The sequence below is a fragment of the Cervus elaphus genome, chromosome 2, assembly GCF_910594005.1.
Source record: "Cervus elaphus chromosome 2, mCerEla1.1, whole genome shotgun sequence".
Lineage (NCBI taxonomy): Eukaryota > Metazoa > Chordata > Mammalia > Artiodactyla > Cervidae > Cervus > Cervus elaphus.
In genome coordinates this window covers 23,480,869-23,552,957 of record NC_057816.1, presented here as the reverse complement: position 1 = coordinate 23,552,957, position 72,089 = coordinate 23,480,869, and the positions used below count along the sequence as shown (strand labels likewise).

The window sequence follows — 72,089 nt, the reverse complement described above, 5'->3', positions numbered from 1 at the left end:
ACCTACCATATAGCACAGGGAACTCTGCTCAATGCTCTGTGGCAGCCTGGATGGAAGAGGGGCTTGGGGGAGAATGGATACATGTGTATGTATGGCTGAGTCCCTTCGTAGTTCACCTGAAACTATCACAACATTGTTAATAGGCTATACAGCAATATAAAATAAAAAGTTAAGAAAAAATTAAAAAATGAAATCAAGTTGACAAATGAAGCATAAAACTCACAAATATAAATATATTTCTTTGATTAAATTCAGTATCAATTAATTTATTTCACATAAAACAACATAATCATTTAGATCAAATCAGCGCATTTAGGATTTTATAGGCTTTATAGTATTTTTTTTGCATTTATTTTTGCTTATTACTATAGAAAGGTTGAAAGCAACCATTCACATCTAGTTTCAAATTAGAGATAACAAACTTAAGAAAATGTACAGTCAACAAGAATATTTTTTTCTGTTTGTATATAATTCAAGTTGAAGTACCAACAATCCAGATTCAGCATTTCACCTCTGGGCATATACACAAGAGATCTGGAAACATATGGTTAAACAGAAACTTATATATAAATTTTTATAAGAGCACTATTAATAATAATCTAAAGTATGAACAACCCAGTTCAGTTTCAGTTCAGTTGCTTAATAGTGTCCAATTCTTTGCGACTGCATGGACTGGGGCATGCCAGGCTTCCCTGTCCACCACCAACTCCCGGAGCTTACACAAACTCATGTCCATCGAGTCAGTGATGCCATCCAACCATCTTATCCTCTGTTGTTCCCTCCTCCTCCCGCCTTCAATCTTTCCCAGGGTCTTTTCCAATGAGTCAGTTTTTTGCATCAGGTGGCAAATTATTGGAGCTTCAGCTTCAGCATCAGTCCTTTCAATGAATATTCAGGACTGATTTCCTTTAGGATTGACTGGTTGGATCTCCTTGCAGTTCAAGGGACTCCAAGAGTCTTCTCCAACACCACAGTTGAAAAGCATCAATTCTTCAGCATTCAGCTTTGTTTATAATCCAACTCTCACATCCATACATGACTACTGGGAAAACCATAGCTTTGACTAGATGGACCTTTGTTGGCAAAGTAATGTCTCTGCTTTTTAATATGCTGTCTATGTTGGTCATAGCTTTTCTTCCAGTGAGCAAACACCTTTTAATTTCATGGCTGCAGTCACCATCTGCAGTGATTTTGGAGCCCAAAAAAATAAAGTCTTTCACTGTTTCTATTGTCTCCCCATCTATTTGCCATGAAGTGATGGGACCAGATGCCATGATCTTAGTTTTCTGAAAGTTGAGTTTTAAGCCAATTTTTTCACTCTCCTCTTTCACTTTTATCAAGAGCCTCTTTAATTCTTCTTTGCTTTCTGCCATAATCGTGCCATAAGGGTGGTGTCATCTGCATATCTGAGGTTATCTGCATTCCTGAGGCAGTAACCTTAATAACCTCAGGAACAACCCATATACCCATAAAGTAATGAATGAGTAAAAAATGTACTATATCTACTCTGTGCACAATTATTTGGCTATAAAAAGGAATGAAGTGCTGGTAGATGCTATGATGTAGATGAACCTTGAAAACATTATGCCAAATGAAAGAAGGCAGATGCAAAAGGCTACATAGTGTATGATTGTATTTACAGGAACTGTGCACAAAAGACAAGTCCATAACAACAAAAAGGTACATTATGGTGTCCTAGAGTGAGGGGTGGGAAGAAGCAATGCCTGCAAGTAGGCATGAGGGGTCTTTCTAAAGTGATAGAAATATTCTAAAATTGGATTGTGGTATTGGTGGCAAAACTGTGAAATCACTGAACTGTATACTTTAAAATGATGGATGCTCGGGCCTGGTGCACTGGGAAGACCCAGAGGAATCGGGTGGAGAGGGAGGTGGGAGGGGGGATCGGGATGGGGAATACGTGTAAATCTATGGCTGATTCATATCAATGTATGACAAAACCCACTGAAATGTTGTGAAGTAATTAGCCTCCAACTAATAAAAAAAAAAATGATGGATTTTATGATGTGTGAATCATATCTCAAGAAACTTGTTATTAAAAAGTCAATAGTCTAGGTTCTTTTAAGACATTATTCCAGCCACTTTTAATCATACTAATTAGATGAAAATAATTAAAATAGTGCTAATTCTTAATATTTACAGAAAGATTTACAATTCAAAACCAAATTTGCACATACATTATCTCATGTTAAGTTCATAAAACTGTAATGTGAAAGGTATTATCATCTCAGGTTTACAGATAAAGAAATTTGGTGATCATCAGACAATTTGAGTAACTTGTTCACTCTCACACACCAGTCATTGTGTGGTCAGGATTTAAACCCAGATGTTATGATTCAAAATCTTACGCTTTAAGTACCACGAAGCAATCATGAGCCCTATAATTGTTCTGAGGAACAATCAACCATTGAGATGTTAAGTGTCAGGAATGAAAACTTTAATGTAGCATTAAGTCTTTACTTTTCATAGATAATAAGTTGAATGTTTTCCAGCATATCTGGTAGCTCTTTCAGAATGGTCCTTGGCAAAAGTTTCATCATCATCAATACAGAGACCAATTGGTTATATCTCATTAAAAAAAAAAAGTATTAGATTCCTCAAACTAATTAGTGAGAAAATGATGTTATCTGTAAGCCTTAGGGACTTATAACAGACTTCAGGGAATCTGGTCCCTTAGAGATGCCAGTTCTGTTTAAGCCTCTGATACCCACTCTTGAGGGAGGCTTTAGAGCCTATAGAAAGGATCAATGACTCAATGAGCTCTAGATTGGAAGTCTATTTGCATGGACCCTGACTAGCTCAAGGACAGAAACACAGCAACACCACAAGCCTAAAGACCCCAGGATCAAGCCAGTTTGTAGTCCTTTCTTGACGAGGTGACCATAAAGGCATCCATAAGAGGCACCAGAAGAACAGAAAAGTGTAAGCCTGTATTGACTTGGACCACAACACTGTTTTCATGATGGTATAAGCCTACATGCTTATTATAACATATAGTTTCCTTTCCTTTTCCCTGTATCTTTTCCTATCACTTTCTCACTCCTCTCCAATCTTTCTGCTATGTAACTTCCTTACTCTATTTTTTTCCCCATTTGCTCTAAGTAGACTCTAACACATTTTCACTCTTGTCATGGAATATAAACACAAATATATTTGTTTCACCTTGGTTCTTAACCTGCTCAGTCATAGATATCATGTGTCATTTTTCTAGTTTAGTCTAAGTAGTGATTCCTCATCATTTTGATGGCTGTGACCCCTTTTAAGAACTCGAGAATACTTATGGACATTGTCCCAGAAAAATATGTGTCTGTGTGTGTATGTCTGTGTGTATCTCCCTCTCCATCCCCCCGACATGACATGCTGAAAATGATGTCAAGGGATTAAGATTCAGATTAACCACAACATAACTTGGATCTAAATTCTAATCCTGAATCTAAGACATTGGGCACTTTTGTCCTCTCTTGACCTTCATCTTTTCAAATACGATTTGAGACACAAACTGAGTTTGTCTTTTTATCTCCTTCCAGATTTAGCCATGTAGGATTTACTCTGCATTAGTTATAACATATGTCTGCTCTATGGCTCTCCATTGTATGATGATAATAAAGATAATAATTCCTTTACAGTTAAGGAATTGTGCCATAGAAGTATTCATTAGAACATTAAGATTTGGGCTCCTGGATTGTTAAATTGTTCCCTGGCCTAACTGTTCTCATAAATTTTGAGAGAAGAAATTAAAAATAACCACTTTAATATATTTACAGTGTTCTTGTCCCTGGAGAGTCATTCAAATGACTAACATTGCTTGGTGTGTCATTTCCTGGTATTCACTGCAAATCTATTATACCCAGAGTAAACACTCAGCCTGATAGTCCTTTTTCTATCCATTTTATTGTCTGACTCACCTTTCAGCCATACAGCTGAATGAGGCTTCTTTTTCACCAACATGAAACCTGGACTGAGACTTTGAAAAGTTCAGAAATAATTATAAACCAACTGTAATCAGGTGACTCACGCTTAGCAAACTCCTCACCAGATCTCTATTTTGGCAGGGAGAGAGAGTGTCAGAAATTACTATCTGGTAATCGTAAATAATGTGGCAAATTACTTAATCTTCTATTATGCAGTTTACTCTTCTGAGACACTTTGATTTTCAGTCATAAGTAATGTGGCAAATTATTATTCTGTTTACTCTTCTGTAAATGGGGAATAATAATACAACTACTACAGATGGTTGTTAAGAGGATTAAATATGTTAATATATATAAAGGGCCGATAATCGTGTCATCTAGCTCAGAGTGAGTACTAACTATTAGTTATTATTTATTTAATTTACTGATTTTTAACAGTACATTGGAGCCAGATAATAATGTGAGGAGTGGTGAGGGGAAGGGATGAAGACAGGACTCATAATTCCCTAGACTTCTCAAGTGCTCCCAGTTCCTCTCTTGTGTTCTATATTTTGTACTCATCTATATTTTCATAAATGCAAGGAGCAATTTTCCATTTTTTGGTTACATCTTTAGCCCTGAACTTCTCCTTGGTTTTGGAGTCATGCATTCAACTGCACTTTGGATATCATCAATTGCTTGGTCCATAGGTTCCTCAAAGTCAATAGATATAGGAACAAATCTATTATTTACCTTAAAAATAGATTTTCATTCTATAATTCACTTAGTTCCATATTTCATTGAATAGCACTACCATCCACCATGTTGAATTAAGAAAATAATTTAGCATTATAGGAATGAGGTTGTTTTCAATGTCTAAACTTTTGCTAATTTTGTTTTATTGCGTGTTATAATTTCTCTTCTCTGATTTGAAAACTTTCCCCTTTCTGCTCTTGGATCAATAGAATCAATAGAACGTATTCTTTTTATTCAAAACTTCAATGAAAATAAAATCAAAACATGTTACCTAAAAAAGCCATGGTCTAAATAAACTTTTATGATCTATTTTATCATAAAAATTTTAGATGTCTTATTATTCCCTGAGGCAATGAAGAAAAAATGCTGAAGCATGTGAGTATGATGGGTTCCTCAAAGTTAATAATCTGTTTTTCTGATTCATTTCTGACTCATCACACACATTAGTCTTGATTTTACACTTAAAAGTTGCTTTCCCTTTGTATATTAAAAAAAGAAAACTGTTTAGGATGTTAAATTAAGTTCATCTGATTTCATATGGTTGCTTTAGGAGCAGAAAATATCCTATTTCAGATAGTTCATGAAATTTGTTATTTCTGAATCTCTTTTAGAGAATACAAAAAAACCTCTCCATAGTGTTACGAAATATTCTTTATATTCAGTGATTTACTTTATCCATAGTTTTTGAAATTTTTTGTATGTACATTTGTGCAATGCTAATTAGAATCTTCAAATTTAGTTAAATTGAAAGAATTATAAAAGTTAATCCATATCTCTTCCGTACTTAGATCAGAAATAGGATACATAATATATCCATATATTTTAGTAAAGAAAAACTTATTGCCATTTTAGGCTGTTTCTTTTACCAATATCTTCCATATGGACGAAGATGAAAATGTGAACACCTCATAATTGAAGGAATGGCGTGCTGGAAAGAATACAGTGTATTGTGCATTATTGATGACAGTTCAAATACACAAATGCACAAAGATGCTTTGATAGGCTTGGGTGATGGGTGAATACTAAAACTATGAAACTGAACACTTATCAACTATTTATGTATGAACCTGTGTTTTCACAAAAACCGGCATAAAAAATGGTTTCAGCACTAAATAACAGAAACCGGTGTGAAAACGTCTTTTTAGCTTCACATATGAATAATTCAATTTCAGACCACAGTGTTCTCAAGGTTGCTTTGAAAGTTCATGAAATGTATTAGTGCAGTGGCAGAAATAGAATAAGGAATGCAGGGTAACAGCTCGCATTGTGTAACTGTTTGGAATGTTTAACAATAATAGACAGGAAGAGTATAGTGAAAAAAAATCGCAAAGGAGGAACTAAGTGACAACTTGGCAAGGGTGTTTATGGAGAAATCTAAATTTAACAAAATGAATGACCGAGCCACATTGTCTTGTCCTCTCAGTTTAGAAAATACAATAATATTTTCTTTTATCTGCATTTCCATAGTTATTTTTCTCCTTTTCCAATTATGATATAATGGATTTAGAATCCTTGGAGTCTAATTCTGGATCTGCCATGAGTTATATATGAGAAATTCAACAATTTATTTAATCTCTCTGAATCATAATTTCTTCATCATCTATGAAATAGAAATATTATTCCTATCTTACGTATAGGACTCTGTTATTGTTTAGTCACTCAGTCGTGTTCCATTCTTTGTGACCCCCATGGACTGTAGCCCACCAGGCTCCTCTGCCAGTAGGATTTCCCAGGCAAGAATACTGGAGTGGGTTGCCATTTCCTTCTCCAGGGGATCTTCCCTTATCAGTCTCTATTAAGGCTTAACTCGAAAATGGTCATAAAAATTCTCTGTAAACTATAAACATGCCTCGTTTTTTCCTTTTCTTTTCTCTACTCTATTTTGTTTTCCTTCCCTTTCTCTTTTCTTTCCTTCATCAGTTTTCAAGCCTTCTACTCTCTTTGCCACTTGCTCCTCTCTATCTGGTAATAATAAAACAATGTCTGTCTAGATACCAGCCTGCCTTCAGTCCTCACCCCAGAGAAGGCACCTCTTTCTGGGGTATTTGCTATTCTTGATGTCTCAGTCACAATAGGCTTTATCCTTCCATAAATAGAACCTATGACTGTCTTTCTTTTTATGAATCTATTGGTCTCAAGCTGTGGATTTTGGTGCTGTGGGTCATTTAACTTACTATCACTTCCCCTCTTTCCAGGATAAAAATCTAACTTTTATGGAGATAAGGAATCACACTTTGGTTAAAGAGTTCATCCTGCTGGGCATCCCTCGAACCCAGGGGCAGGAAGTTGTGCTGTTTGTGGTGTTCTTCATCTTCTACGTCTGCACTCTGCTAGGAAATCTGCTCATCCTGCTAGCCGTGGCGTCCGATTCCCACCTCCACACTCCTATGTATTTCTTTCTTTGTAACCTCTTTGTGCTGGATATAGGTTTCTCTTCTGTGAGCGCCCCAAAGATGTTGGCCAACCTGCTGGTGAAGAGCCGGGTCATCTCCCTGGGTGGCTGCGTGTCCCAGGTCTTCTTTTACCACTTTCTAGGCTGCACAGAGTCTCTGCTCTACACAGTGATGGCGTATGACCGATTTGCTGCCATCTGCCACCCGCTGCGTTATGCCATCATCATGAACCGTCGTGTGTGTGCCCTGCTGGTGGCTGGCACCTGGGCTCTTAGCTCTTTTCACGCCATAAGCCTCACTACACTGACCTTCCAGTTGCCATACTGCGGGTCTAATGAGATAGATTATTTCTTCTGCGACATCTTTCCTGTTGTCAAATTGGCCTGTGATAACACACTCATCATTGAGACAGTGACTTCACCAACATTGGCCTCGTGCCCATGATCTGTTTCCTCCTCATCGTTTCCTCCTACATGCGCATCGTCATTGCCGTGGTACAGATGCACTCGGCTGAGGGGCGGCGCAAGGCAGCGTCTATCTGTGTCTCCCACCTCTCTGTGGTCACTCTGTTCTTTGGGCCTTGTGCTCTTGTCTATACCCAGCTGTCTTTGAGCGAGGTGCTGATCACTCCAGTGCAAATCTTTGCAAGTGTAATCACTCCCATGCTGAACCCCACGATCTACACTTTGAGAAACAAAGATGTCAAGGGAGCCCTGAAGAAACTTGTTGGGGGCCAGATTGTTTCAGAGGGAGGTCACTAGTCACTTGTGGGTAAAGCTGATTTTTTCCCTCCTCATTTGCATATTAAATTAGTTTTTAAAATATATCTATGCTATTGTAAAGTTCTTTCTGCCATAAAGAGAGTGGGGAAGCAACTCTAACTGATCCAAACTGGTGGCATTTTCCCCATCTCAGAGACGAGGCATCAGCAAATGTTTCCTCTAAAGGTCCAGGTAGTATGTATTTTAGGGTTTGGGAACCAGAGGGTCTCTATCATAAATACAAAATTCTGCTATGGTAGCAAGAAAACAGTCATAGAATGAATGAATAAACATAAACAAATGAAACAAGACAAGCCTTGATCCTGTGAAATTCTATTTATACAAATAGGCTGCAGGCAGGATATTCCCCACAAGCCATAGTTTGCTGATCTTTGTCAGAGGTTAGTTGAATTTGAAATCAATTTTTTCAAGGCTACGTTGATAGTGGTTTAAGACTGGACTCTGACGTGGGCTGAGTCCTACCAGGGCACAAGCTGAATTATTGATCAAGGATGGTCAGGGAAGGGATGGGTGTCAGGAACACGGGGAGCACAACCTGAAGAGACATCCACAGCATCTCAGTGAGACCTGCTCACTGCCACAGGCTCATCTGAATATGACCCATGCTAAAGTTTGGCTACTTGATGCAAAGAAGAGAAACCCTGATGCTGGGAAAGATTGAGGGCAGGAGAAGGGGATGACAGAGGATGAGATGTTGGATAGCATCACCGACTCATGGACATGGGTTTAAGCAAACTCCAGAAGACAGTGAGGGACAGGGAAGCCTGGCATGCTGCAGACCATGGGGTTGCAAAGAGCCAGACACGATTTAGTGACTGAACAACAACAATGCCAAAAATAATGGGCTTCCCAGGTGGCTCAGTGGTAAAAAAATCTACCTGCCAAGCAGGAGATGCAGGTTCAATCTCTGGGTCGGGAAGATCCCCTGGAGAAGGAAATGGCAACCCCCTTCAGTACTCTTGTCTGGGAAATCCCATGGACAGAGGAGTCTGGTGGGCTACAGTCCATGGGACTGCACAGATTCAGACACAATTTAATGATTAAACAACAGCAACACTGCCTAGAAGTGTACTGATACCTTTGGTCCTGGTGCTAGAGGTGGTTTGCGGCCAGTTTTCTTAGGCTTGAAGGTCATAGAGGTCATTATAGTAGTAGTGTTAGTCACTTAGTCATGTCCAACTCTTTGTGACCCCATGGACTGTGGCCCGACACAGTCCCACTCTGTCCATGGGATTCTCCAGGCAAGAATACTGGAGTGGATTGCCGTTTCCTTCTCTAGAGGATCTTCCCAACCCAGGGAGCGAACCCAGGTCTCCTGCATTGCAGGCAGATTCTTCACCATCTGAGCTACAGGGAAGATGCATAGAGGTCATTACTGTTGCTTATAAAAGCAATTTATGTTTACCTCAGAAGTTGCTCAGCTTCCCTCTGTTGGTATCAACCACTCCATTAGCATCCCAGCTGTAAAACCCTAAAGGTGACTGGGTGGGCACCTTGGAATATTCTGTTGAAATCACTACCAAGTTTTGTCACAAGATAGGATTATTTTATCTCAGTTTAGCAGAGTTGTCAACAGAGTGAATCTCCTCCTGAAGCCTTTAGTTTTTAGACTCCATGCTCAATGGTAAAGGACACAATATGTGTGTGGTGTGTGTGTGTTCATGTGTGTTACTATAGTTTATTCCAGTGTGACCAGGCCCTCTGAGGGAGCTGAGAGGGAGCTGAGAAGTAAAGATAGTTCTCTAGTTGGGACCATGGACTTTGCATGTTTTATTCACACTCCATGTATTCTGGGAACCTATATAAGTTCTTATTTAACTAACTGAGCAAACTGTATTAATAGGTGGTATGGGCAACTTGAGCTGGCCTCAGCCTAACCAGATAGAAAGATATAGATAAAGCCTTCTTTCTAGTGATATTGGGCTAAGTTCTTTTTTCCCATTTCCACATAAAAACAGATCCAACAAAATCCGTGGTGCCAAGCCCCCAGAATATTTAAAGTGGCTAGTATATTGGAGGGGGCTTCCCTTGTAGCTCAGTTGGTAAAGAATCTGCCTGCAATGCAGGAGACCCGGGTTCGATTCCTGGGTCAGGAAGATCTCCTGGAGAAGGAAGCAGCAACCCACTGCAGTATTCTTGCCTGGAGAATCCAATGGACAGAGGAGCCTGGCAGGCTATAGTCCATGGGGTCGTAAGAATTGAACACAACTTAGCCACTAAACTACTACTACTACTATAGTATACTGGAGCGACTTCCCTGGTGAACCAGTGGTTAAGAGTCTGTGCTTTTGATGCAGGGGACATGGGTTTGATCCTTGGTTGGGGAACTAAGATACCACATGTTGTGCAGGGTGGTCAAAAAAATAAATTAAATTAACAAGGGCTTAGTATACTGGAGCTCCTCTTTTGCCATTCCTAATTCTCTGGAAGAATATAAAATACACGTTTCTTCCAAAGGACAGAATCCAAGTGTTATAGACACATTGGCAAGATCATACCAACTTCTGAATTTGACCTTTTCTAGAAAGATTGTCATTAACCATGGTTCTTGTGGCATGGGTAGAAGTCTGTGTGTCTATTACTCTTAAATTAATATTATTTTTCCTTATGGATCCATTTGTGTATTCTTACTTTCTATTTTTGTAATTATTCAATAGAGGTTTGGAAAAGGATTGAAAGTGTTAGTTGTTCAGTTGTATCCAACTCTTTGTGATCCCATGGACTGTAACCCACCAGGCTCCTTTGTCCATGGAATTCTCCAGGCAAGAATACTGGAGTGAGTTACCATTTCCTTCTCTAAGGGATCTTCCCAACCTAAGGATTGAACCCAAGTCTCCTGTATTGAAGGCAGATTCTTTACTGTCTGAGTCACCAAGAAAAGAACTATCCATCTGAAATCTTGGTGTCTAGTCTAGGAAGTAAGAGAACCAAAAGAATGACTCAAGAAAAGTTGTCTACATATGGAAATATAATACTGAGAGGAACTTGAGACAATTGGCAGTTGTCAGGCTTTATCCTCACGTCTGTTCTCAAGTCCATTGAATTTTTTATTCATAGAGGTTTATTTATTTATTTTTTTAATCTGCTACTTTCATCTCCTGAGAGACCATTGCCTTGCATCTCCTAGAACACACTATTTCAAATGAACTAATGGTGGAGAAACCTTAATAGCATTTCTAATTCTTCCTAATATCATTCTATGATGTCACATTTTATAAGTATTAAAATTCCTTCTTAATACAGTTGCTTATTTTCCCGTTAACAACACTCTGTTCATCGCACCTTGTTTACCTCTAGTGCACATGCCATAGGTAGTATTGAGTAAAGGATGTCATCCAACAGGTCCTAGCATATGAAACTGAAAGGTATCAATGTGCCTTACTGTATCAAAACTCAGAGCATCCAAGGTTAATCACAGGAAGGAAAATCTTCAGTCCTTTTACAAAACAGTCTCAAATTTGTCCTGTGTCTCACTTTCTCCTTGTTGGCTCTCGCCCTTTGATTAATCAGAGGTACGCATGTTGCAGGTTGACAATCTGAACCTCGTTTAGGCAAGACATTTTTTTCTGATTAAAAAAAATGATGTTATTAAAAGGATAGCAATAGAAACAAGGGATATGAAAACTGAGAACAAGTAAATGTAAAAAACAGATTGAGTTGTGAAGGCAGATATCACTGTCTCAGCAATGACTTCATGAAAGTGTCTTCTCTTGGGGAAAGGAAAACACCGGTTTAAGATGCAAAAGTGTGCTAGCAAATCAATGTATGACAAAACCCACTGAAATGTTGTGAAGTAATTAGCCTCCAACTAATAAAAAAATTAAAAAAAAAAAAAAAAAAAGAGATGTGGCCTGAAAAGACAAACCTCCAGGAAATGAAGTACTAAAAATAAGATAGGAGCTGTCACTGTTTAGCTAGAGAATGTGTATGGGGGAGATAGAATGAATTTCCAGACATAAAGAGCAACTTGACTCCAACACAAAGAAATACAAAACATGGAAAGAAGTCATCTATTCATTCAGTAGATGTTTGTTGAGCAGTCTTATGTCTAAGGCACAATCTAAATGCTTTTATACCTGAAATACTGTCAAGTCTAAAATCACTAGGGGCTATTGACAAATCAGATGCAGAAATGTCAGAAAGCCCAAAGAGCAAGTTATATGAGAAACGGTTGTTGGAAATTAGACTGTTTAGACAAAGAGAAAGCAGATATAACCAAGGATCTCAAATTTGTAATGGGATGCTGAATGAAAAAAGGGTTAGATTCTATTGGTAATGTGCAAAGAGTAAAACAAGGAACATTTGCTAGAAAACTCAAAGAAGTAGGCTTTAAATGGAGGAGATAATTACTACAGAATGGTCTGCTTGGAAAGAGTGTCATTCTTGGCCCAGAAGCACTGGAGTGCATTCTAGCTGTGACAGAGGATATTCTAAATTATTCAGCAGCCTTTTCAAATTGGGGGTTTCAAAACCCACAGAGATTTCCTGGAAATGATCCCTGCACTTCATATCGGTAAGGAGAACAATGGTGTACTTTTTTCCAATATGTTTTTTTAAACTAAAATGAGCTAATGAAAATATTTTAATGCAGTTTTCCCTAAATAAAAGCTCTGAAAGCCCCTGTGTGGTTTGAATAAACAAGAGCAGCATTTGAGGCTATGAGACTATATGCTCACGATTTGGTCACTGATTTGTTGATGTGCATGCTTAGTCATTCAGTTGTGTCTGGCTCTCTGCAACCCCATGGACTATAGCCCGCCAGGCTCCTCAGTCCATGGAATTCTCCAGGCAAGAATACTGGAGTGGGTTGTCATTTATTCCTCTAGGGGATCTCCCACCCAGGGATTGAACTGGAGTCTCCTGTGTCTCCTGAATTGCCCGCAGATTCTTTACTTTCTGAGCCTTGGGAAAGCCTGATTTGTTGATATTGTGCAAAAATAACAATTGATTACCTATTGCATCTTTAAATTGTTTGTCTTAACTGTTTATATGTAATTATATTCACATCGGACTAATGGTTAAAAAGAGGAGGCATGAGGAAAAATGATACTGAGATTCAAACTAATACGGAGGGTAAATGTGTGTGTGTGTGCAGTCGCTGTTGTTTCTGACTCTGTGCAATCCTATGGACGATAGCCGGCAAGGCTCCTCTGTCTATGGGGTTTTTCCAGGAATGTTGGAATGGGTTGCCATTTACAGAAGATAGATAGATTGACATAAATAACACATTTGGCTCATGTTGAACTTCAGAAATTGTACTCATCTCCTCAAATTTTGGTCTCTGGTTTAAAATCATCTTTAAGATATATAGCAACAATGACAACAAAGGTTGTGTTTCTTTTGCTGAGGATATAGACTTTGCACCTGGTTTTTAAAATAAATGATGTGTTTATAAAAGACTGAATCTTTCACTTTTTAACATTATTTTTTAAAAATTTAAATCATGAAGTGTTAAAATTTAAGCAGTGGTTTTTAAAAACTGTTTTTGTCCATGTATATATCTTAACACTCAATGACATTTTAGTCTGTACTTTCTGTACATATTTGGTAAACTAGCCAAACATAACATAATAAGACATGAAAAAAATTATGTGGTAATAAATTATTTGTTGTTTTCCATAATCAATTCAAGATAAATCAATAGGGTACATTCTTTAGTGGTTAGAAATATATACTTATATATGTTTTATATATTTTTATAATAGTACTTAAAATTAATAACATTTTTCATTTATTAGTTTTTAAAATTGTTTCTCTTGTGAAATATCTTGTGTATTAAAATACAAAATTTAAAAAATATTAGTAAATTCACGGGAGCTTTTCAGCCGGTACAGTATATAGAATATAATCTAGAAGTTCCCTTTGTGTAATTTTGTCATCCTCATCCTCTCAGCAGTTGTTAGACAGCTGAATTTTTGTTAAGAAAATAACTTCCTTTTATTTATGGATTTGCCACTATGAGTGCATATAAACAATATATTATTTTTTTTCTTCTGGTTTTGAAATTTGTTTAAAAAGACTAACGTGATTGTCCTTATTACCATCAAACTTCCTTTTGAGATTGATCAGTCTTAACCCATATGGTGTTTTATTCAGTAATAATCTTTGCAGCAGTATATCTATTTTCTTAGTATTTTAAGAAAGTCAAAATTTAGCATCATTCATCTTTTTGCTTTTTGTTTTCTTTATTTCATTAGTTTATGCTTTTATTTATTTATTTGAGTTCTTTGAAAATTAGATGGCTCTTTGCCACATAAAAGATCAGCAGTTCTCACATTTCTGACATCTGTGTTCAAGAGTCAAGTTTCTTGACGTCCTTTAAGTAAGACAGGTTCCAGACTCAGCAAACATGTTTTGTGCTTAGTTGCACATAGTTGTATAAGTTATTAATAAATATTTGCTGATCAATACACTAATAGAATTTTGGGAAAGTCCTGTGGAGAACAGTTTCTCATTCAGGGAAGTCAACTATGCCAACTGAGAATTCTACTTTTAGGAGAATCTGATATTATAAATTATGTTTCCAAACCAAAGTATCATAGAAAAGTGTATGGGCTAAAGAGAAACCGAGATAAAGTATATGAAATTGGATATTTAAAAGCCTGAGTTATATGGTTGCTATTTCTTATTCTAAAAGTATACCCTGAAACTGGGGAAATGGTTTCTACATATGTCCTAACGTTGAGCTGTACCTCTTAGCTTTTCTCTAACTTCCCCAGGTTATGCACAGAAGTGAAAAATATAGATATGGCTCTATCATGTTCACATCACAGTAATGTCACAGAGGAGTTACCATCACTCACTTCTAATTACTCCCTTTGCTCAATAACCCCTGCAAAATAGGACTCATTCAGGAATGGGATTCCCCAAGGGCTTCAAGAGCATTTAAATTTCCACTATGAGAAAACAATGTTGCTATTAGTGTTTTGGAAGAGATCTTTACAGAAGGCAGAGGGACTTTCAGCTTTCTGTCACTTAATCTGAGTTTATTTCACTAAGAAGAAAGAACTTTCCAGATTATGAGGGGAGATCCCTGATCCTGGCTTGTGGTATGACGTCAGAAGCAAATTTGGGTGTCAGATCCTAGAGACACAAACAATACAGGGATGAAATTTTCTCCTTGCTAGTCATGTAAGTGCCACCCTCATCTCTCTCTCTTTTTAAGTCCTCTTTTCTTCCTCAGGTAGCCGGTGGAAAGGAGAATTTGGAGTCCCTGGTTTACAAATGGTCTCAAAGTCCAGGAAATGAACAGAAACTTGTGGCTAAGAATAGAACACTGCTTGCTTGGTTTGTCATTTACCTCATGATATTGGCTCACCAACTCCAAATCTCCTTTCTTTACAACCAGGGCTTTGGTCTTGATTCAAAATAATTAAAAAATTGGGCACTTAAATGAGCCTATCCCTGGACACCTTCAGTCCATTTCTCTCCTTCTGTGTGACTCTCTTGATAAGATATCCAGGTATCTCTCTCTGTCTTTTTTTGGAGACTTCAGATTATGTGGGCTTCTCAGGTGGCTCAACAGTGAAGAATCTGCCTGCAATGCAGGAGCCACAGGAGATGCAGTTTTGATCCCCAGGTCCGGAAGATCCCCTGGAGGAGGGCACAGCAACCCACTCCAGTATTCTTGTCTGAAGAATCCTATGGACAGAGGAGCCTGGCGGGCTACAGTTCATGGGGTCACAAAGAGTCGTACAAGACTGAATTGACTTAGCATGCACTCACATACAGATTATGTAGCTCTTGTCTTGGGTCATCTTTTACAACACAAAGCAAAGCTTCTTCTTGGGTTCAGATGCCATATAGCTAACAGAGAAAGTTCAAATATTCAGAGGATGGTGCAAAAGAGAAACAGGTGTATGATCAAGCATCTTTACATGGTTGTTTAGGAAGACTAATATCTGATAGTGTCACGTAAGTCCTTGTACAAGACAAAACAACTGAATGATTTCCTTTCCAGTTATTCATGGAGTTGTTTCATCATCTCATTCATCAGATCTTTATTAAGAACCTACTCTGTGCCGGTCACTGTTTTCTGCACCAAGGGTATAGCAGTACATGTCAAAAAGTATGAACTCTTCTAGACTTTATATTTAAATGTGTGTGTGTGTGTGTGTGTGTGTGTGTGGTGGTGTTTCATGGAGAGACAAGATGGGTTTACATTGTTTACTAAGGAGAACTGGGAGCATTTTTAGAGCCTGGTGACATCAAAAGAAAAAACATAAACAACATAGAGGCGAAGGACAAAATTTGACAAGGTCAGTAATGCCACAGTCCATCACAAGTGCACACAGTGGAAAGACTCATGTCAGGAAAAAAAAAGAAAAGATTTAAATACCTAGCTCTCCCATGTATAGTAACCTCAAATTAGGCAAGTTGTTTACTCTTCCTAATGTTGAGACATTTCCTTTTCTGTACATTTATCTCAAAGGGTTACTGGGAGGATTAAATGAACTGAGATCATGTGGAGTAAACATTTCAAACTGTTATGAGGTTCAACCCTAGGTCTCACCAGAAAACAGATAAAATACAATTTTGTCAGCAGTAGTGGATCACAAATATAGTGATTCTCAAGTTTCATATCTAGAGACATAAAAGAGCCTTTATCTGGTTTTGAGGCTTCTGATAATCCTCCACTCTGAGGGAGCATATGTTTGTATGGTCATCACCCTTCCCTTTAAAAGCCTTGTTCCAACATGAAAAGTACTGTTTTAATAAAGGATATTTTCATTTAGAATCAGTATGATAAACATATTTGGTATAAAAACTATGAAGTTTTGCTATGGTAGCTGCATTCCAGGTTAAATGCTCTGTAATTTGGCTTAGACATAGAATTTCCTTAACTTTGAATCAAGACGCTGTAATTTCACTCACATGTTTCGTTTCTCCAGTACATTCAGCCTGCTGACACAAACCAGGACATTCTTCCACATCCTCTGCTCCCATTTCCTTCCACAGGACTGACATTCCCGGAGATGAAGAACTGCTCTGAGGTGACTGAGTTCATCCTGTTGGGAATCCGCACACGGAGGGGCTGGAGACTATACTCTTTGTCCTGTTCTTGCCCTTCTATGCCTGCACCCTGCTGGGAAACATGTCCATCCTTGTGACCGTTCTTTCTTCTAATCGCCTTCACACACCCATGTATTTTTTCCTGGGGAATTTGTCTGTGTTTGATATGAGTTTCTCCTCTGTGACCTGTCCTAAGATGCTGCTCTACCTCATGGGCCTGAGCCCACTCATTTCCTACAAGGACTGTGTCTCCCAGCTCTTCTTCTTCCATTTCCTTGGCAGCATTGAGTGTTTCTTGTACACCGTGATGGCCTATGACCGCTTCACCGCCATCTGTCACCCTCTGCGGTATGCGGTCATTATGAACCCTAGAGTCTGCGTGGCCTTGGCTGTGGGCACGTGGCTGTTAGGATGTGTCCATTCCAGCATCCTGACTTTGCTTACCTTCACCCTGCCATACTGTGGTCCCAATGAAGTGGCTCACTTCTTTTGTGATATTCCAGCACTCTTACCCTTGGCCTGTGCTGATACATCCTTGGCCCAGAGGGTGAGCTTCACTAACGTTGGCCTAGTATCTCTAGTCTGCTTTCTCCTAATCCTTGTGTCTTATACTCGAATCACCATCTCCATCTTGCAGATTCCATCAACTGAGGGCCGTCGCCGGGCCTTCTCCACATGCAGTGCCCACCTCATCGCCATCCTCTGTGCCTATGGACCCATCATTACTGTCTACCTGCAGCCCACACCTAACCCCATGCTAGGAACTGTGGTGCAAATTCTGATGAATCTGGTGGGACCAATGCTGAACCCTTTAATCTATACCTTGAGGAATAAAGAAGTAAAAACAGCTCTGAAAAAAGTATTGTATAGGACAAACCATGTTCCTGAGATTTAAAAAGAATGGCTGGAAGGGTTGATGATGTGGAATTCTTTCTGCCCCAGTATGTGAAATTTTTCTCTGGAATTCTTACATGTGGCTTTTCAGCCCATGCTGAGTGGTGTGGATGGGTATGTCAAAATACATCATCATCTTGTCTGTTTTATTTTCTTGTATTACCTAAGCCCCTCCTCATAGCTTCAGAATAGCATGTTGTTGTTATTCAGTCACTAAGTCATGCCTGACTCTTTGACCCCATGGACTGTAACCCACCCGGCTCCTCTGTCCATGGGATTCTCCAGGCAAGAAAACTGGAGTGGGTTGCCATTTCCTTCTTCAGAGGATCTTATCAACCCAGGTATCAAACCCATGTCCCCTGCATTAGCAGGCAGATTATTTACCACTGAGTACCAGAGAAACCGTCAAAATAGTATACTCTTATTATTTTGCTTTTCTTTTGTGAAGAATTTCTTGCCACTAAAAGGAAGGAAGGTTGCCTTTGCCATGGTACTTTTCCTACCTTTCCTACTTTACTTCCTGCTAAACTTTTTGTGAGATAAGACAGTGAAAAATGAACTCCCCCAGGTCAGTAGGTGCCCAATATGCTACTGGAGATCAGTGGAGAAAGAAATCCAGAAAGAATGAAGAGATGGAGCCAAAGTAAAAATAACACCCAGTTGTGGATGTGACTTGTGATAGAAGCAAAGTCAAATGCTGTAAAGAGCAATATTGCATAGGAACCTGGTATGTTAGGTCTATGAATCAAGGCAAATTGGAAGTGGTCAAACAGGAGATGGCAAGAGTGAACATCAACATTTTAGGAATCAGCAAGCTAATGGACTGGAATGGGTGAATTTAACTCAGAGGACCATTATATCTACTACTGTGGGCAAGAATCCTTTAGAAGAAATGAAGCAGCCATCATAGTCTACAAAATAGTCCAAAATGCAGGCTCAAAAATGACAGAATGATCTCTATTCGTTTCCAAGGCAAACCATTCAATATCACAGTAATCCAAGTCTATACTCCGACCAATAATGCTGAAGAAGCTGAAGTTGAATGGTTTTATGAAAACCTAAAAGACCTTTTAGAACTAACATGAGAAAAATTGTCCTTTTCATTCCAGGGGACTGTTAAGTTAAGAGATACCTGGAGTAACAGGCAAATTTGGCTTTGGAGCACAAAAAGAAGCAAGGCAAAGGCTAACAGAGTTTTGCCAAGAGAATGCACTGGTTATAGCAAACACCCTCTTCCAACAACACAAGAGAAGACTCTACACATGGACATCACCAGATGGTCAATACTGAAATCAGATTGATTATATTCTTTGCAGCCAAAGATGGAGAAGCTCTATAGAGCCAGCAAAAACAAGACCGGGAACTGACTGTGGTTCAGATCATGAACTCCTTATTGCCAAATTCAGACTTAAACTGAAGAAAGTAGTGAAAACCAGTAGACCATTCAGGTATGATCTATGTCAAATCCCTTATGATTATACAGTGGAAGTGAGAAATAGATTCAAGGGATTAGACCTAATAGAGTGCCTGAAGAACATTTGTGACATTGTACAGGAGGCAGTGATCAAGACCATCCCCAAGAAAAAGAAATGCAAAAAGGCAAAATGGTTGTCTGAGGAGGCCTTACAAACAGCTATGAAAAGAGGAGAAGTGAAAGGCAAAGGAGAAAAGGAAAGATATAGCCATTTGAATGCAGAGTTCCAAAGAATAGCAAGGAGAGATAAGAACATCTTCCTCAGCAATCAATGCAAAGAAATAGAGGAAAAGAATAGAATGGGAAAGACTAGAGATGTCTTCAAGAAAATTAGAGATACCAAGGAAAATTTTCATTGCAAATATGGGCACAATAGAGGACAGAAATGGTATGGACCTTACAGAAGCAAAAGATATTATGAAGAGGTGGCAAGAATACACAGAAGAACTATACAAAAAAGATCTTCATGACCCAGATATTCATGATGGTGTGATCACTCACCTAGAGACAGACATCCTGGAATGGGAAGTCCAGTGGGCCTTAGGAAACATCACTATGAACAAAGCTAGTGGAGGTGATGGTATTCCAGTTGAGCTATTTCAATTTGTAAAAGATGATGCTGTGAAAGTGTTGCACTTAATATGCCAGCAAATTTGAAAAACTCAGCACTGGCTACAGGACTGGAAAAGGTCAGTTTTCATTCCAATCCCAAAGAAAGGAAATGCCAAAGAATGCTCAAACTACCACACAATTGCGCTCATCTCACATGCTGGCAAAGTAATGCTCAAACTTCTCCAAGCCAGGCTTTACCAGTATGTGAACTGTGAACTTCCAGATGTTCAAGCTGGATTTAGAAAAGGAAGAGAGACTAGAGATCAAATTGCCAACATCTGTTGAATCATTGAAAAAGCAAGAGAGTTCCAGAAAAACATCTACTTCTGCTTTATTGACTATGCCAAAGCCTTTGACTGTGTGAATCATAACAAACTGTGGAAAATTCTGAAAGAGATGGGAATACCAGACCACCTGACCTGCCTCCTGAGAAATCTGTATGCAGGTCAAGAAGCAACAGTTAGAACTGGACATGGAACAACAGACTGGTACCAAATTGGGAGAGGAGTATGTCAAGGCTGTATATTGTCACTCTGCTTATTGAACTTATACAGAGTACATCATGAGAAATGCTGGGCTGAATAAAGCACAAGTTGGAATCAAGATTGCCAGAAGAAATATCAATAATTTCAGATATGCAGATGACACCACCCTTATGGCAAAAAGTGAAGAAGACCTAAAGAGCCTCTTGATGAAAGTGAAACAGGAGAGTGAAAATGTTGGCTTAAAGTCAACATTCAGAAAACTAAGATCATGGCATCTGGGCCTATCACTTCATAGCAAATAGATGGGAAAACATTGGAAACAGTGATAGACTTTATTTTTTGGGGCTCCAACATCACTGCAGATGGTGACTGCAGCCATAAAATTAAAAGATGCTTGCTCCTTGGAAGAAAAGTTATGACCAACCTAAACTGCTTATTAAAAAGCAGAGATTGCTTTGCCAACAGAGGTCCATCTAGTCAAAGCTATGGTTTTTCCAGTAGTCATGTATGGATGTGAGAGTTGGACTATAAAAAAAGCTGAGTGCCATGCTTTTGAACTGTGGAGTTGGAGAAGACTCTTGACAGTGCCTTGGACTGCAAGGAGATCCAACCTGTCCATCCCAAAGTAGATTAGTCCTGAATATTTATTGGAAGGACTGATGTTGAAGCTGAAACACCAATACTTTGGCCAGCTGATGTGAAGAGCTGACTCATTTGAAAAGACCCTGATGCTGGGAAAGATTGAAGGTGGGAGGAGAAGGGGATGACAGAGGATGAGATGGTTGGATGGCACCACTGACTCAATGGACATGAGTTTGGGTAAACTCCAGGAGTTGGTGATGGACAAAGAGGTCTGGCGTGCTGCAGTCCATGGGGTCGCAAAGAGTTGGACCCATCGGAGTGACTGTACTGAACTGAAACTCTGTGTGAGACCAAGGTTATGAAGTGAGGGAATAAATAGAAGACTGAATTACTGAATAAGAACTTGATAGGATCTTCTCCTTTTTAGTATTAACAGACAGAATGCCAGAGGCAAAATAAAGTTTTTATTTTTCTTCCTTTAGTGCATAAGAAGGGAATAAGAGTTTGCCAGCAAGGATGTTCTCTTCTTCATCCCATGATTTTCCTCATGCCTGAGTGTTCTCAGGCAACTAAAAGTAGCTCAGTTGTGAAAGGAAAGTGAAAAGCTTTATGACTAGCATCCTAGATTAGATGTATGTGTTTCACGACCTGCTGACAGTGTGATTATTAATGTGATGCCATGTTGGGCTGTACTGTGTTGTTCAGTCATGTCAACTCTTTGTGACCCTATGGACTGTAGCCCACCGGGCTCCTCTGTCCATGGGATTCTCCGGGCAAGAATACTGGAGTGGGTTGCCATTTCTTCCTCTAGAGGATCTCCCCGATCCAGGGATCAAACCCACATCTCTATGTCTTCTACAATGGCAGGCTAATTCTTTACCACTAGCACTATTTGGGAAGCCTATTAATATGATAAAACAGTCATTTTATCAGGTCATATTATTAGACTGAGCCAGTGATTTTCCAAGCATGATTCCAGGAGTCCTGAGACTCTAGTCAATTTATTCTAAGACTTTGTATTAAGTATAATGAAAACTTCCCTTTCGTCTACTTTATATATTGTATTTCTGAGCAAATTCCACTGGGAAAAGTTTGAAAGCCTCTGGAATATAGAACATCCATGGTACCTTCCAGAACTAAGCACCATGATGTGCATAATTTTCTTCTACCCATAATTTTAAAGGTATAATTGTCTTTTTTCCATCACTCAAATGTTGACCTTATGTCTTCAACCTTTACTTGAACTTGTTGTACTAGTTAAAGTCCCAGGGTTCACTTAATTACCTGCCAGACAATTCTCCTTTTCCTATATATTATTATATACTTGGTCTCATGTAACCTCTTTACTATTTGATCTATATCAGTGATATCCACTTTGGTCCACAAATGGCTACACAGAAGTTTTTGGAAGGCACTGATTAGATCTGAAATGTTATAGAGGGGAAGGGTGGGTTTCATGGAATCTATCATACTCAATGCCTGGATTACACATAATTTTATCTTAACCATTTGTACCTCTTGCTTAAGCACCATACTATTAAAATTCCAATTAGAATATCTCCTGATTCAGTCTAATAGAAAATAAGTTCAGTTTCATAAAATGCCCTCCTGGGAATTCCTAGAAGCGACTCCTAATGGGAAAGTCTCCTTCCAAAACTTTCTGAAACCTTAGAAATATCATGCACATATATTCTTTAACTTAAGATGAGATTACAGTCTAATGAGCTTACATGTTGAAAATTTAAGTAAAAAATGCATTTAGTACACCTAACCTACCAAAAATCATAATTTAGCCTAGTCTATTTTAAACATGCTCAGAAAACTTGCAATAGCCTACAGTTGGGCAAAATCATCTAATATAAAACTTACTTTTTAATAGTGTTGAATAGGTCATGTAACTTACAGAATACTGTGCTGAAGGTGAGAAATAGAATGGTTGTCTGTGTGCAGAATGGTCGTAGGTATATCAGTTGTTTATCTTCATGATCATATGGTTGAATGGGAGCTTGGGCTCACGGCTGCTGTCTAGTATCATGAGAGAGTATCCTACCACACATGGTGAATCCAAGGAAAGATCAAAATTCAAAATTAGAAATAAGATTTGTACTGAATGCATATGGCTTTTGCATCACCAGAAAGTTAAAAAAAAAAAAAAAAAACAAAGGTCAAACACTTGTAAGTTGGGGACTATCTGTATATAATTGCTTTCAATAGTCCCTTCACCCATTTGTGCATCACATTCCTGTCTTTGGTTCAGTAGTATGAAGATCATTATTTATAGAGCCCTTACTGTTTGTCAGATATTATGCAAAATGCCATACAAAATGATCTCATTTATTCCTCACAACAATCTTGTGACAGTTGTATTATTATCTCAATTGTATTAATGAATTTCCAAGGCTTAATGAAAAAGAAATTTCTTGCTCAAGATCACATAGTTAGAATATAATAGGACTAGGCTATGAAGCTGAGGCTTTTTTCTCTTAATGAGAAAATCTTTACCAAATATTTAGGGATCTTTCCTGTTGAGAATAGGTAAGGCACTAAATAGGATCATTTGTCTTTATCTATGCAAACCCAAGAAGATAAAGAACCCTAGATAAGGACTTTTTTTTTCAACCCTTAGGAAGGAAACGGTAACCCAAGTGGTCAGTGGTGTGTTTATCTTACTCTGGCCCTATAGTGAGATATGAAGGGGCACACCAGTTAGGATCCAACACAGCAACAGAAAAGCAAAGAGGGCCACCCAGCAATAAGAAGTGTTACATCTTTCTCTATGTCTTTTTCCAGACTAAAAGGAGGGCAGGAGCTATAAATGAAGGCACTGGAAACTTCGATTATATCTAATCTGAGGAAATTTGCAAAGAGGAGAGAAGACCAAGGATATTAAAAAACGAGCAAGAGCTGGAGACAAAGCTCTGTCTCCAGGCAAACATCGACCCCGTGCCGCCTCTGTCGCCTGTGGTCTCCATCCCCTTCATGAGGAAGTTCGCTGGGCCATGAAAGAGATGGATGCTACTTTCCCAGTGTTGATTCCTCACCTGATCTGGGCCACAACCTTTACTCTAGAAGCTCACAGCCTCCTATTCAGCCACACTATTGTTTGCATTGAGCCTGGTGAATTCACCTTCTGCTGAATCTCAGAAATATCCCAAAGGCTCTGTTAATGGGGAAGGGATATCCTACAAAAAAAAATCCAAGAGCATCTTGGTGGTTTCCAACTTCACCCAAGGGCCTAGAGAAATGATAGCAATGAGACTGCACTTTTCCTGCTTCACTAATACATATTTTTTGTAATATTTTAAGACAAAATGAAAAATTGAAGACAAAATACTGAAACAGAACAGGGGCCTATGGTCCCACCCCCATGTCCTCTGTCTGCCTTTTGCCTGTAGAAAAACTTTAATAGAAGAATAAATTTAATCAGGGAAGTGAGAAATGTAGAAGCAAAGGAAAACAAACAAGACCAAATAGTTTAGTCATTAAGCAGAGTCAAAGATGTTTAGTTTCCCTTCAAGGGCTATAGATAATATTCTGATCCATATCTTATAATCTGTTTTTTAGATACCAAAAAAAGATGAAAATGAAATTTATCCTAGTTATGTAAAAGCATATGATCCAGGAAAACAGAAACATATACATATGCATCTCTCTTTATATAAATGTAACTTCAGGGCCAAATTAACAGGTCATAGAAGTTCTCTTGACTGTTTTCAATTTCTCCTCATAGTCCTCAAGTATACATGTAGAAAGCTCTGGGAAGGGTGGTACCAAAGCCAGTCTCTGTTTATTGAGGAAAGTGAAAGTGAAAGTCGCTCAGTCATGTCTGACCCTTTGTGACTCTGTATAGTCCATGGAATTCTCCAGGCCAGAATACTGGAGTGGGTAGCCATTCCCTCCTCCAGAGGATCTTCCCAACCCAGGGATTGAACCCAGATCTCCCACATAGTAGGCGGATTCTCTACCAGCTGAGCCAGCAGGGAAACCCAGCTTAAGGTCCTTTTCTCCCTATGTGTTGGTGATACTCCTCATGTCTTCTTTTCCTATGTCAATAGACTGCCCCCTGGCCATTGGCACAAAATCAGTTAATGTAGAAATAATTAAAGGGCTTCAAAAGCATCATATGAACCAGGATAGAAGGACTTAGAAGGTAGAACTCAAATAATAACTGGAAGAGTATCAGATTTGGTCTAATAAGGTCCCTAATTTAAATCAAAGAGATGCACATCACCAGTATCTCTGGCCTTCTTATAAATGATTATAATAAACCCAAATATGTGCATAGTCATTTGTGGTTTGCAAAGTTACTCTACACAAACCATCTGCTTTTATTCTCAAAATAGACCTGTGAGGTTGGAAAAGTATAAGGTAGATATTCTTGGCTCTTAAACCAGGTGCCAAAGAAGGATGTTCACAAATAACTTGGGATTGTAAATAGATTACTCTCTGAGACATATTCCAAATTCAATGAACACTATATCAGATAAATAAACTTTACCGAATGTATTCTGTCCAGCCAGACTTGACTGTAATCTGAAATAACGTGTTTATTCAGAATATAGTTTATTAGTGTCAACTTATTCAGGTTCCTGGAACAAAAATACCATAGGCTGGGTGGCTTAGACACTATCTCTCCACAATCTGGAGGCTGAAAAGTTTGGGATCAAGGCACCAGCAGATTTGGTGTCTGGCGAGAGCCTGCTTCCTGGTCCATAAGTGGCCATTTTTGACTGTGTCCCCTATGGTGGAAAGAACAAAGGAACTCTCTGGAATCTCTTTCATAATGACACTAAAAATGGGGCTTCTCTGGTGGCTCAGACAGTAAAGAATCTGCCTGCAATGCAGGAGACCTGGGTTCAATTCCTGGGTGGGGAATCAACCTCCATGGACAGAGGAGCCTGGAGGGTTACAATCCATGGGGTCTCAAACAGTCAGAGATGACTGAGCAACTGACACACAACGGCTTTGCCCTTATGACCTAATCATCTACTTAAGGCCCCACCACCTGATACCATCACTCTAGGAGTTAGGATTTCAGCATGTGAATTTTAGAAGGATACAAATGTTCAACCATGGTAGTGGGACAGTGTTCAGGATAGGTAGGAATTGTTCAGATCCAGAACCACAAAAAAGATACATTATTAAGATAAATATTTACAGCTAAAATAAACCCAAGAGATAGATTCCAAGTATTATGGTTTCAAAGTCAAGTCCATCCTCATGTATAAAGGAATTAAAGGAAGTTGTAGCCAATTGATTCTAAGTATTACCAGTCCATTGGAAACTTACTTATACTGAGTGATGAATGCAACAGCTATTTAAAATACCTAATCTGGTGATTTATTGCTTCTGGTCTATGGAATAGTATGAAATTATGACAAAATTTTCACCAGTCAATGGCAAAACTAAAATTTTAATGTTGGCATTGCCTCTGCTTGGGAAGAACGTATTTTTTTTTCTGTGAAACTATATGTTCTTTTTCCTTTTTTTTTTTTTAAGTAGCTTTTAGTGTTAATTACAGTTTTAATTAATATCTTGCCAAAAGAAGAAGTAGGTAACTCCAAATGTAGTTTTAATTGAACTTTTTTCTTTTTTAAATTACTGAACAATAAAATTCAAAGACTGAGAAAAACAGATTCTGTTCAATTTGATTCAATTTACCTATTTTCCTTTTCATTTGACTTCTTAATAAGATCTCAGTGGAGAGAAATTGTAGGGTGCAGATTTTGCTAGTTTGTGTGACATTTATGATTCCCATTTTAAATTAAATTGAACTTTTGGTATTCAGACTTCCCATGTGTAACAATATTGCTCTTTGCAATTATAAATATCTTAGGTTCATGGAAAATTAATAAATTAGAATTCTGGCTTTATGCCTGTTTTCTGTGCCTGGTTAATGTGAAATTGACCCCCTGAGAGACCAATTTCCTTTCTGCATTTGGAGAAAATTAAGTTTCCAAAGGTACAAAACTGAAGGTCAGATGTCTAGACTGTGACACATTTGCTAGCATTATGAATCTCAGTCTATGCAGTCCTTTGGAACAACTGCTAAGCTTTTCCTGGTGATGGATCAACATATATTGCTGAATTCTGCACTCTCCCTTATTGTACTGATAAAAAATAACTCGAAAATATCTCAGACACATACCTAAGGAAATAGAATAATTTGGGTAGAATTTGTTTCCAAACCCAAGTCTTCTGATTCTTAGTACTATTCCCATGCCTTTAGCCAGTGTTTTTAATATTCCATTGAAGTGACTCGAAAGGCTATGCAGAGAAAATTGTGTAGGATGAAATGAAGTTGAGAGGGAACAGGGATGATGGGGGGAGGATAGTTATCTGGAATTATCCTCGTCCATCTTAGAAAAAGTCTAAGCGCGCTCTCTCTCTCTCTTTTAATTTAAAGGTTATTTGAAAATTTGCTTTATAGATACTTTATTTTCTATTCCATAATAGATACATTTTTAATTTTTAAAGGATTTTTTTTTCATCCGCAAAATTTCAAGTTTAAAAGGCTGAAGACTTTATAAAGGTAACTCTTATTTATTCTATTGCATCATGAATCTCAGGTCCAATTTAGATGAATCCTTGTCCAGACAACATAGCTTGAAAAATGTGGTTCTACACTGTATTGTTCCCTCCTCATTTTGTCATTAAAAGATAAAATCTTTTTTTTTTTTTTGGTGTTATGGCAACACATGCAGATTGTCATGGCAACATGTTACAGGTTTTCACACACCAGTAAAACAGAAATGCTTGTGTGATTCAAAACAAGTGTGAGAGTCAGACTTGTGCTCTCGGGCTCTCTGCAATCCTGCTCCTACTACACCTCTGGCAACAATTCAGTTATCAATTTTTGAAGCAAAAATAGATTAATCTTAAAGACTTGTCTAATATTTTTGAGCTGCTAAATAAATTTGCTAACTTTCAGATCCCGCAATTTGTGAATGAGCAGCTAAGATGACATTTTCGGTGATCCACTCTGGGTGGATATAGAGTTACATGGATTTAATTCTGTATTCCAGAACCCTGCTTGGGTGGATTTATTGAACACTTCCAATAATCTTTGTTTAGCATTCCTGTCCAGTAAAAATTGACTAATGGTGGAATTTGATAAGTCAGCAGTGAAGAAATCTGTCAATTGTTGTTGTAGACAGACTAATGCTCCCCAGAGATGTCCATATTCAAATCCTCAAAACCTGTGAACGTGTTAGGTACTGACAAAAAGGAATTAAGAATGCAGATGAATTAAGGTTGCTGATCAGCTGACTTTGAAGTGAAATTATCCTAGATGATCTGGGTAAGCCCAATATAATTACAAAGATTTTTCTAAGTGGAAGAGAGAGGCAGAAGAGAATCAGAGAAATGACAGCTGAGAGGGAACTCAGTCCTGCCAACTCTTTGATTTTAGCAGGGTTGGGTTGTTTCATTGCTAAGTCATGTCTGATTCTTTTGTGACCCCTATGGGCTGTAGCCCACCAGGCTTCTGTGTCCATGGGATTTCCCAGGCAAGAATACTGGAGTGGGTTGCCATTTCCTTCTTCAGGGGAGGTTCCCGACATCCCTAACAGGGGGATGAACCTGAATCTCCTGCTTGGCAGGCAGATTTTTTTTTTTACCACTGAACCATCAGGGAAGCAGTGACACTCACTGTGGATTTCTAATCTCTAGAACTGTAGATGATAAATTGCATTTTTTAAGCCACATGTGTGGTAATTTGTCACAGCAGCAATAGGAATCTCATACACCTGGTGTGTCTCTGACCTTCACTGCTGATGCAGAAGCTGTCCTTGGTTCTCCCCTGCTCAGCTAGGGCATAGATGACCCTGAGGGATGGTTGGTCTGATGAACTTCTGAGAACCTGTTAGCCTCACTGAGAAGACTGGAATGCCAAACTAGAAGCACACAGGATGACAAAGACCCTAGATGCTCACTGGGACAGGTCCGAGGAAGACTTTGGGGTAAGCACTCAGTTCTCAACTGCCCTAGGAGTACAACTGTGTATTTGTCTTAAGCAGAAGTCCCTTGGCAACACAGAGCAAGCATACTTACGGAGCCAGAGGTCCAGTCTCAGAAATTATGAAGAAAAAAAATTCAACAAATAATTATTATATCTCTGGGTTGGCAATATACCCTGGAGTAGGAAATGGCAACCTGCTCCAGTATTCTTGCCTGAAAAATCCCATGGACAGTGGAGCCTGTTCTGGGCTGCAGTCAGACATGACTGAGCGACTAAGCGCACACACACATATGGCTTTTGCACAAGCTAACCTAAACTAGTTTGCAATTCCCTGAAACAATGTAACAAAACAGCCTGTATTTCCCAGTTCAGTCCTGAATGAAAAGATCCTGTTGCCATGTAGGCCATGTTTTGCACACGACGCTAGACCGTGGAGCCTGAATTTTGCTGCATTCTTCACCCATGCCCTGTCTTTGTTGACCCTGGGTCTTGATCTTGGTCCCTCAGCCTGGCATATGAGTTTTATTTATATGTCCAAATAAATCATACTCATCTTTCAAGACACTATCCAAGCACAGCCTCACCCCAGTCTCTCCAAAGACTTTGATGTTCCACTTCTCTACTCTGAACCCTTCTGTTTGGAAGTGTAGACTTAAAACAAAAGCCACAAACTGTAGACCTGTGAATTTGAATTATATTTGGGGATTTTGGGGAGGGAACCATAGCCTGGATTACAGTCTTTTTTAAAAATTAATTTATTTATTATAATTGGAGGCTAATTACTTTACAATATTGTGGTAGTTTTTGCCACACATTGACATGAATCTGCCACGGCATACATGTGTCCCCCAAGCCCAAACCCCCCTCCCACCTCCCTCTCCACTCCTTCCCTCTGGGTTGTCCCAGTGCACTGGCTTTGAGTGTGCTGTTTCATGCATTGAACTCGGACTGGTCATCTATTTCACATATGGTAATGTACATGTTTCAATGCTATTCTCTCAAGTCATCCCACCCTCACCTTCTCCCGCAGAGTCCAAAAGTCTGTTCTTAATATCTGTGTCTCTTTTACTCTCTTGCATATAGGATCATCATAGTCATCTTTCTAAATTCCATATATTTGCATTAATGTACTGTATTGGTGCTTTTCTTTCTGACTCACATTACTGTATATAATAGTATCTGGTTTCATCCACCTCATTAGAACTGACTCAAATGCATTCTTTTTAATAGTTTAATACACATATTCCATTGTGTATATGTACCACAACTTTCTTATCTGTTCTTCTGCTGACAGACTTCTAGGTGCTTCCATGTCCTAGCTATTGTAAACAGTGCTACGATGAACATTTTGGTACATGTATCTCTTTCAATTCTGATTTCCTCAGTGTGTATGCCCAGCAGTGGGATTGGTGCGTTGTATGGCAGTTCTATTTCCAGTCTTTTAAGGAATCTCCACACTGTTCTCCATAGTGGCTGTACTAGTTTGCATTCCCACCAACAGTGTAAGAGGGTTCCCTTTTCTCCACACCCTTTCTAGCATTTATTACAGCCTTTTATGGAGCTCTGAACAATTGCTCTGAAGAGGTAGGGGGTGAAACTAGTATATATGTGACATTGGTGAAAGAGTAAGTGCAATCCAGCAGTCATCTCAGTAGAAGGTTACTGCTAATCACAAGGAATGGATATCTCAGTTAAAGATTTTAGTGCTTTTCAAAGTATGGGAAGATACAAGAATCTGGGTTCAATTCTCCTGAAATATATCCAACTATCTGAGGGCCTGTTTTCCCAATGCACAGAGTGCTTTATCTTGTTCTTTGTCCTTGACTAGCTTTCAGCCTTTACTCTAGGTAGGTGACCAGGATGGCTAATGATTTAATCCTTACAGAACCCAATGGAGAGAAACATCCCTTTCCTTTACAGAGGGGCAGCTAGCACTCCTAACAACTACTACCAAGCTGAGGAAAAAGTATGAGTGGAGGGAAATAAGATGACAAAAGCTTTTTATACTAAGCTGAATACATGATACATTGGCATCAAGCCCTACTAGGATCAATACATTTATATGAAACAATAAGACCCAAATGGAATTTATAGCAGAATAACTAAGATTCAGCAGGAAGCATTTGAAGTACACTCAAAGACTTTGATAAGCAGTTATATTTAGGATACCATGAAAACTAAAGGCATTTATTAATAACTGACCCATAGTGGTTATGACAATTGTGGAACCAATAGCCACCACTGGAATGTTTGTACTCAATACAGCCAAACTGAATGCTTCAGTTTAGAGGAAGATAGTCTCTCATTCATGTCTGACTCTTTGCAATCCCATGGACTGTAGCCTGTCAGGCTCCTCTGTCCATGGAATTCTCCAGGCAAGGATACTGGAGTGGGTAGCCATTCCCTTCTCCAACAGGATCTTCCTGACCTAGGGATTGAACTCAAGTCTTGCATTGCAGGTGGATTCTTTAGCAATGAGCCACGAGGGAAGCCATAGACTCTGTTAAGGAGCTATAGTTAGAATACCTTGCAAACTAAAGCCTTTTATTAATAACTGACCCACACTGGTTATGACAATTGTGAAACCAACAACTACCACTGAAATGTTTGTATTCAATACAGCTAAACTGAATTCTTCACTTTAGAGAAAGAAGTGAAGTAAAGTGAAGTTTGCTCAGTCGTGTCCAACTCTTTGTGACCCCATAGACTATATAGTCCATGGGATTCTCCAGGTCAGAATACTGGAGTGGGTAGCCAGTCCCTTCTCCATGGGATCTTCCCAACCCAGGGATCGAACCCAGGTCTCCCACATTGCAGGTGGATTCTTTACCAGCTGAGCCACAGGGAAGCCCTTAGAGAATGATAATCCTTTATAAAATTTCCTCAATTTATGATTGTGTACTTAGGTAAAAAGAGAAGTAGCAAATATACAGGATATGTTAATAGTACATTTTACATTTATAATGGATCTGAGACACATTTATACTAATTTGCATGCCCTGGTCATAAGAATGTTTTCGTATTTTTTGCTTCTTAGCAACCCAAAGAGCTGGAGAACTTGGAACTTCCCTTTGAACAACTGTCAGTAACAGAATCTAATCTCTCCCTCTTTTGAGTCTTGAGTTACTGTCCTGAGAGCAAAGTGCAGGCTTCTTTAGACTGTGTGACTCCAGGCTGTATTTAAATAGCCTGCTTTATCACATCAAAGGAATGCAAAATGCAAAAAAAGGCAAGAGATACGGGAGACTCTGATTCAGTCCCTGGGGCTGGAATATTCCTTGGAGGAGGAAATGGTAACCCACTGCAGCATTCTTGCCTGAAAAATTCCATGGACAGAGGAGCCTGGAGGGCTCCATTCTGTGGAGAGGCAAAGAGTCGTCGGACTGGGAGACTGAACACATAGACCACACCAGTGCAATGCAAATTGCAAAAAGATGGTGCCCAAAGTCACAAGGATCCCACTTGTGACCTATTTTACCAAACTGAGGGCAAATCAGTGGCTGTAGCATCTACCGCAAACCCAGAAGGATGAAAGAATTAGGAACTCACTTTGTCGTCTCTGATTTGGAGCTTGTGATTCAAGAGAATAAAGATTGCAGGCTCTCTTTGAGCTCTTTAAATTATCCCTGATATTCTGATGTGTTTCCCATTATTTGTCCTTTCACGAGACAGTTGCCTTATCTTTTACAATATATATTAGGTTTACAGATGATCAGAAATCCTGGCCGTATCTTGGATCTCGGATACAGTTTAATAAGTCAGTTAAGTCTTAGACTTAAATTGCTACAAAGTGGACAAGGCCAGCTGTTTGTATTCTGCAAACTGTGCTCTGTCGCCCTCTGGTGGATGAAGAGCATCTCTGAACCTAGCACAGAATTAAGGGTTCTCCCTGGCTTTAGAAATCAACAATGTGTTTGTTTGGAGGGACACAGAGGAGAAAATTTGTTTTATAAGTGAGCTGATAATTTTGAAGAGATGAAAATTCTGAATAAATGTTATGTACAAAGATGCTCTCTATAAAAATATTTACAATATTTGAAAACATGGGAAACAATTGAAATATTGAAAAATCATGTTGAGAAATGGAATCTTCGTTGCTATATCAGTAAACAAAGGATGTCACTGTCTTTTGAGACTGTAGGCACCACCAAAAGTGAGCTGGTGAGCCCCGAGGGAGCTCAGGAATAATACCGGCCATCTAGCAGCCATCAGCGGAGAAGGTAATGGCAACCCACTCTAGTACTCTTGCCTGGAAAATCCCATGGACGGAGGAGCCTGGTAGGCTGCCGTCTATGGGGTCGCACAGAGTCAGACACGACTGAAGCGACTTAGCAGCAGCAGCCATCAGACTGTCGCCCCTCCCTACGACGAGCCCTGAGGAAACTCAGGACGTGAGAATGCAGGATCTTGGCCTCAGACAGGTGAGGTGCGTATGAAAGGAACGATATCAGTGAGCCCAAACTCTTACATTTTCCCATACATAGGAACACGCAAAATTCCTTATCTTGAGATATCTGTTTTTTCTTTAATTTGCACTTATCTTTGGACATTCAGACTACCTGCTTTTAGTCACAAAACTTCTATATAACATGGCTCCCCACCCTCTCCTCCTTGGAACAGTTCTTTGAGGGTTATTTAAGATGCTGTCTCCCAGGCTTGACATCCTGAAAATTCCTGCTGAATAAAAACATAACTCTCAACTTTTAGGTTGCATCTATTTTTTCAGTAGAAATGTTAAAAATAATTATATCCAATTGAATTGTAGACATTTCTTCTGATATGACTTTTTAAAATTACAATGAATACTTGTGATTATTACTTGTGGTAAAATGTTTTCTTTAAATAATGGCTGCTTGATAAAATAGGTATTCTTTTGAAAATCAGTTTTACCTGTCTATGTTGTCAAAAATCCAGAAATAACCAAATTAAACTCACCAAATCAATGAACTGTACTTCCGAGAGTTTATTGTTTATATGAGAACTGTTCACAAAGTGGGAACTTTCAAATGCAAAGACTGATATGATCATGAATTTATGGGATTGTTGGTGAAGTGGAAATGAGGAAGCTGTGTAATCTCCGAAATGATTGGCTATTACCATGTGGTTTCCAAATGGCAGTGCTAGTGTTACGTGCGTGTCAGTCATGTGAGACTCTTTGTAACCCCATGGACTGTAGCCCACCAGGCTCCTCTGTCCATGAGATTTCCCAGGCACGAATACTGGAGTGGGTTGCCATTTCCTCCTACAGGTGATTTTCCTGACCCAGGGATTGAACTCGAGTCGCACACTGGCAGGCGGATTCTTTACTGCTGGGCCACCTGGGCAGCCAAAGGGCAGGGGACTGGTCACAAGTGACCATCTCAAGTGTCTGAGCAGGATCCTGTGGGGCGTTCCTGGAACAGCCCTTCCCCCAGACCTTCTGCCTTAGCTCCTTTCTGAAGTACCTAGGTGACAGTATTTGATGCAGACTTCCTGAGTTGTTTTGCAGATGTGAACACTCACTCCATCCCAAATGGAAGATGTTAACTACTTGACAACTGAGAGTGCATAGCCCCAGGCTTCCTGGAGCCTAAAGACTGATTTAAATTAAACTTCAAGACACACATTTCCTCACCTTCAGCCAGAGAACTGTGCTGGAGCTGATCACATGCCCTGTGACCCACCTTCCTCATCTGCCTTTTACAAGTGATTTGCTGAACTCTTTTGGGGAGCTAGGGGCTTTTAAGGTCCTGAATCACCTGTCTCCTTGCATGACCTTACAACAAGCATTTCTCTGCTCTAAACTCCTATGTTTCAGTTTACTTGGCCTAACTGTGTACACAAACTTTCATTAACACTCATACCATTTTTGGGAAGATGACTTAAGCTGCTTTCATGATTGTGTGTGTCCCTCAGTTATGTCTGATTCTTTGCTACCCCATGGACTATAGTCCGCCAGGCTCCTCTGCCTATAGAATTTTCCAGGCAAGAAATTGGAGTGGGTTGCCATTTCCTAATCCAGGGGATCTTCCAACCCAGGGATCCAACTTGTGCCTTTTGCATCTCCTGTATTGGCAGGTGGGTTCTTTACTACCATGCCACCTATAAGCCTTCTTTCATGATTATCAGAAGCATTTACAAGAAATAGCCTAAATTAAGTCTCACTTAAGTTCATGAAATAAGCTAGAATTAGTTTTACTTACTTATTGGATTAAATAGTTTTGGCTGTTCAGAAGATTCTCAAGTCTAGTCTCCATTTTGTATTTAAGTTTAACAATGTAGAAGTACATTTGATGACATTACCTTTGTGTTTTAAAATTTTTCGTGTCTATCCATTAACTTTAGAATAAAGCTGTTAGGTCGTTAGAATAGGGAAAAGGAGTCCATAATGGCAGTGGCTAAAAGACAAAGAAAGGAAAAGGCCTGTGAAAATAGAACAAAAGAAGGTCCTAGGACTGGAGTTAGAACTTCAGGTAAAAACAACAACAACAACAACAACAAAAACACAGTCTTCCTGGGTAGCCCAATTTACATAGGGCAGGGTCAGGGAGAGGAGAAAAACCACATGAAAAGAGAAACCAAATAGAGCCTGGATCTCTCTTCTTTTCGTGTCTTTTGGGTTGGCCTGCCTTCAAGCTTCAAGGATGTATTTTCGTTTGCTTGTCAAATAAAACTGATTGTAACACTGGTCCAATCCATCGCTTCAAATTTTTGCTGTGGTGAGGCAGAACCGAGGAAATTACAAACTCCCTTGACATCTATGGTGCCATGACTTGGATTTAACCTGGCTCGGATTAACTTGGAAATAACCTCGGCTCAGCCCCCGTGAGGCAGAGACCAAGTACAGCAGAAGCCCAACTCAGCAAAAGCTCCCATGGTGGAAGCTGAACGTGAAGAAAACCTAGCGCAGGGAAGGTGCCAAGAAGCACAGTGTGCTGGAAACCAGGACAGCAAAAGCAAACTCCACAGAAAGCTCATGCAGCTCAGTCTCAGATTCCAGAAGACCTCTGGCTGGGGTAGGAAGTCCTCACTCCTATGACTGGAAGGACATACAGCTAACAAAATCTTAATTACTTTACAATCTCTTGTTTCTTGTTTCCTCAAACCCCCTGTGAAGAGGCAAGCAGTCGTGGGTGTCCCAGGGCGTATCCGCTGTGCCTTAGTAGCTGTTGCCCAAGCAGGTGGGGGTTCTTCTGTCCCCAATTTCCTTTGTGTCAGGGATCAGGCCAATGAAAACTGTGAGCACAGGTCAGGTATTTAGCAGATTTTTCACCAGGTTATGATGGAGATTCCTTGGCACGTTTTTCACCACTGCTTTTTCCTCCTGTCCTTCAGCTCCTCTCTCCATCTATGCCACTGCTTACAAAGTATTGGGCAGGTCATCATCTTTCCATTTTTGAAAGTCGTTCTTGAAACTGTTTACCTAAGATTAAGACTCAAACCCACACGGCAGGCACTCTGCTATGCTTAGTCTCTCAGCCACATCCAACTGGGACTTGAGCCCAGCCAAAACCCACAATGCCTGGTTTTAGGACCCAATGAAGGTCAGGCTTTTGATGTCTCATTGCAAAAAAATTTATTGAGAGACACAGAGATAGATAAGTTTGTTTGGATTTGTTTGGATTTAGAGAGAAGCACACTCCAAGAGTGTGGGCCATCACAGAGGGGAGTGTGGCATCCATGGAATGTGATGTGGTTAGTTTTTGCTAGCTGGGTGATTTCATATGCTATTGAGTAGGAGGATCATTCCAACAATTAGGGAACCACCCACTCCTCGGTCTTTTGACAGTGACTTAAAACTGTCCTGGCACCTCTGGGTGTGTCTTTTAGCTTGCAGACTGAGGATCCAGGTTTAGTTGAATTTGACTTGTCATCTTGGACCCATTTGATTTTCATCAATTTATGTTATTCCCTTGGGCTACGTCATTCTTTCAAAAGTTGGGCCTGCCCCATTCCCTCCTGTTTCATGCTCTTTTCCTGAGCCCTGTCCAGGCCCACAATGTTGCCTCTACATTCTTCTGGAGGGACAACCAGAAATTAGCTGGCCCTTGGGAGGGAAATACTATATAATACCCAATTCCTCTAGATATTAAGGCCTTCATCCTCTATGTTTCCTACTATATGTGCAACAACAGCATCTCTCAGTGAACCCACTAGGGCGGTGACAGGCACACAATGCCTGCCAGAAGTCAATCTGTTGGCATCTCTTCAAGGGCAATTGGGCTTCCAGGGATAATGTTTGCCACTTTTGGAGTTAGCCCATGCAGGCTGCTTGGGCCCAAACTCTTACCACCCTTCTTCTAAATTTACAAGCTTACCCCTGGATCAAATCTCCACTCCACTTTTGTGGAACATCTGATTTGTTGCCTCTTATCAATTTGTTCTTAAGTCACTTACTAACTCCTACAACCAGGACCCTGCCCCCTTATAGGCAATATTGCTCCACTCCACTTATTATTAAAATACTCTTAATGCTCCTAACAGGACCAGATAACCCACTCCTTTGTCATTACTTCTGCTATTACCTAAAGTGGGTCTATGACAATGGAATGTTTACCACTGGAAACACCCTAAACTGCTCGTATGGAGGACTAGTGGAGGAAATCAGTAACTTGCATTCTCTCAGAGCAATAAGAGGATAAGGCTTATGGCTCTTTCACCAGGTTCCCCATCTCGGGGCACAAGCTAGGATTGCTTTACATCATGATATCTATCCCCATGGGCTTCCCTTGTGGCTCAGCTTGTAAAGAATCTGCCTGCAATGCAGGAGACCTGGGTTCAATCCCTGCATTGGGAAGATATTCTGGAGAAAGGAAAGGCTACCCACTTCAGTATTCTGGCCTGGAGAATTCCATGGACTGTATATTCCACGGGGGGCAAAACAGTCAGACATGACTGAGTGACTTTCACTTCACTTCACATCTATTCCCGTCTGTGGTAGACAAGCCAGCAATGAGTTAAGATTACAACCCCTTAATCCTACCCAGCGTTAGTTATGCTGGAGACCCTGGGGACACCCGACTCGAGTCTGGGAGTCCCAGGAGGTCGATCTTGGGTCGATCTTGACTTGCCTATGGATCTTGTCCTTGGAAGGTTGTCACACCTCAACCTGCTTGGGGATTTGCCAGTCCAGGGGTCCCAGGAGGCCGACCTGCCTTGACCTGCCTGCGGATTTGATCTCCAGAAGGCTGTCATGCCTCAGCTTGCCTGGGGATCTGCACCATGACCCTGGGACACCTGGCTCTCAGAGTGCAACAGTACTGGGTGGATAAGCTTCAAAAAAACTCACCCCTAAGGAAGTCCTCCCATGGAAATAGAAGGAGGCCTATTAGTTTTTTTCTTTTTTCTTTTCCTTCCTGTCATAATTGTCTTTCAGATGGGAAATAATCAATCGACTTCCCAACAGATGCCCTGGAGATGCATCCTTGATAACTGGAAGCTGTTTGATCCTCTAAGGAGAAGTTGCTTAAAATCTTTTTGTGTCACTACATGGCCATGGTATCCTCTGGGGGACAAGGAATACTAGCCTGAGGATGGGAGTTTAAATTGCAATGCCATCCTGCAGCTAGACTTGTTCTGCAAAAGACAAGGGAAATGGACAGAGCTCCCCTATGTCCAAATTTTCTTTCCACTAAGAGATATGAAGGAACTCTGTTTTAAGTATGGGATTGTTGTATGCCCTAAAAGTGAGCCTACTAGGCAAATGGTCTTAGGTACAGACAACATAAAGAAGGAAGCCCCCTGTGAAGGCTTACCTCCCATGGCTCCTGAGTTACCTGGTGCTCCTTCCTCGTATCCAAACGTGCCCCCATATCCAGGAGCACCTCTTCCACAAAAGCCAACTCAAGTATGTCCCTTAGTTGAAACTGGAGGAGAATTTGGACCAACTGTCCATAAGCCCTCCTCCCCTTTAGAACTAAGATAGATCAAACAAGACCTGGGAAGCTATACAGATGATCCAGGCAAATACATAGGTACATTCCAGCACATTACCTTGGCCTTTGACTTGACATGGAAGGACATCATGGTCATATTTAGTCGAACTTTATCTGACCCTGAGCATGCTAGGGTCTTAAATGAAGCCCAAAGTTATGCTACGGGACTTCACATATCAAGCGATAAATATGCAGTGGGGGAAACTGCGGTCCCCTCCTCAGATCCTAATTGAAATTATAATGACCCTGAGCACATCTGGGAAAGGGATCATTTTCTGATCTGTGTAAAGGCAGGACTAAAAGCAGACCAGCAAAAAGTAATCAGCTACACCTGGGTCTCAGCAGTGACTCAGAGCCCAACAGGAACCCCATTGCCTTTCTGGAAAGGCTAAAAGACACCCTCCAAAAGTTTATCAATCTGAACTTAGACTCTTATGAGGGACAGATGATTTTAAAGGACAAATTCCTGTCCCAGGGTGCATCAGACATCAGGATAAAGTTACAACAGCTACAACAACAGGACCCTGCTGCCTCTTTAGATGAGATGGCCCAGACAGAGGCCCAGTTATACCTTTTATAAAAGAGAACAGGAGAAGGAGGCGAAGGCCCAGGAAAGGGAGAAAAGAAAAGAGACAAGGCACGCCCAGATGCTGGCTGCCCTCCCGGGAAGCCCTATAGCAAACCCCATGTCTTTAAAGGACAAAGCATGAGGCAAATGGCTAATCTGTAGACAGGTGGGACATTGAGCCAAATAGTGTCCAAGCCAAGCCAAGTCTCCTAAAACGGCTTGCTACATATGCCATCAACTGGGACGTTGGGTGACACTCTGCCCTGGGGACCCAAGAGCCTCAAGGTCAAGTGCCAAGCCTTCCCTCAGGATGGTTCAACAAGACTGAAGCAGCCCACTCCAGCCAGCCCACCTGCCACAGATAACCATCATGGGGCTGGAACCATGGGTGCAACTGGATATGGCAGGTAGGTCCGAGAATTTCTTGGTTGACCCAGGGGCTACCTACTCTGTCCTGACCTCCTACTCCGGAGCTTTCTCCTCCCAAACCTGTACTATTTTGGGTGCTACAGGAAAAACAGTTACAAAAAGATTTACCTGAGCACTTTGCTGCTGGGATGGACAAATATTTCCCCATCAGTTTCTGGTGGTCCCTGAGTGTCCTAATCCCTTATTGGGAAAAGATCTTTCCCTGCCTTTGAAATCTTGCAGCTATTGCAGTCCTGATAGAAGATGTTTTAAAACTCTCTTTTTGAGGCAAACTATTTTTACCAGCCACCAAGTGAAACAACTCCTGAATGGGAAAGGCCATTTATGAATGTCTGATCAAAGAATCCTCAGATATCAAGTAGTGCTGATGGAAAGTCCAGGCCTCATTATATCCCCTTGTGAGATTCTTAACCCAGCTACCCTCTTACCTAGTCCTGAGGACTCTCTCCCCTTTCACTCTTTCCTAGAAACCTTGGACCACTGGACAAAATGCTGAGAGGGATTGTTGGAAGATCCTCTGACCAGTCCTGAGGAAATCTGGTACACTGATGGAAGCAGCTTTGTCATGGATGGAAAAAGAAGAGCCAGATATGTATTAGTCTCATATTTTGAGACCATAGAGGCTAAACCTTTGCCACCAGGTACTTGAACTCAATTTGCTGAGCTCATAGCCCTGACTCGAGCTTTAGAGCTGGGAAAAGGAAAAAGAGTAGCCATTTACACTGACTCCAAGTATGCCTTTCTGGTGCTACATGCACATGCTGCTGTTTGGAAAGAAAGTGGCCACTTAACCACCCGAGGGTCCCCAATCAAATATGGTGATCAAATCCTTAGGCTCTTGGATGCAGTCCATCTGCCCACTGAGGTTTCAGTCTCCCACTGTTCAGTTCAGTTCAGTCGCTCAGTCGTGTCCGACTCTTTGCGACCCCATGAACTGCAGCACGTCAGGCCTCTCTGTCCATCACCAACTCCCGGAGTCTACCCAAACCCACGTCCATAGAGTTGGTGATGCCATCCAGCCATCTCATCCTCTGTTGTCCCCTTCTCGTCCTGCCTCCAATCCCTCCCAGCATCAGGGTCTTTTCCGATGAGTCAACTCTTTGCACGAGGTGGCCAAAGTATTGGAATTTCAGCTTCAACATCAGTCCTTCCAATGAACACCCAGGACTGATCTCCTTTAGGATGGACCGGTTGGATCTCCTCGCAGTCCAAGGAACTCTCAGGAGTCTTCTCAAACACTACAGTTCAAAAGCATCAATTCTTCAACGCTCAGTTTTCTTCACCGTCCAACTCTCGCATCCATACACTGACTACTGGAAAAACCATAGCCTTGACTAAATGGACTTTTGTTGGCAAAGTAATATCTCTGTTTTCAAATATGCTATCTAGGTTGGTCATAACTTTCCTTCCAAAGAGTAAGAGTCTTTTAATTTCATGGCTGCAATCACCATATGCAGTGATTTTGGAGCCCAAAAAAATAAAATCTGACACTGTTTCCACTGTTTCCTCATCTATTTCCCATGAAGTGATGGGACCAGATGCCATGATCTTAGTTTTCTGAATGTTGAGCTTTAGTTCTAACTGTTGCTTCTTGACCTGCATACAGATTTCTGAAGAGGCAGGTCAGGTGGTCTGGTATTCCCATCTCTTTCAGAATTTTCCACAGTTTATTGTGATCCACACAGTCAAAGGCTTTGGCATAATAAAGCAGAAATAGATGTGTTTCTGGAACTCTCTTGCTTTTGCGATAATCCAACGAATATTGGCAATTTGATCTCTGGTTCCTCTGACTTTTCTAAAACTAGTTTGTACATCTGGAAGTTCATGGTTCATGTGCTGTTGAAACCTGGCCTGGAGAATTTTGAACATTACTTTACTAGCGTGTGAGATGAGTGCAATTGTGTGGTAGTTTGAGCATTCTTTGGGATTGCCTTTCTTTGGAATTGAATGAAAACTGACCTTTTCCAGTCCTGTGGCCACTGCTGACTTATCCAAATTTGTGGCATGTCGAGGGCAGAACTTTCACAGCATCATCTTTTAGGATTTGAAATAGCTCAACTGGAATTTGATCACCTCCACTAGCTTTGTTGGTAGTGATGCTTCTTAAGGCCCACTTGACTTCACATTCCAAGATGTCTGGCTCAGGATGTCTGGCTCTAGATGAGTGATTACACCATCGTGATTATCTGGGTGGTGAAGATCTTTTTTTGTACAGTTCTATGTATTCTTGCCACTTCTTCTTAATATCTTCTGCTTCTGTTAGGTCCCTACCATTTCTGTCCTTTATTGTGACCATCTTGGCATGAAATGTCCCTTGGCATCTCTAATTTTCTTGAAGAGATTGTAAGGTTGTTGCTGAACGATAAAACGCCGGGATTCTTGGCCTCTGGAGGGGACGAATTCAATCCGGGGCCAGAGACTAGGCTGGATCGCTCAGAGCTTTGGTGTAATAAAGTTTTATTAAAGCATAAAGGAGATAGAGAACGCTTCTAACATAGGTATCAGAAGGGGGCAAAAGAGTACTCCCCTCCTAGTCTTTAGCTGTATGTTGTATAGTCACTCACAGTCTGTTAATGAAAAGAAAGGAATGTCATAAAATTTAGAATGACACCAGATAATTCATCTCCGGCCATAAAGGATTGACTTGAATCTTTTAGAAGGGCAGTTTACCAACAAATAGTTTCATTTACATAGATTAGGGAACAATATCTGAGTAAGTAGGTTAGGCCGTTTGGGGGAACCAACTTGAAGATAGAGTCTGGGGTACATTAACAGAGCTTAAGACAACATTTCCATAAGAAAAAGAAATGTATTGGTTAACTCAAGGTTTGAGAGTAGTTAGCTTCAGGTGAAACCAGGTGTCATGGCAACACAGCATTTTAAGAGAAACCTCCTTTTAAATTTGTATAGAGAAGAAAAAATATCGCTGGTTTTTTTCCTCTTGCCGCTTAAGAGAGATAAAAATGTCTGGCACTTGCATCCTCATCCCTCCGTTTGGAGACCCCTGGCCTTCCCGCCTGTTACCCTCTCAAGGTCTCTAGTTTTTCCCATTCTATTGTTTCCCTCTATTTCTTTTCTTTTTTTTCCATTTATTTTTATTAGTTGGAGATTAATTACTTTACAATATTGTAGTGGTTTTTGTCATACATTGACATGAATCAGCCATGGATTTACATGTATTCCCCAATCCGATCTGATCCCCCCTCCCACCTCCCTCTCCACCCGATCCCTCTGGGTCTTCCCAGTGCACCAGGCCTGAGCACTTGTCTCATGCATCCAACCTGGGCTGGTGATCTGTTTCACCCTTGATAGTATACATGTTTCGATGCTGTTCTCTCAAAACATCCCACCCTCGCCTTCACCCACAGAGTCCAAAAGTCTGTTCTGTACATCTGTGTCTCTTTTTCTGTTTTGCATATAGGGTTATCATTACCATCTTTCTAAATTCCATATATATGTGTTAGTATACTGTAATGGTCTTTATCTTTCTGGCTTACTTCACTCTGTATAATGGGCTCCAGTTTCATCCATCTCATTAGAACTGATTCAAATGAATTCTTTTTAATGGCTGAGTAATATTCCATGGTGTATATATACCACAGCTTCCTTATCCATTTGTCTGTTGATGGGCATCTAGGTTGCTTCCATGTCCTGGCTATTATAAACAGTGCTGTGATGAACATTGGGGTGCACGTGTCTCTTCCAGATCTGGTTTCCTTGGTGTGTATGCCCAGAAGTGGGATTGCTGGGTCATGTGGCAGTTCTATTTCCAGTTTTTTAAGAAATCTCCACACTGTTCTCCATAGCGGCTGTACTAGTTTGCATTCCCACCAACAGTGTAAGAGGGTTCCCTTTTCTCCACACCCTCTCCAGCATTTATTGCTTGTAGACTTTTGGATAGCAGCCATCCTGACTGGCGTGTAATGGTACCTCATTGTGGTTTTGATTTCCATTTCTCTGATGATGAGTGAATTCAAATCAATCAATGTAATACACCACATTAACAAATTGAAAGATAAAAACCATATGATTATCTCAATAGATGCAGAAAAAGCCTTTGACAAAAGTCAACATCCATTTATGATTAAAACTCTCCAGAAAGCAGGAATAGAAGGAACATACCTCAACATAATAAAAGCTATATATGACAAACCCCTAGCAAGCATTACCCTCAATGGTGAAAAATTGAAAGCATTTCCCCTAAAATCAGGAACAAGACAAGGGTGCCCACTCTCACTGCTACTATTCAACATAATTTTGGAAGTTTTGGCCACAGCAATCAAAGCAGAAAAAGAAGTAAAAGAAATCCAGATAGGAAAAGAAGAAGTGAAACTCTCGCTGTTTGCAGATGACATGATCCTCTACATAGAAAACCGTAAAGACTCTACCAGAAAATTACTAGAGCTAATCAACGAATATAGTAAAGTTGCAGGATATAAAATTAACACACAGCAATCCCTTGCATTCCTATACACTAACAATGAGAAAACATAAAGAGAAATTAAGGAAACAATACCATTCACCGTTGCAACAAAAAGAATAAAATACTTAGGAGTATATCTACCTAAAGAAGCAAAAGACCTATACATAGAAAACTATAAACACTGATGAAAGAAATCAAAGAGGACACAAACAGATGGAGAAATATACCATGTTCATGGATTGGAAGAATCAACATTGTGAAAATGACTATACTTCCCTCTATTTCTTTGCACTGATCACTAGGAAGGCTTTCTTATCTCTCCTTGCTCTTCTTTGGAACTCTACATCAAATGGGTATATCTTTCCTTTTCTCCTTTGCTTTTCACTTCTCTTCTTTTCACAGCTCTTTGTAAGAGCTTCTCAGACAGCCATTTTGCTTCTTTGCATAGTGGACTTATGTACATAAAATAAAGCGTTTGAAAACTATATAGAGCACCTACAACTAATGGCTGACACATTACCTACTGTGCTAATGAGGCATTTACTACTAATAATTAGATATAATTAAGTATTTCCCCAAACCTCAAGTAAACATAAAAAGATTGAAATCATGGCTTCAAATGTTTCAAAAATTGTATTCATATAAGAAGCTGTTTTCAAAGACTTCCTAAAGCAATGTCTGCAGGCTTTAATTTCTAGCTCTTAAACTAATGACTGTTTACTGTCTCAACACTGAGAATATTATACACAAGAGAGCTAATAATATTATCAACAATGAATGAAAAAAGCAGATTTTAATTGCTCCTATACTCCAATATCTCATCCCTGATGAAAGAAAATCTCGAGGGAGCTTCCAATAGCTTCCAACATGTTTTTGATATTATTAATACCAGTTATATATTAAAACCTTAGATAAAAGGATGTCACTTTGTCAAGTGTCTCTGGTAGAATTATGAGGAAGGTACAATAAGGAGTCATGACTCTTGATTCATAGAATCTCTGCAAACAACTCAGGAATCAAGATTTGAATTTGAACACCAAGTAAAAGAGAGCATAGGAATTTCTATCTTGAACAGCCCCTATCTTCATCATCGAGATTTCCCTTAGAGAGTACTTGTTCTAAAGCACACATACACCCCAGTCTAAGGTTTTCAAGAAAAGGGTGAGTATCTGAACTCCATCTGTTACAGAATTTTTTAATCTGAGAATATTAAAGGGGTCTAACCTCTTCACATCAATACAGAGATTTCCTGAAAGTGGTTGATATCTAAAAATGGTTGTTCGCTTCTTAATGTAACACCTCTGAAGGGAGAAAACTGTCTTTTTCATAATTCAACCTATATTATATTCAGACCCATTTAATGGTTAGACAGCCTTGCTATTGAAACAGGTATCTTATGGGCTGCAGCTCTGTCCTTTGAGGTAACATAGAATAAATCTAATTCCAATTCATGTGTTTAGTTGTGTGGGTACTTGGAGTAAATTATTTTGATCCAAATATTGTTGTCTTGGACAATTACAATTTGAAATTCACCATCATAAAGTATAGCCCCCAGAACTAAGCACAATTCATAAGATGTATTTTTTTTTCCCCTTGTGTGATTATCACTCCCTTAAATTTGGATGTTATGTTCTTTTTAATGAATTCATAGGTAGTTTGAAGCATTTTCTCTTGATCCAGATGTTTTGAACACAGATTTGTTAGGCCATTGCTTCCCCATTTTGAATGTTTTTGCAGACCTGGCTTATTCCTACTTATATCCTTCCAGGTTCAGTTTTTTTTTTTTTTTTGGAAGCTTTCATTGACCCCTCCCCTGGATTAGCACCATAGTCACCATGTTCTGGAGGATCTGTTCAATCATTTATCACATTGTCTGGTCTGCCCCCTCCACTGTCTCTAGACTGTAAAACTCTGAAGAGTAAGGATTCTATCTTATTGATCTCTATATCCTAAAGGTCCACAGCAGAGTGTGTTTACAGACTATTAAATTCTTTATAATATCAACTGCTATCAGATACACAGGCTAATAGTATCTTCTAGAATCATTATCATCATAAAAGTGTCTGTTATTCTTCTCTATGTTAACATCATCTACAAATTTCATAATGATTTCTTTTATGGTATTATCAGAGTTATTAGTAGAATATTTTTTCAATATAGGATTGAGTCCTTCTCCAGGAGAGCTTCCTGACCCAGGGATTGAACCTGGGCTGTTCCCACACTGTAGGCAGATGCTTTACCATCTGAGACACCAGGGAATCTCAAGTACACAGTACCATGGAATAATTCTCAAAATGATATCTCAAAGTGCAAGGTCCACTTTTTTAAAGTATAAATTTGTATTTAAAAAGGCAAACAGTTTTACCTGCTATCACTAAGTTCTAGAAAAATAGCTTAAAAAAAAAAGTCACAATTTGCAGTGTCCTGCTAGCTAAAGACTAAGAGGACCTTACTCTGAAATGACAATCTTCATAATCAGGTCTGAAATTTATGCCTATGAATGAAAAATGTCAATAACAAGAGGGTGGCAGAAAATAAACATTCGTATCACGATTATAGTTTTTTCAGCTCTTATGCTCTTTGCATCTAGTGTATGTTTTATGCATGTTTTGATTTTGAGATAGTATTTCCGAAGATATCAGTATTGGCTCAAATCCTTAATTACCACTTTTATTTCTTATGGCTATGTCAATGTTTTTAATCTATATTATTCAGTTCAGTCAGTTCAGTTCAGTCGCTCAGTCGTGTCCAACTCTTTGCGACCCCATGAATCACAGAATGCCAGGCCTCCCTGTCCATCACCAACTCCCGGAGTTTACTTAAACTCATGCCCATCGAGTCGGTGATGCCATCCAGCCATCTCATCCTCTGTCGTCCCCTTCTCCTCCTGCTCCCAATTCCTCCCAGCATCAGGGTCTTTTCTAGTGAGTTAACTCTTTGCATGAGGTGGCCAAAGTATGCCCTAAATAAATAGTAATCATTTTTGGTACACAAATAATCTCTGATGATACTTTTTGGGTCTCTTTCTTTTGAATTCATTGTGCTCTGCTGTGCATGGAATCATCAGGTTTCTTCCAAACCCATATCCCAGAGAAGGAAAGATATAAATATTGTTTCTGTTTTGGTCTCTTGTGCGTATGGGGTAGTGCTTTGGTTTGAAGGTGAGTTTGAAGGTGAGTACAAGGACACCAAGACCACACCCGTATTGTTGTTATAGCCTCAGGATCATGCAAGATCGACATTCTGCAGCCCTAGTTTCCAAGAATCTAAGCACAGGATCATAACAGGTCATGCAAAGTACTTAGCACATGGTGAGTATTCCACAAGAGATTTTAAGATGAATGAATTTAGGCTTTAATATTTCACAGTTCTGAATTCTCCTCATTAAGAAACTCATCTTTCCTGGATGTGGAGTTCATGTTGAATGATAGACTTATTGTTAGCTATCTAGTTGCTTTCTTGGGCTCTCTGTCTGTATTTTTGGAAAGGTGACCATAGTGAAGATATTCACTGCAAGGATCAGTTATTGATACACTACTGTCAGTACTTTATATTAATTTTTCCACTTATATTAATTACTGTGAATGGTTGCTTTGATATGACAAAGAGAGATAGAAGGGCAGGTATGAGTGGCTAAAAGAAGATATGGAAAAGTGAGACGGAAAGGCCTTATCCTTGATCATGTACTTTTTATACACCTAACTGTGGGAAAATATCCAACCACTATATTAGTTATCCAGAATGTAAAATAGGCACACTAGTATTTCCTCTTTAGAAGATTTGAGAGGAATGAAAACAAATCATGGAAAGTTCTAATAATAAAGTTAACGAAAAATTTCTTTGGCTGTCTAGGGACTGGGCAATACCGAGACCTACTGGGAGAGAGCTTTGGTTTGATAGCATAGAACAAACAAAGGAACATTCCATCTTATTTGTTAATATTTACACATCCTATGTTACTGAGATGCACTTTGACCACTAACATAGATCAGGAACAGACAGAGAACTGGAGCTATCTGCTTGAGAAGTCTTGGTTTTTATATTACACGTCATTGTAATTGGTTTTTTATTACACGTCATTGTAATTGGCTTTTATATTACACATCTTTGTATCCACTACAATTTTTCATTTCTTCCATAAATTCCCAGAGGGAAATGGCAGCAGCAAATCGCTCCTCAGTGACTGAGTTCATCCTTGCTGGGCTAACAGAGCATCCAGGACTCCAGCTGCCCCTTTTCTTCCTCTTCCTAGGAATCTATGTGGTCACGGTGGTGGGGAACCTCGGCATGATCACACTAATTGGGCTCAGTTCTCGCCTGCACACCCCCATGTACTATTTCCTCAGCAGCTTGTCCTTCATTGACCTCTGTCAGTCCACTGTCATTACCCCCAAAATGCTGATGAGCTTTGTGACAGAGAAGAATACTATCTCCTACCCAGCATGTATGACTCAACTCTTCTTCTTCCTTGTTTTTGTTATATCAGAATGTCATATGTTGGCTGTAATGGCGTATGACCGCTATGTTGCCATCTGTAACCCCTTGCTTTACAATGTCACCATGTCTTACCAGCTCTGTTCTTGCATGGTGGCTGGGGTTTATGTCATGGGCTTGACTGGTGCCACAGCTCACACAGGCTGCATGCTAAGAGTGCTTTTCTGCAAGGCTGATGTGATCAACCACTACCTCTGTGATCTTTTTCCTCTACTGGAGCTCTCCTGCTCCAGTACTTACATCAATGAGGTGGTAGTTTTGTGTTTCAGTGCATTTAATATCCTCACCCCCATCCTGACCATCCTCAGCTCCTACACCTTCATCATCTCCAGCATCCTCCACATTCGTTCCACGGAGGGCAGGTCCAAAGCCTTCAGCACATGCAGCTGCCACATCTCAGCTGTTGCTATTTTCTTTGGATCTGCAGCATTCATGTACCTGCAGCCATCATCTGTCAGCTCCATGGACCAAGGGAAAGTGTCCTCTGTGTTTTACACCATTATTGTGCCCATGCTAAATCCCCTGATATACAGCCTAAGGAATAAAGATGTCAAAATTGCCTTCAATAAACTCCTTGAAAAAAGAAGTTTCCTGTGATAATGAGTGTTTTGCCTTGGCAAAAATTTATAATTTCCTGAGAGAGTTTGGTAAGAAATCAGTCCAGACACAGGAATGTGTGTCTACAAGTAATGAGATGGTTTCTACTATTAATTCTTGATTTTGGGGGATGAAAGTGGCAGGGAGAGGACTGGATTCATAGTGTTATCATATGGAGAGCAGCACTGTTTGAGGATGTGCCAGCGTCCACATGTCCATAAAACTTGGTATTACCTCTAAATACTAATACAATATTCAAAGGCCTTCATGTGGATTATTACAAGCATAGAATATGGAACTTCTTTAGCCAAGACTTATTCATCTTAGAAATTTTTTTTTAATTTTAAATTTTTATTTTTTGGCCACCCTGTGTGACTTGCAGGATCTTAGTTCCCCCAACCAAGAAGTAAACTTGGGCCCACAACGTTGAAAATGCTGAGTCCTAACTATGGGACTGCCAGGGAAATCCCAAATTTATTTATCTTAATTCAAGGAATAAATCCATCTGATCAGTATCCTTTGATTTTCTCAATATGCTGTGTCCCTGTTGCTGTTTACTAGTAAGACAAATGTCTCTGAAAGTGTGACCTCTATGATAAACAACGTTTAGCAATTTGGAATCTATAAAATTCAATCTTTAATTCTTAGTTTGTGCACAGAAATGTATTAGGAGGTACAAGGGCATATGATGGGTGGTAAGACATAATTCCTATGTCATAGGACACACATATGCTCCACACTTCAGTGGAAGAGATTGACAATAATAAACAGCACTGAAGAATTACGTGTATTTTGACTTATATCTTTATGCAGTTCTGAGATAATATACTCCACAGTTCTGAGATAATTCTGTCACCTCCATTTCCCTGACAATCCTGTACTCATTTTCTCTTCTCTCTAAAAAATGTATCTTTTTGTGCCACTCACATTATAGAATCTTAAGATTTAGTAGTGACATTCTTTTATTATTACAACCATATGGATCATTCACATACAAGTTTAAAATTGAAAAAATATTTTCTGATTAATGGTAAGTACCCATCTTATCCCCAAAATATCTATCATGGAAAAGAAACTGAATTATTTTGAGGAAGAAAAAGAGATATTTAAGCAATAAATTCCCTCATTACCCTTTGACTCAGCATGAGCTGTTCCACCTGGTAAAAATCCCTGGTGGCTTAGATGCCTGCCAGTGGGACATGCAGGTTCAATCCCTGGGTCTGGAAGATCCCCTGGAGGAGGAAATGGCGACCCACTCCAGTATTCTTGCCTGGAAAAGTCCATGGACAGAGAAGCAAAGTGGGCTACAGTCCATGGGGTTACAAAGAGTCAGACATGACTGAATGACTAACACTTTTTTTGTTTTCAAACTGTGTTTTAAACATCATCTGTCTCATCTGAAAATGCCAAAGCAGTGTTTTCTTTGAAGTCACCTTGCCTTCAAACATGTAATAGTAACACTTCTGTGAGATATCACCTTTTATCTCATCTCATAAAACCTCAATTCATAATGTGTGAGGTAAGGTTATGCCTCTCTTTGAGAATTAGAAGAAAATTTCTTTTTGACTTACTATGTTCTAATCATTCCTAAAGTTCATACTCCACTTTTTAATCCATAAAAACTCTGTATACCCGTGTATCTATCCATATGTGTACATACGTGTATGTATATATGTCTATGTTTATGTGTAACTGATATGAATATTATAATTATAAACCAATCTGCATTTTTATTGCTAGGATATGCTTCATTAGGCTTATGTGTGTAATAATTATTTTATTACTCTATGGATTAAACAAACAACATTGGATAAATTTTTTCATATGGATGGCTGAAAGATAGGAATGAATATTTGTGAGAATTTTTTTTGTTTGTTTCTGAGCATTCATTTGTGTATTTCTGCTGCTCAACACTCAGTCGTGTCTGACTCTCTGTGACCTCATGCCCATCCGGCTTGTCTGTCCTTGAGATTCTCCAGGCAAGAATACTGGAGTGGGTTGCCACTTCCTCCTCCAGGAGATCTTTCTGACTCAGGAATCGAAACTGCATCTCGTACACCTCCTGCATTGGCAGGCAGATTCTCTAGCATTACCACTACCTGGGAAGTTCCATTTGTATATTGAAACTATTAAAAAGATTAACGAAAGATAAAACATGTCTGTATTTACTCTAGTGATATGAGAACTGATAGTAGATATGGATTAAAATATTGGAATAGATAGCAGACAGATTCCAAAGTGGAGATGAAACGTTACCACAAAAATGAGAGGTAAAGGACTCTGAAAAAGAACTACTACAAATGAGACAAAAATTAACAAATATATAGGATTTTTTAGATACCAGTACAGAAGGTCACACTGTTTTAATAATGAAAAAGAACATGATGCAATAAATATATTCTAACACTAGGCACTATGATAAGCTTGGATAAAGCTCTCATACAGAGTTTGTCTTTCATTAATTCTCATACAAGCATATCTTAATTTCTAAAAAAAAAATACAGTTCCTTATATACAATTAGCATTTTCAAGGATGTCACAGGAGTGGATTTCAGAAAATTACTTTATATCTTCTGTTTTAGTCACAGTTAGGTGTGACTGTGCATTACACACACAGAAGTACATACATACCTTGGTACATAATCCTGAAAGTGATACAGGACGGGTTCAGTGGTTCACTGGGGCCATAAGCTGCTTTTCAGTTGTTGCTCTGCTACAACATTTAGCTTCCATCCATCATTTGGTCTCAGACAATAGCTCCAGATTCATCCTTCATCTCTACCCCTCAGCCATCAGAACTAAAGGTAGGGAAGGAGAGAGGATGTCCCTTAACTTGAAGACAACCACCTGGAAGTGACAGGCTTCACCTTCTCCTGTTACCCTTTGGTGTGACCCACTTTTATGGTCCAAGGTGGATATAAGAGGGGCTAAGAAATACCATGGTATCTATGTAGCCACCTGCCCAACTAAGAATCAGGGCATTTACTATTGAGGAAGAGAGGGTAAATTAGGAATAACTTAATCTCTTCCACTCTTTTGAGTATTTGTATTTAGTCCTACCCAGCTGTGTGTTGTTCTCTCTAGAGTTAACATTTGAATTTGGCATTGCATATAAGAGAATAATAATGCGAACTGTGATTAAAATTATATGTATAATATGCAAAATATATTAATATTTCATAACTAATAGGATCTGCCCAAAAGCTGTTTGTCCTGCTGGGTGGGATAGTTTCTGTAATATCTCGACAATGTGGTTTATTCCTATCACTTCATTCTTGCTGCTTTCCTGTCTTGATATAGCTTCTTGACTCCATTCTCCTTTTCCAGTTTTACATACCTTTCAGTTATAAACACCTTTCAAGAACAAATGCAAGTTTTTAATTCTCCATGCATTTCTGACCACTCCACACTATTATCAAGCACATTTCTGGTTCTTCACACATACTGTAATAATGATGTCTTTTATGGTACTGCTTATCATTAGAGAATACTTGTGGGTATTCTATCAAAGTTATCAGAATGTTGAGAACAATTGTTTTGTGTTACATTGTGCCATATTTATTGTTCTAAGTTCTGATAATTATTGATGAGCAGCATTTTCCTATGTGTTCATGGATTGTTGTATTCGAGATTTTACCCTTTTTCATAGCAATTTGCAAAAATACCTTAAAAATCACCTCCCTGTCTATCACCAACTCCCAGAGTTTACTTAAACTCATGTCCATTGAGTCAGTGATGCCATCCAACCATCTCATCCTTCTGTCGTCCCCTTGTTATTGAGGTTTAAAAATAGCCCTTGTTGATTTAAAATATACAGTGATATTTGAAAAACACTATAAAAGTCAACTGTAAAGTCCTTTGAAAAGGACCAAGCAAATACATTTAACCATGTTTCATAAGAACTTCCTGTTGTGTATTTCCAATTTAACTTGCTTGACTCATGTTGCAATCTAAGATTATTTCCAATTATTCTGGTTTTAGGGAAAAAATAAAAGTATACAAGAAAGAAGAAGGAACTTGAAACATAGGTCCCTAAAAAGAAAATATTTTATTAAATATACAGTTTAACAAGTAGAATTATTTTAAGTGACTACCTGAAAAAAAATCACTTATTTGATTAATATTCTGAACTTTGACCCTACTACCCCAAATTCCAGTTTTATATAGATTTGACTTTTGAATCAATTATTTACATTACTTATGTGTGCTAAGTCACTTCAGTTGTATCTGACTTTGCAACCCCATGGACTGTAGCCCACCAAACTCCTCTGTCCATGGGATCCTCCAGGCAAGAATACCCAAGTGGATTGCGATGCCCTCCTTCACAGGATCTTACCAACCCAGGGATTTAACCCACATCTGTTACATCTCCTACATTGGCAGGCATGTTCTTTATCATTAGTGCCACCTGGGAAGCCCCATGTTACCTGTACATAAGACAAATTAAATATTATTTTTTGCAATGAAGAAATATTTAATTCTTTAACATTTCTAGCCTTATTAACAATAAGATGACTTGTCAGGGTATGTCCTGATCCTCTAAAACCTGCTATTCACACTGTTGACACTGAAGGGAAAGCATTGACTAGGAGCTTATAAGAAATAGAATCTCAAATCTCCTTCAGACTTGCTGGATCAGGATCTGCACACACACACACACACACACACACACACACACACAAAGTCCTCAGGAGACCCTGTGAACTAATCTGTATCACGAATTGTTCAGGATTAACAAAGATTCCCTCTTGAAAGAAAGATTTTAACTGTTTGGGGAAATGCCAACTGCAATTGCTTCTTTTCTCAAGAGCTTGTTCCCTGAGAAATGGAACTCCCTGGAGGGTATTTGACTCTATTTTATTTATTGCCTTGAACTTCTAAACCCAGGACAAACCTCCACAGCACAGCAGTCATAACTTCCCAGGGGACTGTCCTGAGGATGTTTGCTTCACTGAAGCTGTAGAAACACACACTGAAGACAGAATTGGAGATGCTGACCTGCAATGCAGACCAGCTTCAGAAATGGCTCTGACACCAGGGCTGTGCCTGCTCTCCCAGCACTAAGGACAAAAGAATTCTGGGTTCATAATCTCCCAACAAAACATTAGTGCTATTTTCCTCTGAGAGCGGAATGTCAAAGAAAAGAAAAATTGATGTTTAGTTTTCCAGGAGTGAAAAAGGTATGTGTTTTGATTTCATAAGTCTGAAAGCAATCACCTTGGGAATTCAAGTCAATGTCTCATGATATCTTCATTCATCCATATTATTATTCATTTCTTCATAAGATATTTTTTAATTTGCTATGATGTGCCGAATGTGTGCTATTTACTTGGATGCAGAGGACAGTTTAGTCTGATTTGGCCCATCCTCTGGCTTACAGGTGGCTCTAGTGGTAAAGAATCCACCTGCCAATGCAGGAGACAAAAGAGGCATGGATTCTATCCCTGAGCTGGGAAGATCCCCTGGAGGAAAGCATGAGAACCCGCTCCAGTATTCTTGCCTGGAGAATCCCATGGACAGAAAGCCTGGAGGACTACTGTTCATAGCATCGCAAAGAGTTGGACACAACTGAGTCGACTTAGCATGCACGCAGTGGCTTACAGTGCAGCTCAAATCTTAAAACCGTGGCTCAGAAATGAGTTTTCTGAGGATGCAGTAAGAAGGTCCAATCACTTAAAAGGAATTGGAGGGTCCCATTATGACAGCAAATATAAATGAAATTGAAAAAGAAAAAAATATTTACCAGAAAACAGAGATAAATGAGGTTGGTAAGGCTATTATTTCATGTGAAAACAAGAGGAAATAAAATACAGATCGTTTAAGAGAATGTAACCCATCTCAGAAAATGAAAATTTTCTGAAGTGGGAAGTGAAGTTTCTAAACATAAACAGAACCAAATGTGAGCTGAGTCTGGCAAGAAGGGTACATATTCACACTCTCTTAAATACAGCGGAGGAAATCTTTTCTTCACTGTCTCTGGAAGTGGATCAAATTCTGAAGTATGGTTGAGTGTATTCAGTCATTAAGAATAAGTGCCTCATTTATTTCTAAGAATTCAAATTGTTATAATATTTTCCTTTTATTTCACAAAGGGTGTATTTTTAGATCTTTCTAACACTGTACATAAATTCTATTTTCTTCTCTAGATTCTTTTGAGATACGTGATGATACCTGCTAATTATGCCATTACCTTAAAATATTTTCCAAGTTCAATACTTTTTGTTTGCTTTCCATTTTGTCAATGCTCCTCCTTAAAAAGAATACCCCCTGATAGTTGCGCACTCATGTCTGACTCTTTTATGACCCCATGGACTGTAGACCACCAGGCTCCTCTGTCCATGGGATTTCCCAGGCAAGAATGCTGGAGTGGGTTGCCATTTCCTTCTCCAGGGCATCTTTCCAACCCAGGGATACAAACCAGGTATCCTGCCTTGCAAGCAGTTTCTTTACTGCCTGAGCACCGTAGAAGCCCTCAAATATTTTCCAAGTTCAATAGTTTTTATTTGCCTTCCAGTTAGTCAGTGTTCCTCCTTAAAAAAGAATATCTATAACAAAACCCAGAACTACAGATGCAATTTAAGTGTAGCACAGTGCTTCCTAATCTTATGGCCCTCTCAGAATATGGTCATATTTGTATGAGGTAACAGGTTAAGTGGACAAGACAATGTGGCCAGTGGTGACCACCTAGAAGTCTATGGATGTCACAGACTCAACCTGACTTCCTCAATGATGAAGACCAAGCCCTCAGCACTGTTATAAGCTATTCACGACATTTTAGTTCCGTGGAAGATAAAAAAGAAAAATAAAATAAAAACTGTCTGACAATTTTCAAAATTGTAAATGGCTTGCAATTTCAGTTAAGTAGAACTTTAAAAAGGAAAGAAAAAAATCTGAAAAACTGATAGTTTTTCAACAATTTCAACCTGTTATTAAAAACTTGACCATAAAGGACACCAGGGGCTTCCCTAATAGCTCAGCTGGCAAAGAATCCACTTACAATGCAGGAGACCCTGGTTCGATTCCTGGGCTGGGAAAATCCATTAGAGAAGGGATAGGTTACCCACTCTAGTATTCTTTCACTTCCCTTGTGACTCAGCTGGTAAAGAATCTTCCCACAATGCAGGAGACCTGGGTTCGATCCCTGGGTTGGGAAGATTCCCTGGAGAAGGGAAAAGGCTACCCACACCAGTATTCTGGGCTAGAGAATGACATGGACTGTATAGTCCATGGGTTGCAAACAGTCGGACACAACTGAGAGACTTTCATTTACTTTTCAAAGGACACCACACATCTAGATTGTGTCACTGGGAACACATCCAAACATTTAAGGTACTTTTTATATTCCAAGAATAGAAAGAGAACAATCATTCTCTAAATCTCTTATGAGGTCAAGAGGTTTTAAAAACAGTTCTAGCAAGAACACTACAAACAAGAAAAATTAGAGATCCATCTTTCTTATGATTATGGAAATTTAATGTTGGCAATTTGAATCTAGCCATACACACACATCCACATACATACACATCATATGGCACACAGAGAAAGTGAATTTATTTTAGACATACACCAATATTTAAATTCTAAAATGAAATATTTTCTTATAAAAATCTACTTTCAAACATTCAACTTAATGTCTAGAATTTGTATTTAATTTATTAATTTCTAAAACTTATCTCTATCACTTTTTTCTACCAACTCAGTCATATCACCTATACATAAGAGATTTATTTCTTCCTTTCCAATCCTTAGTTTATTCTAATTGCCTTATTGAATTTCTTAGTATGTTCAGTAAAATAATGAATAGGAATGGAGACAGTAATTATCTTTGTCACTCTCACAGTAACAGAGGACATATGTCATGTTCCACTATTAAGTTTGTTGCTTGCTATGCCTGTTCTTTAAACAGATTTTAGAATTCCTTATATATTCTGCATTTTCTACAATTTTATTATTACTATTGGATGTTGTTTCCTTTTCTATATTTTAGAAGGAAATCTGTAAAATTACTGTCATTCCTCTCTTAAATTGAAGACCAGTGAAAACATTTGAAATGGTATTATAGCTTGAATAATGAACCTGCATACAAATAATTTTATGAAGTGTATACTAATAATTTTTTAAAAGTTCTATGTGCCCTTAAGAAGAATTCATGTCATTTAATTGCTACATGCAATAGAATTGTGCATAAATTACATACACATTTATACAAATTTACAAATCTTGTTGAGATCCTCCTTAATCCTTGTCAATTTTTGTTAGATTTTCTATTTAAACTAATATTATTCATTTATTTTAAAACATATTTTGGTATATTAATATTTTTTCACACTCATATCAGGGTACAACTTTATCAAGATTACTTAAAGAATTATGTGCCCATTCTAAGAATAAATTTCACCTACAGGAGTTTTGATAGTTGCATACTCTGTGCACTGGTGAAAGCAAGATCTAAGTAATGACATGAAATGTTTTTAATCATCCTAAAATCTTTTATCATGGCCTTTACCAGTATTCTCCCATGCCCCATGCTGTCAGTTACTGATCTATTTTTATCTCTTTATAGATTAGTCTCCTTTTCTAGAACTTGATATAAATGGAAATATGCATCTTCTTTTGTATGAATATTGGCTTTTTTTACTCAAGATAATATTTTCAAGATTAATCCTCATGTATCTGTGATTTGTTGCATTTTATTGGTGAGTAGTATTCTACTCTGTGTGCATATGTATCACAATTCATTTTAGTTGGTTGAATACTTGCCTTATTTCATGTTTTTTGGTTGTTAGTAACAAATACTCTATGCCCATTTTTGTATAAGTCATTATGTAGGCATGTGTCTATTTTTATCTTGGGTAAAACACCAAAGATTAGAGTTGTTAAATTATGTGTTATCTTGACTTTATAAAAATTGTCAGTTTTCCAAATTCGTTGGACAATTTTATACCTTTTTTAGATATCTGTATTTGAGACATCTGGTTGCCTCACATTGTCTCAAAACTTTGGGTTGTAAGTTTTCATTTCTGTTTCCTTTTTTCTCTCATTTTTTAATAGATTTGTAATGTTTTTTCATTCATGTTTTAGTTTAGTTTTCATTTCCCTGATGAATAGTAATTTCAGTATCTTTTCATATGCTTATTAATTATTCTTTTATCTTCTGTGATAATACCTGTTAAAATAGTTTTCTTATTTTTTAATTTGCTTGATGTCTTCATATTATTGTCTTTTCAATATTAATTTAGATTTTCAGTAACAGTCTGTAGTCAGTGGCTTGCTTTTAATGCTCTAATAATACAATTTGAAGAACAATTTTTAATTTGGATATAGCAGAATTGATCAATATTGCATAGTTAGCATGTGTTCTAATACATGCTAACTATACAATATTATAGTTTAGTGTTTAATTTTTTTTTTTTTAGTTTAGTGTTTAAACTATAGTTTAAACTATAGTGTTTTTCCAGAAGTTTAATAGTTTAGTTTTTTGCTTAGAATTAAGATTCATTTCAATTATATTTTATTTAGCTGTGAGGGGTAGAACATTTTAGATTTTGTTTCTTCTTTTTAATTTTTATTCAAGTGGAAATTATTTTTAATTTACTTTGATCCATAGACAGATAAAATAATCTGTTTATTATTTAATAGAATAGGGAACTGCATTATTCTGTATCCTCTAATTTTATGAATGTTTTTATACCCTCTTAGTTAATGAAAGATAAAAAAGGCTTAAACATTATAATTGATTTTTCTATGTATTTTGAAGTGTATAATTATCTCTTATTTTCAATTGATAACATATTGTAAAAACAATTATTACTATTTTCAGAGTGTTAAACCTTGCTAATTAAATAATGAAGCTGTTTTACTTTTCCAGATTTATCAACTGTAAATGATGGGAACATATACACTTGGACTTTAAGGCATATTCACTTAAGCACTATTATATTTCTTCTCTCAAGCAAAGACAGAGGTATTTGGACTGCAAGCAGGCTAACAGTGAGACAATTCAGGTATCACATCTGCACAATGAATGCTGTCTGTGTTATTTTAATTCAAGAACAATATTGAAAATCTGATGATTTTATGTAGAAACCCAAATTTTTGATTTTCAGAAAAATAATTCTGAAATCTAGTAATAATGTGTCTCTTTTCACCCCTGGCAGAAATCAGTTGCTGGTGAATAAAAGATTTTGCACTTATATGGGATTTGCTCTCTCTAGGTTGATGCTCAGTAAGCTTCTGTCATTTTTAATAGGTCTTCTAAGTTTTCAAGTCTGCAAACCACACGTTAGAAAAAAACATTTAAAGATAAATGAAATGTTCAAACTAGGGAGTAATCACACAAAAACCTAAACTGATTGTCAGCCAGAAGGCTGAAATACTTTTAAATTATATAATTTAATACCTTTAACATAGAGGTGCAAAAACATTTAATTAAGAAATTATTGCTTAGGTAAACTTATCCAGAGTTAAAATTATTCACAGAAACTAAGAGAATATTCAAATGATTAATTTTCTATGTAATTTATCACTAATAGGGAGCATAGCAAAGTCATGAGTCCAAAAACTGTCCCTTACTCTCCCCTTCAGAAACTACCCAGAGGGAAATGGCAGCAGGAAATCACTCCTCACTGACCGAGTTCATCCTCGCTGGGCTCACAGATTAGCCACGACTCCAGCTGCCCCTGTTCCTCCTCTTCCTAGGAGTCTATGTGGTCACAATGGTGGGGAACCTGGGCGTGATCACACTGATTGGGCTCAGTTCTCACCTGCACACCCCCATGTACTATTTCCTCACCAATTTGTCCTACATTGACCTCTGTCATTCCACAGTCGTCACCCCCAAAATGCTTGTGAACTTTGTGACAAAGCGGAACATCATCTCCTATCCTGGATGCATGACTCAGTTGTATTTCTTCATTGTTTTTATTATTGCAGAGTGTCACATGTTGGTGGCAATGGCGTATGACCGCTATGCTGCCATCTGTAACCCCTTGCTTTACAATGTCACCGTGTCTTATCACATCTGCTTCCGCATCACAGTGGGAGTTTATATTTTGGCCATCATTGGATCCACAATCCGTATAGTATTTATGTTGAGACTCTTTTTCCGAAAGAACAATGTGGTTAACCATTATTTCTGTGATCTCTTCCCACTCTTTGAGCTATCGTGTTCCAGCATCTATGTCAATGAATTATTGGTCATATTCTTGAGTGCATTTAATCTCCTGACTCCTGCCTTAACTATACTTGCCTCCTACATTTTTATCCTCGTCAACATCCTCCAAATCCGCTCCAACAAGGGCAGGTCTAAAGCCTTCAGAACCTGAAGTTCCCACCTCTTAGGTGTTGTTATTTTCTATGGATCTGCATCATTCATGTATCTGCAGCCATCATCTGTGAGCTCCATGGACCAAGGGAAAGTGTCCTCTGTGTTTTATACCATCCTTGTGCCCATGCTGAATCCCTTGATCTATAGTCTGCGGAATAAAGATGTCAAATTTGCTCTGAGGAAAATTCTGGACAGTAGAAAACATTCATGAATAGAATCTGTATCATGATGTCATAGTAATAATTTGCTGTGAGTTAGATTTGTTATTCAAATATTTATAGTTTCAGTGACACTTCCCCATATAACTCATCTCCAACATTCTCTTCCTGGACACTTCTTCAAAGGTATATTACAAAGAGTATGTATGGAGAAATGGAAGAATAAAATGTTCTTGATAACTAACAGAGCCTTTGTTTTATTTTTAATTAACTACAATAAAGCAAGAACTACAGCAATGATGATGACGATGAAGAAAATTATAGTAATATATTTTAGTATGCTTTTATTTGTAGAGATGTGGAAGGACCTAGAATCTGTCATATAGAATGAAGTAAGGCAGAAAGAGAAAAACAAATATCATTTGTTGTAAAGGAAAAACTAACATAGTAAAGCAATTATACTTCAATAAAAATAACAAATAATGAAAGATTTATGAAATATAAACACTATGCCCTATCTTCGAATGGATAATTATTTACCATATTCCCTCATGGCAAGCTCTAGTATAATTGAAGCTTATTTCACTTTAGTAAATGATTGAATTTTTCAACAGTTTAAATGTAGAAAAATGATTGAGAAGCACTGTGTCACCCAACTATAAATCTTTTAAAAATTGAACTTAATACATTTAATCATATTTTATAAGTGCTCCCTAACGTGAGTTTCCAATTTATCTTGCATCATGCTAAAATCTAAGACTGCTTCCAGTTATTCCAGCTTTGAAAAAAAAGCAAAAGTATATAAAAGAAAAGAAGGATTATGAAACATAATTGCCTAATAATAGACTATCTCATTAGATATACATTTAACAAGTAAAATTATTAGTGATATTATTAGTGAAATAATAATAAAATTATTATTTTTTATTAAAAAAAACAAATACATCAATATTCTGAATTCTTGCCCCATAACTCTAAAATTCAATTATATATAGATTTCATTTTTAATCAATTATTTATATCACCTATTTCTATAAAAATTAAATATATTTACTACAAGAAAAATGATTTTAATTCATTATTAAAAATTTCTGGCTTTATTAACAGAAGATAAATTGTGAGAATATGTCCTGATACTCTCAATCTGCTATTCGCAGTCTGGACTGTGAATCCACAGCACTGGTAGGAGCTTGTTAGAAATGCAGAAGTTCAGATCCAACTTAGACCGGCTGGATCAGGATCTGCATTTTAATAAAATCCTCAGGGGATCCCAAGAACAAATCTTTATCACTAATTGGTAAGTTCAGGATTGACAAATAATACCTTTAGAAAGAAAATGTTGGATAACTGGGGACACATCACCTGAAATTGCCTCTTTTCTCAAGAGCCAGTCTCTTGAAAAATGAAAATCCTTGGGGAGTATTTGACTCCATGTTATTTATTGTCTGGTATATCTAAATCCAGTACAAACATTCATAGTACTGTGATCACAAGAGCTCAAGGGAGAACTGAGAAAGTTCAGGATGTTTGCTACCCTGAAAATGAAGAAACAACACTGAAGACTTAGAATTGGAGATGCTGATCTGTGATGCAGAACAGCTTCAAAAGTGACTCTTGAGACCAAGGCTGTCAGATCTGCTCTCCCTGCAGTAAAGACAGCAGAATGCTGGGTACCTATCACTCCCCACACTAACACTAGTGTTGTTTTTCTCTGAGAGCACATTGTGAAATAGATTTGGCATTGAGATTTCCAGGAACAAAGAAAGGTGAGTGTGTTAATTTTGTACTTGGTATTTGAGACTTCAGTTATGAAAGTAATAATCATTGGCATTCAGGCAAATATTCCACAACATCTTCGTTCATATAATTATCACTTTATTCATAAACCATGTTTCTAAACTTGCTATGATGTGCCAGATGTGGGCTATTTTCTTGGATATAGAGGAGACTAAGTCAGATTTGTTCATCATTTGATGTATAGTGCAGCTGGAGTCTGAAAATGTGCTGTTTAGAAATGGAAGATTCTTGAGCTTGTAGTAAGAAAGTCTAATCAATTAGAAGGAGTCTGAGGTTTTCATGATGATATTCTGCTTTTCCGGTGGCTCAGGTGGTAAAGAATCTGCTTAAAATGCGGAAGACCTGGGATTGATACCTGGGTTGGGAATATGCCCTGGAGAAGAGAACGGCGACCCACTCCAGTATTCTTGCCTGGAGAATCCCATGGACAGAGGAGCCTGGCGGACTAGAGTCCACGGGGTCACAAAGAGTCAGACATGACTGAGCGGCTAACACTACTACTACTATGATGACATTAGTTGTAAATGAGATTAGTAAAGAAAAACTGTTTAGCAGATAGTAGAGATGAATGGGGTAGTTTTTGTTTCATGTGAAAACATGAGCAGGTAAAAATCTAGACAAGTTGAGAGAATTTGACTTATTCCAGAAAATGAACATTTTCTGAATTTGAATGTGTTTCTAAAACTGGAAGGAATCAGATGTGAACTGAATCTGTTTGAGTGTATTCAGGGATTAAGAATAGACATTTCAAAGGTTTAGAATATTTTCCTTGTATTCTTAGATCTTTCAAATGCCACACATAAAATGTCATTTCTCTCTTTAGAGTCCCTTAAGATATATGATGAAATCTGTTAATTATCCCAACACCCTCAAATATTTTTCAAGTTTTACACAGTCTTTATTTGCCGTTTATGTTGTCAATATCTCTCTTTAAAAAGAATATCCATAACTAAACTCCAAACTCCAGAAATAATTAAAGTGTAGCACAGTGCTTCCTAACCTAATTGCACACATAGAAAATGGTAATATTTGTGTGAAGTGACAGGTTAAGTGAGTCAGGCTGCCTGTGACTAGTGGTTATCAGTTTAATATATGAGGAAGTATTGCTTCATTCACACTTCCTCATATTTGTGGCTTTGCAGTTCCATGTAACTAGTATTAGAAAATCATGTTATTGGATTTGCTACTGATCATACTCTAGACACTGCGTTTCTCCAAGTGCAATTGGAAACTAATATCATTATTAACCAGTCACTTACTTTGTGAGTTTTATTGAATTAAAAAAGAATTGATCCCTTATTCTTTTCAAGTGAATGGCACCCAAAGCTATGTCCAGTATACAAAGAATTAGGTTTTTTAAAATCTAAATTTTAAACATAAATACTCTTTGCTTTGCTAAATTTCAGTTTGTTCATTTCAACTGTTTTCAGTGTCTCTACTCATTTTTCCAGTTGCTGTCACCCTCAGGGTCTAGGTTGTACAAACTTGGAAGGTTTTGTTGATCACAGAGTGTGCGCTAAACCAGGGGGCATTGACAGTCTTCAAGCCCAACCTTCACTGAGAAAAGAAAAATTTGAGAGAAAGAGAGTCTGAGTCCCAGCTGCTCTTTTCTAATTGTACTACTTCCCATCCCCATTAAAAGTCAAATAAGCTAAAGACCAGTAAGAAGTACCTTTGTCATTTTTAATGTTCAGTGATTTCATCTTATATTCTGCTAAATGACTTAAACCCAACATAACAGAGTTTATGTCATTGCTATATACACCTAACTCTTACATTAGGTGTATAAGATGGAACTTGGATCAGGACTAGTAAATAACAGAAGACATTTTGAAACAAAAATTACAAAATATTCAGTTCCCTAGCTCTGAATCCATTAGGAGATCTGCTCAAATTTGCATGCCCCTCTGAGTCTTCACTCCAATTTTATTTTCATATTATGATTCTTTATAATGAATACTAGACCTCCTTAATATCAAGTTTTGAATTTCATAAGGTTAGTAACTGTGTTTTTGCAGTTTTTATACTCTAAACTTCGTTTTGTAGTAAAGTGCTGTTTCAGCATTTTTTGCTAAATTATTGAAGAAAGAAAGAAGGAAGGAGGTAGGGGAAGAAGGATGAAAAGGAGGAAAGGGAAGAAAGGAGTAAAACAAATAAAAAGATAAAAGGAAAAGAAATGAGAAAAAATGTTTCTCAAGTTCTCCACCTAAAACATGCTGCTACATGAACTTTGTGTCACCCAGTAGTTCCCCAAACTGGCTAATCATCAGAATTACATTGGTGGCTTTGCTGGGTTATTTGTTTTATATTATTTTGATTATCAGATGTTAATATCTTTACTTCTTCCAATATTTTTTTTCATTTATTTTTATTAGTTGGAGGCTAATTACTTTACAATATTATAGTGGTTTTCGTCATACATTGACATGAATTAGCCATGGATTTACATGTATTCCCCATCCCGATCCCCCCTCCCACCTCCCTCTCTACCCGATCCCTCTGGGTCTTCCCAGTGCACCAGGTCCAAGCACTTGTCTCATGCATCCCACCTGGGCTGGTGTTCTCCTTCACCATAGATAATATACATGCTTCGATGCTGTTCTCTTGAAACACCCCACCCTCGCCTTCTCCCACAGAGTCCAAAAGTCTGTTCTGTACATCTGTGTCTCTTTTTCTGTTTTGCATATAGGGTTTCATTACCATCTTTCTAAATTCCATATATATGTGTTAATATCTTTAAAATCTACCAAGATTCTAAAAACTTTTAAGAAAATTTTTAAAGATAAAGAGCAACTAAGAAAAGATTAAAAAAAATAATACAAGCATCAAATATTAGACTAAAAAGGAGGCACTGTTAATGATTTAACTAAAGTTCAGTTCAGTTCAGTTCATTTGCTCAGTCATGTCTGACTCTGCAACCCCATGGACTGCAGCACGCCAGGCCTCCCTGTCCAACACCAACTCCCAGAGTTTACTCAACTCACGTCCATTGGGTTGGTGATGCCATCCAGCCATCTCATCCTCTGTTGTCCCCTTCTCCTCCCACATTCAATTTTTCCCAGCATCAGGGTCTTTTCCAATGAGACAGTTCTTCGCATCAGGTAGCCAAAGTATTGGAGTTTCAGCTTCAGCATCAGTCCTTCCAATGAATATTCAGGACTGATTTCCTCTAGGATGGACTGGTTGGATCTCCTTGCAGTCTAAAGGACTCTCAAGAGTCTTCTTTAACACCACAGTCCAAAAGCATCAATTCTTCAGCACTTAGCTTTCTTTATAGTACAAGTCTCACACCCATACCTGACTACTGGAAAAACCATAACTTTGAATAGATGGATCTTTGTTGGCAAAAACATGTCTCTGCTTTTTAATATGCTAAGTTGGCCATAACTTTTCTTCCAAGGAGAAAGCATCTTTTAATTTCATGGCTTCAGTCACCATCTGCAGTGATTTTGGAGCCCCCCAAAATAAAGTCTGTCACTGTTTCCACTGTTTCCCCATTTATTTGCCATGACATGATGGACCGGATGCCATGATCTTGGTTTTCTGAATGTTGAGTTTTAAGCCAATTTTTCACTCTCCTCTTTCACTTTCATCAAGAAGCTCTTTAGTTCTTCTTCGCTTTCTGCCATAAGGGTGGTGACATATGCATATCTGAAAGTGAAAGTGAAGTAGCTCAGTGGTGTCCAGCTCTTTTCGACCCCATGGACTGTAGCCTACCACGCTCCTTGGTCCATGGGATTTTTCAGGCAAGAATACTGGAGTAGGTTGCCATTTCCTTCTCCAAGGGACCTTCCCGACCCAGGGATCAAACCAGGGTCACCGGCATTGTAGGCAGATGCTTTACCATCTGAGCTACCAGGGAATCTGAGGTTATTAATATTTCTCCTGGAAATCTTGATTCCAGCTTATCCTTCAACCAGTCCAGTGTTTCTCATGATGTACTCTGCATATAAGTTAAATAAGCACGGTGACAATATACAGCCTTGACATACTCCTTCCCCAATTTAGAAACAGTCTGTTGTTCCATGTCCAGTTCTAACTGTTGCTTCCTGACCTGCATACAGATTTCTCAAGAGACAGGTCAGGTGGTCTGGTATTCCCATCTCTTTCAGAACTTTCCACAGTTTATTGTGATCCACACAGTCAAAGGCTTTGGCATAGCCAATAAAGCAGAAATAGATGTGTTTCTGGAACTCTCTTGCTTTTGTGATAATCCAACAGATGTTGGCAATTTGATTTCTGGTTCCTCTGCCTTTTCTAAAACTAGTTTGTACATCTGGAAGTCCATGGTTCATGTACTGTTGAAGCCTGGCTTGGAGAATTTTGAGCATTACTTTGCTAGCGTGTGAGATGAGTTCAATTGTGCTGTAGTTTGAGCATTCTCTGGCATTGCCTTTCTTTGGGATTGGAACAAAAACTGACATGGGTGTCACCAGATAATCAATAATGAAGTGAGACTGATGGAGCCAAAGATGGAGAAGCTCTATACAGTCAGCAAAAATAAGACTTGGAGCTGACTGTGGCTCAGATCATGAACTCCTTATTGCCAAATTCAGAATTAAATTGAAGAAAGTATGGAAAAACACTCAACCATTCAGGTATTATCTAAATCAAATCCCTTATGATTATACAGTGGAAGTGACAAATAGATTCAAGGGATTAAATTTGTTAGTGTGCCTGAAGAACTATGGATAGAGGTTCATGACATTGTACAGGAGACAGTGATCAAGACCATCTCCCAGAAAAAGAAATGCAAAAAAGGCAAAATGACTGTCTGAGAAGGCCTTACAATTAGCTGTGAATAGATGAGAAGTAAAAAGCAAAGGAGAAGAGGAAAGATACAGCCATTTGAATGCAGAGTTCCAAAGAATAGCAAGGAGAGATAAGAAAGCCTTCCTCAGTGATCAATGCAAAGAAATAGAGGAAAACAATAGAATGGGAAAGATTAGAGATCTCTTCAAGAAAATTAGAGATACCAAGGGAACATTTCATGCCAAGATGGGCACAATAAAGGACAGAAGTGGTAGGGACTTAACAGAAGCAGAAGATATTAACAAGAGGTGGCAACAATACACAGAAGAACTATACAAAAAGAGATCTTCATGATCTAGATAATCACGATGGTGTGATCACTCACCTAGAGCCAGACATCCTGGAATGAGAAGTCAAGTGGGCCTTAGAAAGCATCACAATGAACACAGCTAGTGGAGGTGATGGAGTTCCAGTTGAGCTATTTCAAATAGTAATAGATGATGCTGTGAAATTGCTGCACTCAATATGCCAGCAAGTTAACTAAAGTAACAGCATAGATAATAAAATAGAAATTTGATAAAATATTCATTGTTGATAATTCTGTAAGTACCAAGATTTATGAATTATTTAGAGCTGTAGAGACAATCTTTTGGAGAATAGACAGAAACAAAAATCATCCAGAAATCAGTGTTTCTCTTAAACTTTATGAAATATCTCAATTATAAAATTCTTGAAGTTTATAATTTCTATTCTAGTTCAACCAGAATCATAGTTTGTCCTGCTGCTGCTAAGTCACTACAATCGTGTCTGACTCTGTGCGACCCCATAGACGGTAGCCCACCAGGCTCCACCATCCCTGGGATTCTCCAGGCAAGAACACTGGAGTGGGTTGCCATTTCCTTCTCCAGTGCATGAAAGTGAAAAAGTGAAAGTGAAGTCACTCAGTCGTGTTCGACTCTCATCGAACCCACGGACTGCAGCCTACCAGGCTCTTCCATCCATGGGATTTTCCAGGCAAGAGTACTGGAGTGGGTTGCCATTGCCTTCTCCAATAGTTTGTCCTAGAGTGGCAATAAATACTAAAGAAATCCCCACATTATGTATATCCTCTGATGACCAGTGAAGATTGATCTCAGCAGGATAACTCTCTGCTGCACACACATGCACATACATATGTCCATAAATCTCTCTGTCACACCCTAACCCAAAAGTACACTCATTTTCTCATTTTTAAATTTAGAACCTGCTGAGAAGAAAATGGACCCTGGAAATCACTCCTCAGTGACTGAGTTCATCCTCGCTGGGCTCACAGAGAAACCAGAGCTCCAGATTCCCCTTCTGGTCTTCTTCCTAGGAATCTATGTGGTCACTGTGGTGGGGAACCTGGGCATGATCACACTGATAGGGCTCAGTTCTCAGCTGCACACCCCCATGTACTATTTCCTCAGTGATTTGTCCTTTATTGATTTCTGTCATTCCACTGTCGTTACCCCCAAAATGCTAGTGAACTTTGTGACAGAGAAGAATATCATCTCCTATCCTGAATGTATGACTCAGCTCTATTTCTTTATTGCTTTTATTATTGCAGAATGTTATATGTTGGCTGTAATGGCATATGACCGCTATGTTGCCATCTGTAACCCTTTGTTTTACAATGTCATCATGACTTATTATAGGTGCTTCCAGCTCACAGTGACAGTTTATATTTTGTGCCTCACTGAATCTGCAGTTCATACAGGCTTTATGTTTAGACTCTTTTTCTGCAAGAACAAGGTGGTTAACCATTATTTCTGTGATGTCTTCCCACTCTTGGAGCTATCCTGTTCTAGCATCTCCACGAATGAATTACTAGCTCTAGTCTTTAGTGCTTTTAATGTCCTGATTCCTGTTTTAACCATCCTTGCTTCCTACATTTTCATCCTCTCTAGCATCCTTCAAATCCACTCCAATGAAGGCAGGTCCAAAGCCTTCAGCACCTGCAGCTCCCATATCTCAGCTGTTGCTGTTTTCTATGGATCTGCAGCATTCATGTACCTGAAGCCTTCATCTGTGAGTTCTATGGACCAAGGGAAAGTATCCTCTGTGTTTTATACCTGCATTGTGCCCATGCTAAACCCTCTGATCTACAGTCTGCGGAATAAGGATGTCAAATTTGCTCTGAAGAAAATTCTGGACAGTGGAAAATGTAGATGAATAGACTCAATGTCATAGTATCATACCAGAAATATGCCTTTGGTTTGCTGAGATAGGCAATGTTTTAGTTTTATTCTTCAAATTTTTGGAAATATAGAATCATTTTCTCATATAATACCTTTCCCAAATTCTCTCTGGGACACTTTCATTGAAACTGTGTTACAGTGACTATGTATGGAAAAATAAGAATAAAGTCAGAGATTCTTAAGAATTAAAGAAGCTCCAGTTTGATTTAAAAAAAAATATGAACAACAGCGACTATGATGATCATCATAAAATAATAACATACATGATTAAGATAGTATAAAATATCAAGCAGAAAGCCCAGCACTTTGAAGTAGATAACCTCATTTAGTATTTACAGTTTTCTCTCAGGGCAAACCCTAGTACTATTTTATTTTGAAAGCTGAATAAACTGACACTTATTTAGTTTCAGTAAATGTCCATGTTCCCAAACATAATAAATGACAAGAATCTAGAATATCTGGCTCCAGGACCTGTGATTTTACTCAAAATATATTGGCCCCAAGTAAACGTGGGTAAGTCTAAGGCCTTACCAGTAATTTTCTCCTACACTTTAATCTACAGTTCCTTATAAGACTGTGCTGCTTTCTTCTCCCTCTCCAATGCTAGTATCACTTTTGTTTCATTTGATACAATGAAAATAATCAAAATATTTCAAACCTGTCCTAACCAAAGGAAAAAAATGTCAGTTGGAGGCTTACTGCAGAATCTTATGATATAGTTTCACTAAAGAGATTAAAATTTCTATGCTCAACACTAACAATTTTTGGTGGTCCAAAAATTGCAGCCCAACACATTTTTTATCTTTATACTAGTAATGCTGTATTATTTGTGGAATAGCTACTTATAGTAGCCAAAAACCATAATTTACAAACAATTTTCATTTCATGTCAGTTTCATCTTAGAATCATTTCTTCTTTCCTTTCATATGATTCCTTATTTGCTTCTGAGCATTTTGTCATTGGGTTACTATAAATCCGGGTCTTCTCTGGTGCCTCAGTGGTAAAGAATCTGCCTGCCAATGCAGAACAAGTGAGTCCAATCCCTGATCCCTTGGAGAAGGAAATGGCAACCCCTTCCAGCATTCTAGTCTGGGAAATTCCATGCATAGAAGAGCCTGGTGAACTGTAGCCTTGCTACAGTTCAGGGACATCAAAATAAAGTCAGCCATGACTTAGAGACTAAACAACAACAACTATAAATTCTCATGAAATTCTAAATACACAGCTGTCTTCTGTCTCTTCTCAGTTCAAACCATTGTACTCATTAATGGCGGGTCAATGTTCTTTGGATAGTGTTTAAACTTATTCACCTGTAGTGTCTAATTATAGAACAAAAACACATATAATATTATTTACTACCCTTGTATTTAATTATCCATTCATTCATGGATGTCAGACATTGATTTTCCAAGTGCTCTCATATTATTTGACTTAGTTTTCATCAGTATTATAAAAGAAGGTAAATGGCTACAATTAAAATTCCTATCCTTTCAATTAAAATAAATTTAAAAAAAGATTAAAAAAACTATCATAAGCATGATTCCTACTCTGTTATATATATAGTCTAGAATATATATATATAATGTATTTATATACATACACACACACACACACACACACACACACACACACATATATATATATATACACACACACATATATTCCTTCTAATGAATATTCAGGGTTGGTTTCCTTGAGGATTAACTGGTTTGATCTCCTTGCAGTCCAAGGGACTCTCAAGAGTCTTCTCCAACACCACAGTTCAAAAGCATCAAGTCTTTGGTGTTCAGCATTTATGGTCCAAATTGCACATCCATACATGATTACTAGAAAAACCAAAGCTTTGACTACATGGACCTTTGTCAGCAAAGTACTGTCTCTGCTTTTTAATATGCTGTTTTGGTTGGTCATAGCTTTTCTTCCAAGGAGCAAGTGTCTTTTAATTTCACGGCTGCAGTCACCATCTGCAGTGTTTTTGGAGCCCAAGAAAATAAAGTCTGTTGCTGTTTCCATTGTTTCCCCATCTATTTGCCGTGAAGTGATTGGACAGGATGCCATGGTCTTAGTTTTTTGAATGTTGAGTTTTAAGCCAGCTTTTTCACTCTCCTCTTTCATCCTCATTAAGAGGCTCTTTAGTTCCTCTTCTCTTTCTGCTGTGATGGTGGTGTCATCTGTACATCTGAGACTATTGATATTTCTCCCAGCAATGTTGGTTCCAGCTTGTGCTTCATCTGCCTCAGCATTTTGCATGATTTGCTCTGCATACAAGTTAAATAAGGGTGATAATATACAGCCTTGACCTTTACCAAACTCCAGCTCTCTTTCTTGCTTCTTTTACTCAGCACACGGATGTAGCTGTAAATCATAGTCTGCTCACCTATAAGGTGGAATTCCAGACACACATATTCCCTTTCAAATATCCCAGAATCCTGCAGCCACAGCAAATCCAATGTTAAAGAAACCGTTTAATGCATGCAAGTGGGGCATCTTACTTGAATCTGAAAGAACTCTAGGGAAGGTGTTCAAAACAAGAGATCTTCCACCCTTTGTTTTT

At 38.7% G+C, this 72,089-nt stretch overlaps 3 protein-coding genes and 2 pseudogenes across 3 annotated transcripts; all 5 read left to right on the top strand.

Annotated features, from left to right (window-relative positions):
• The first annotated feature begins 6,877 nt into the window (after positions 1-6,877).
• LOC122706336 lies at positions 6,878-7,818 on the top strand (annotated as a pseudogene).
• Positions 7,819-16,814: 8,996 nt separating this feature from the next.
• LOC122706328 (putative olfactory receptor 10D3) lies at positions 16,815-17,746 on the top strand. The gene is given in 2 exon segments (XM_043921478.1): positions 16,815-16,857; positions 16,860-17,746. Coding segments are annotated over 2 exon segments (930 nt in total).
• A 30,577-nt stretch (positions 17,747-48,323) lies between these two features.
• On the top strand, positions 48,324-49,283 carry LOC122705354 (olfactory receptor 8G1-like). The gene has a single exon (XM_043920681.1). It carries the CDS (start codon positions 48,348-48,350, stop codon positions 49,281-49,283), a length of 936 nt encoding a protein of 311 aa, XP_043776616.1. The 5' UTR covers positions 48,324-48,347.
• A 10,601-nt stretch (positions 49,284-59,884) lies between these two features.
• LOC122705348 lies at positions 59,885-60,824 on the top strand (annotated as a pseudogene).
• Positions 60,825-62,420: 1,596 nt separating this feature from the next.
• On the top strand, positions 62,421-69,509 carry LOC122705343. Its single transcript, XM_043920657.1, has 2 exons — positions 62,421-62,533; positions 68,557-69,509. Exon 2 carries the CDS (start codon positions 68,574-68,576, stop codon positions 69,507-69,509), a length of 936 nt encoding a protein of 311 aa, XP_043776592.1. The 5' UTR covers positions 62,421-62,533; positions 68,557-68,573.
• Positions 69,510-72,089: the final 2,580 nt, after the last annotated feature.

What these genes read in the sequence shown, in the direction of transcription:
- LOC122705354 (XM_043920681.1), top strand. Translation starts at nt 48,348, where the DNA reads ATGGCAGCAGCAAATCGCTCCTCAGTGACTGAGTTCATCCTTGCTGGG.
- LOC122705343 (XM_043920657.1), top strand. Translation starts at nt 68,574, where the DNA reads ATGGACCCTGGAAATCACTCCTCAGTGACTGAGTTCATCCTCGCTGGG.